General features: G+C 54.9%; 4 protein-coding genes and 1 long non-coding RNA gene across 6 annotated transcripts in view; 4 read left to right on the top strand and 1 right to left on the bottom strand.

Annotated features, from left to right (window-relative positions):
* Positions 1-2,307: 2,307 nt before the first annotated feature.
* LSM14B (LSM family member 14B) lies at positions 2,308-13,039 on the top strand (the record flags this gene model as incomplete). The annotated part of the gene is made up of 10 exons (XM_079719235.1): positions 2,308-2,434; positions 4,277-4,440; positions 5,558-5,693; positions 6,456-6,572; positions 8,986-9,153; positions 9,417-9,494; positions 9,712-9,873; positions 10,231-10,381; positions 12,132-12,317; positions 12,909-13,039. The coding sequence occupies 9 exons, from the start codon at positions 2,308-2,310 to the stop codon at positions 12,301-12,303; spliced, it is 1,275 nt and encodes a 424-aa protein (XP_079575361.1). The 3' UTR covers positions 12,304-12,317; positions 12,909-13,039.
* Positions 13,040-16,236: 3,197 nt separating this feature from the next.
* On the bottom strand, positions 16,237-22,014 carry PSMA7 (proteasome 20S subunit alpha 7). Of its 2 annotated transcripts, XM_079719588.1 has the most exons (7): positions 21,813-22,010; positions 19,653-19,779; positions 18,877-19,001; positions 18,101-18,223; positions 17,503-17,622; positions 16,806-16,868; positions 16,237-16,464 (listed from the first exon to the last, which is right to left on the bottom strand). In XM_079719588.1, the coding sequence occupies exons 1-7, from the start codon at positions 21,906-21,908 to the stop codon at positions 16,372-16,374; spliced, it is 747 nt and encodes a 248-aa protein (XP_079575714.1). In that variant the 5' UTR covers positions 21,909-22,010; the 3' UTR covers positions 16,237-16,371. The 2 variants fall into 2 exon arrangements, with proteins under 2 accessions (XP_079575714.1, XP_079575715.1); XM_079719589.1 differs by lacking the exon at positions 16,806-16,868 and having other exon boundaries at positions 21,813-22,014.
* A 404-nt stretch (positions 22,015-22,418) lies between these two features.
* SS18L1 (SS18L1 subunit of BAF chromatin remodeling complex) lies at positions 22,419-49,952 on the top strand (the record flags this gene model as incomplete). The annotated part of the gene is made up of 11 exons (XM_079720197.1): positions 22,419-22,487; positions 35,289-35,365; positions 35,912-35,996; positions 36,581-36,725; positions 37,231-37,428; positions 38,191-38,352; positions 38,524-38,628; positions 39,483-39,575; positions 45,917-46,036; positions 48,012-48,139; positions 49,926-49,952. 11 exons carry the CDS (start codon positions 22,419-22,421, stop codon positions 49,950-49,952), a joined length of 1,209 nt encoding a protein of 402 aa, XP_079576323.1.
* A 49-nt stretch (positions 49,953-50,001) lies between these two features.
* On the top strand, positions 50,002-52,629 carry LOC307063488. The gene is made up of 2 exons (XR_013811248.1): positions 50,002-50,142; positions 52,220-52,629. It is a non-coding gene; the product is annotated as an uncharacterized lncRNA (long non-coding RNA).
* Positions 52,630-62,657: 10,028 nt separating this feature from the next.
* The window catches only part of MTG2 (mitochondrial ribosome associated GTPase 2), a gene marked incomplete at its 5' end in the record, with an annotated part of 6,534 nt that continues 1,069 nt past the window's right edge, over positions 62,658-68,122 (top strand). The window contains 6 exons of the mRNA XM_079718593.1: positions 62,658-62,861; positions 64,897-65,044; positions 66,062-66,177; positions 66,639-66,857; positions 67,035-67,173; positions 67,902-68,122. The exon at positions 67,902-68,122 is cut by the window's right edge and continues 1,069 nt beyond it. Coding sequence (XP_079574719.1) covers positions 62,658-62,861; positions 64,897-65,044; positions 66,062-66,177; positions 66,639-66,857; positions 67,035-67,173; positions 67,902-68,122 — 1,047 coding nt within the window. The remainder of the gene's footprint in view (positions 62,862-64,896; positions 65,045-66,061; positions 66,178-66,638; positions 66,858-67,034; positions 67,174-67,901) is intronic.

Consider the following 68,122-nt stretch of genomic DNA (forward strand, 5'->3'; position numbering starts at 1 on the left):
CACAAGTGCCCTCCACTTTGGGCAGGACACCAAGGAATGAGTGGCAGGGCCCGCCTTCCTGGACCTGTGTGCCACATATATTTTTAGCCTCTGCCCTGCCCGGGCATTTGCAGTGACCGATGTCCTCAGGGAACCACCCAGCTGTACACCCAGGGGCCCGGTGGGCTCTCAGAGGTCTCCGGGAACTGCCCCCTGCCCTGATCCTGGAGCTCAGGATCCAGCTCCCCCTTCCAAGGTAGAATCGGCTCCAACTGGGGAGGAATGCGTCCCCACCTCCAGTACACACAGAAGATTGTGGAGAGAGTTCCGAGGCACAGAACCTGTTGCCTTAGGCAAGTCGTGTTCTGGACCTGGGAAGTGGGGGACAGGAGGACCTCTGCTGTGCAGGGGGACCACCAGGCCAGATGGTCGCTGAGGTGGTCAGGAGACCTGGGGTTGCACCAACGCCACACAGGTGCACCCTGGGGAAGACTGTGTTGTGCTGAGAGAGAGTCCTGTCTCCTGTCCAAGGGCAGGATGCCCCGATGCCTGGAGACCTCTCTTACTGGAGCTGGGCTAACCCGGGGGCCACGCTGTCCACCCTCTCCTCACCAGCGCAATTCTCCAGGAGCAGAGATGCACTGGTAAATCTTGGCAGATCTATTTAGAAGACTTTTCCATCTTCTTTTCTGCTCCTCTGTGCTTCCTTTTCTCCAACCCAATACTGTTCTCTTACTGTTGCCGGGTGCTGGTGGAATGGGGTGATTCACAAAGGGCAGGCGGGGCAACTGTCCTGTGCTGGGTCTCAGTTTCCTCTGTAAAATGGGGAGTCAGAGCCTATGTGCAGGTTGCCGTAAGGTGTTCTCTGCAGCGGCTTTCATTTTTCGTTTGGCACTTATTGTAAGAAATACACTTTACATCTTGATCAAGTACCCACTGAAATACGTGTAAGTGAAATAAATGCTTCAAAGAGCAAGAGCACTCTGTGAGATGCTCTCTATCTCATTCTGTTTAATTTCTATAAAATGCTGGTCACCACTCACCAAGTTTTTTTCAGGACCTAATACTAGTCGCTGATCTGAGGTCAAGAGGGAGAGACAGGCAGAAAGCAAGCGCAGACATAATCACCAACCGAGCAAAGGGCTGTGCAGGCAAGAAGCGGGTCTGGCGAACAGGAGGGGGCGGCCCGTTTCTCCACTTCACAGCGAGGCCTCCGAGCCGGAGCCGGACAAAGCGGCAAGCAGGCCAGGTCAGGCGGGTCTCGGAGGCCCTGGTGGCCGGCTGGGATTTATTTTAAGGGACGCGGAACGCCACCGCAGGTTTGGGGGGAGGGGAGGGATTAAAAGAGAAGATGCGCTCAGCACCTTATATTTAGCGGCTGACGCGCCGGAAGCGCTCGTTACCCGCAGTTACTACTGCGCCCCACGCGCGGAGCGCGGCCCCCACCTTCACCTCCTGGGCAGTGACCCTGGTCCCCCGCCTTCGCCCCCGGGGAAGAGACCACCCCCCACCCTCCGTCTTCACTCCGCGGGCAATGACCCCGGCCCGGACCCCTGCCTTCTACCCCGGGGAAGAGACCTCCCGGCCCCAAACCTTCACCCCACGGGCAGTGACCTCGGCCCCCGTCACTCTCCGGGGAAGGGACCCCCAGCCTTTGCCCCTGGGGAAGGTGACAGTGGGGCGCATCCCAGCCTTCCGACCCAGGACGGGGGAAAGCGTCTGGCACGCTGCTGTAGAGGGGAAACTGAAACCGGGAAACACGATCCACAGGTTCCCCGCACCCGGGTCCTGAGAAGGGCGGCACGCGCGGCGGGCGGAGCTTTGGCGCCCCGCCCCCTCCCTCACACGTGCGCCCCCGCCCTCCCGCGCACGCGCGCTCTGCCCCGGTCGATTCCCACCCCTCCTCCAGGCCCGCCCGCCGGGTCTCGTGCTCCCACCCCGCGCGGGGCCCGCCGGGAGCCAGCCGAGAAGTGGGGAGGAGAGCAGGGGAAAGCCCGCCGGGTCAGGCGGCGCTTGATACGCAGGCGCGGAGCGCGGGCCCGCCCCCAGGCCGACAGCGCGGCCATATTTAAAGGGAGGCCGGCGGGGCGAGCCAATGGGTGGTGAGCGTGCGGGGGCGGGGCGTGGCGGCGCAGGACCCGGATGTGGCTGCTGCGACCCCCTCCTCCCCCGCGGTCCCCTTAGAGACCCCCGGCCGTGCGCGTTGCTCGCTCTCTGGTCCCCGCGCAGGCCCTCGAGCGGCGGTGAGGCGGCGCAGAGGCGGAGGAGCGGGCGGCGAGGCGACCGCGCGGAGGCGAGCGGGCCAGGCCCGGCCGGGCGGCCGCCGCCATGAGCGGCTCCTCGGGCACCCCGTACTTGGGCAGCAAGATCAGCCTCATTTCCAAGGCGCAGATCCGCTACGAGGGCATTCTCTACACCATCGACACGGACAACTCCACGGTGGCGCTCGCCAAAGGTAGCGCCCCGCGGCCGCCCCAACCTCCCCGCCCCCGCCAACAGCCGGGCCCGCGCCTCCTCCGCCCTACCCGCCCCGGGCGCCCCTCCGCAGTCCCGCCTCGCCCCCCGGGGCGCCCCCCACATCCTGCCCGCGCCCCCAGGGGCGCCCTGGGCCTCCGCGCCGCTCCCGCCCCTGTCCTCCGGGGCTCGGCTTGCACAATGGGCTCCCCGCGCCCCGGCGGCAGCGTAATTGTGCGCGGCCGGCCCGCCCTGCCCGGGGTTGAGGTGGGGAGGTGGGGGCGGGTCCAGCTCCCGCGGTGCCGCACCCCCCACCTCTGCGGCGTAGCCCACCTCTGCAGGTGGGGGGTCGGCGTTGCTAGGCTGTTTCCTCCCCAGCTGCCCGAGGGCGGAGGGGGCGGGTGACGCCGAGAACCCAGTCCCTGTGGGGGAGGGGTGGGGCTAGGGGCCCGGAGTCTCCCCGGGGCCTCCCCAGAAGTCTGGAGAGCGAGAAAACGCGACTCTTGCAAGCCCTTCTGGAACCTATTAAGCAGCTGGGGCCTTGAGCCTGAACAAATAACCACGTTTTAATGGATTCTCCTGTCGGGGTAGGAGCATCGGTTGGCGGCTCCATGCTCCCGTTTAAAGCGTCTTCCTACTCTAATTCAGACGTTTCAGTCCGTGGGTTTACCCTTTTGTGACAGACCCCTCCGTGCGGGCGCTGGTAGCCACACTGAAGTCCCTGGGAGACCTAGAGAAAGATGGCTGTACTGTGGCTCTGCCGGAGTCCAGAGCCTTTTCTGAGCGTGTTGAGGCAGGAGGTGGGCCCAAAGTTTCTTTGTCTTCGTCTTCCAGGGACGATGACTAGTGTCCTTCCCCTGCTTCTTGGAAGTGCTGAGTGCAGCCAGGTCTGCAGAAACCCTGTTTGTTTGATTGGTCTTGTTAGGCTGGAGACACTGGGCTGGGCCTCTAAGGGTCAAGGCGCAGCTACGTGCTCCTGTGTTAGAGGGAGCCCCCTCCATCCAGGTCGCAGTCAGTTCCCAGCTCTGGGAGTAGCTCCTTTGAAAGCCTAGTATTTAAGTTTTCCGATAGATGTGTTGCTCCAGGACATAGTTTGGTACTGTAAGATTTTGTGGTCATTTGTACTCTTGGCTTTTGGCTACATTTGGCCTGAGACCCCCGTTGGAAAAACTGAGGCCCAGCGTAGTCCCTGGTCCTCAGCGGGAGTTGTGCTAGGATTAGATAGAGGCTGCTTCAAGCCCAGGCCTGCCTCAGAGACCTGAGAAGGAGGCACTTGCTTGGGCTCCTTGAGCCCTGCCGGTAGGGGTTAATCCCCTAGGAAACCCCTCCGGGAGACACAGACGCTCGTGGTGTGGGTCCACGTTCTGGGCCGCTTTCTCCCATTGTTTGTCTACCAGCTCCTCCCAGGCTGGTCGTGGGCAGAAGGGTGGGGATGACACTCAACCTGCTGCCTTTTCTCAGAAGAAAACAGACTCCCCAGGGGTGGAGTGTTGCGAGGCTTCAATCAAAAAGCAGCTTTGGGGCTGTTTAATCTGCAAAGTCAGATGTGAACGGGGCGGGGGTGGGGTGGGGGGGATTTGCAAAGCAGACGTCGTTTTGTGGGAGCGCTGGCCTTCCGTGTTTGGAAGGGAGACTGTCAGGCTCTGAATCGTTCGTGGTCGTCTTGTGACCTAGAACTTTTTGGAGCTTTGCCAGCTGGAGTCTTGTAGGTATTGTCCGTTGATAATCGGGTGGAGCAGTTGAGACTGGAAACTGCATGCTGTGGATGGCCCCTACGGGAGGACTGATTGAATGCACTTGGCTGAGGATGACAACATAACCCTTCTTTTTCTCAACCCCTGAGTGAGGTCCTTTGGTACTGAAGACCGTCCCACAGATAGGCCTGCCCCCCCTAGAGAGGAAGTTTACGAGTACATCATCTTCCGGGGAAGTGACATCAAAGACATTACCGTGTGCGAACCTCCGAAAGCTCAGCACGCGCTCCCTCAGGACCCTGCTATTGTGCAAGTAAGTGCGCTGCCCCGTTTCTGCCGTGGGCACCGTCTCTAAGAGGCGCTGGCTTCCAGAGGGAGCTGGGTGTCATCTGGCCAGAGCGCTCAACTCGAGGAATAGCCTTTTCATGAAAAGCAGTTTAACTTTGTTTAGCTATTGGCGTTCTGTGGGAGGCCTCATCTCCTGCGGCACGCGCAGGGTGTGCTGTAGAGTGAGGCCGGCCCCGCGTGTTGGGCGGTGCGGGGGTGGGGGGTGCTCCTAGTCTTGCCGGCACCTGGCGTTTGTCCTTTGTCTCGGGTGGGTAAGCCTGAAGCCCCGGTGGCACGCCGTGAGTGAGAGAGGTGCTAGTAGGGACTTGGGACAGCAGGGCTCGCTCTCCCAGCACTGTCCCGACGATAAATTCAGCGTTGTGAGATGCTGAATTTGCAGGTGGCACGCCGTGCGCCTGCCTGCTGTGTTATGGCGTGTTCTGCCCAGGATTACTAGGGAGTCCAGGCTAATATCTTCTTGGCTTGTAAACCTCGACTTTCACCGACTCCTGCGGGGCTCACGCTGCAGGAGGCGCCGGGACAGAATGTGCTCCCTGCGGGGTGGGGCTTGCACGCTGGGCTGTGTGGGCACGTGGAGAAGCCCCGGGCCGGACTTCTGAAAGGTTTGAGGTGAGCGGCCTTGGGAACTCCAGAAGAGGGAGGTGCTCGAGGCAGGCCTTGAGGGACGAAGGGACCTCCCGGTAGCACGGGGAGCTGGAGAGAGGTCGCCGCGTGGAGATAGTTCCCTGGCTACACAGCCATGCCCCGGCGTGTTGGGGCCAGGGCCCAGGTGAGGACGCCATCCTCATCCCTGGCAGAGCCTGGACTCCCTGACTACCGGCAGTGGGGCCACTAGAGGGGTTCATGGAGTTAGGAGAAGGTCGTGTTAGAATTACCTGGCAGGTGGAGCTGGGGGTGAACGTGGAAAAGGCAGCTCTGAGCCCCTTAGGCCACCCTGGGGGCTCACGTGCCCCCCCAGTGCCGCCTCAGCCTCCCGGAGCAGGCTGACGAATCAGGCTGCCTTTCCCGGTCTGCACGGTGCTCTCCAGGCAGGGTGACAGGAGGGCCTTGAGCTGCTCTCACCTGTGTGTCTCATTGCTCAGTCTTCCCTGGGCTCGGGCTCGGCCTCCTCCTTCCAGCCACACGTGCCTTACAGCCCTTTCCGAGGGATGCCGCCCTACAGCCAGCTGGCCACCAGCTCCCTGCTCAGCCAGCAGTATGCCGCTTCCTTGGGTTTAGGTGAGTAACCTTTTTCTACCTGGTAAAGTGCTTGTGCCGTGACATCCAGGAGCGGGGCCAGACCCTGGTGGTGGGGACGCTGTGTTCGTGTCACGTTCAGCTGGCAGTGCACACTGAGCACCTTCTTCGGTGGCCCTTCAACTAGTTAGAACGCTTAGTAACTCCGCAGTTGAGTGGAAGAGGCATCAGGGTGAGTTTTGGAACAGATGTATCGAATCAAAATTCATTTAAAGCGTCAGCCTGTGTCTGGGTGGAAGTTGTGGCGTGTCTGCTTCAAAGAAGATATAACCGATGTGTGTAATTACAGATGAGTTCTAACCATTTGCACATTTGTCAGCCTATAAATATAAAAGTTAAATGCAACGCCCACCTATCCTATCCTTTTACCATTCTCGTGTCAGTGCTTTGCTCAAAAATGAAGTTTCCCCTAAGGCTGAGTAAGGTTCGCTTCTACACGCATGGAGTGCGGGTCCCCCTGGCCATAGGTTGCGGCGCGTTCAAACCACAGAGTCGCAGGCATCACTCCCTTCACTCACATGAGTCACGTGCTTCTAATAGAAGAACTTGTCTTGATTGCTGCTCCTGGGGTGCAGGAGCCCTTCTCAGCTTGGCTCCCCAGTTCTAGATTAGGCTTGTGTGAGCAGTGTGTCCTGTGAGATGGCTGGGCTCTTTCCAAGCCTGCTCTACACAAGACGAGTTTCTCGTTACTTATTTGTGCGCCTTTTTTTTTTTTTTGCTCTTCTCTCCTTTGTCTTCCTTTAGAGAAGTTGGGAAGCCCTCCAGCCTCAGCCGCGGCTTCCAGCCCTAGCTCTTCTCCATCTCCACAGCCCGTTTCAGAGCTTGACATGTCCTCAGAGTCACATCAGCTCACTTCCAAGGGTAACAGCAGTTTTGCAGAACTGCATGCTGTCTTGCGAGCCATCCTAAGAGCGATGGGGTAAACCAGTAGACCAGAATGACAGTAGCTGTAGCAGATAATTTGCCAAGCCCGTGGATCAGTTAAACTGTGTCTGTGTGTTTCTGCACGTAATCCTGACTTAACTCTCAGGTTTTAAAGAGGGTGTTAGAAAGAACCAGCAGTGCACTTTGTTCGCTCTCCTGGGTCCAGGGTCTGTTTTGACCTGTACTGTGATTGCCACGTATGGGAAACATCCCTCTGCACAGAAGGCCACTTCCCGGGGTTTCTGCTGGTCCTAAATGCAGTGTAGGTGGCTGGGTAAGACTGCAGGGCAATCCCCCAAGTAACAGGCATGCTGCTCTAGGATCCGTGTGGCACATTCCTCACCCATCCAGGGCATTCAGCATCGGAGGCCTCGGGTGTCTTTGTATAATGAAGCACCGTTAAAATTGGGTGGCTAGCCTGAGTTGTTGACCGGGTGAGCAGTGGGCCTGATGACCGGCTTGGTAACACTGGTTTGTCCCACCTGTCTGCTGGGTGCCGCACCTGTGGGCGGTTTCTTTGCCCTTTCTGGGCCTTCTCCTTTCACCGGAGGTCTGACGTGAGAGCGCCGTGTGCGCCGCCCTCACCTTTGCAGAGACTCTGTCCAGCATGGTACCTGGGGCTTTCGTTATGGCACACAACTACTGTCAGTCTGTTCCTTTGCATGTGTTGCTTTCCTGCATGGATGCCAGTGGATCTGAGTTACAGCGGTAGTGAAGTTTTTTCCCCACTTAAAAATTGCACAAGATAGTTCATTGTCCTTAGGATCATTTACATAAAACTGCTCTTAGAGCAAGATAGTTTGACTGATCTTTTTTTATGAAAAGCAAATGAGTCCAAGATTCTTGCCCCATCCAGTTACAGCGTGAGCAGGAAGCAGCGGTCTTGCTCAGGGAGGGCTGTGCTGAGTGAGGCGCTAGGCCGGAGAGAGTGGTCTAGGTCAATGAATGCCCATCGCAGAGGACACTTAAAAGTACCAGTAGGGGGTCTTCCCTGGTGGCGCAGTGGTTGAGAGTCCGCCTGCCGATGCAGGGGACACGGGTTCGTGCCCCGGTCCGGGAAGATCCCACATGCCACGGAGCGGCTGGGCCCGTGAGCCATGGCCACTGAGCCTGTGCGTCCAGAGCCTGTGCTCCCCAACTGGAGAGGCCACAACAGCGAGAGGCCCGCGTACCACAAAAAAAAAAAAAAAAAAAAAAAAAAGTACCAGTAGGGGGGCTTCCCTGGTGGTCCAGTGGTTAAGAATCCATGCTTCCACTGCAAGAGGCACGGGTTCAATCCCTGGTCGGGGAGAACTAGGATCCCGCATGCCGCACGGGCAAAAAAGAAAAAAAAAAAAAGTATCAGTATGTAGGGCTTGCCCTTTGAGTACTTTTGATCCGGTTGTGAGGAATTTCTCAGAGTAATTTCTGACAATAGTTTCTGTTCTATGTTTAAAAACAAAGGTAGGCTGTCCAGTCTTCACTGTGTTGGGCTGCCCCTCCGATAATAGTTACTCCGTGGTTAGGGCTCATTTTTTTCTGTCTCAAAAGTCTGTGCACGTCCACCCAGTCCTCAGCTGTCCTGTTTAAACAGTGCCCACCGGAACGTGGGAGAGGGAAGGGAGGAGACGACCTGGCGTGTGCGGCACACCCTTCTCTGTCCTCTTCCTGCGGCAGAGGCCCCTCTCGTGAGGGGGACCTCCACTGAGGCGGGTTCTGAGCACTCCTGCGCTCAGGCGTGGTGATGCCGTGTGGTGGGAACAGACTCAGTGCAGCGCCATGTCCAGGGGCAGCCGGGGAATCCTTCGTTTCTTATGATGAGCCTTCACCCAGAGGAATGCAGGCTGTTATTTCTCTGTAGTCAGCTCTCATCACTTCATCCTTTTTGGTTTTATTGTTCCTTAAGCAAAGCAACAGTGTTCTAGAATTTTAACTTCAAAGGCTGAGCACTGCATTTTGTGGAAGATGCCAGACTGGGATGGTTCTTGTCCAGCATGGCCCAGAGCGAAACACATTCTCAGACTGTGAATTCACCGGCATCTCGGGACTGTCGAGCCCCCTTGGGGTTAGAGCTTGTGTGGTTTGGGGGAAGCTTTTTCTAAGCCGCTTGAGAGGTGCTTATTGTGCTGGGGTGTTTTTCCCTCCTCCGGATGCCCTAACTGGGGGAGCCTGCTGGCTTTTTTGCTGCCTGGGCTAGACGCAGAGGGGATGGTGTGGGGTGGGGGCTTTGCCTGGGTTCGGTGGAACCTCTCCAGGCGGTTGCCTTCCTCCTGCCGCACAGCCAGCTGGACGAGGCGGGGCGGGGAGGGGGGGCGAGGGGTGTGGCCTTCTCCTTGTCTCCATTGTTAACCTCTCCTCCTCCTCAACTCAGGAGCTGGCTTTCCGGCTGTCTCAGTCAGCAAGAGCCCCATGGTGGAGCAGGCTGTCCAGACTGGTTCTCTTGATAACCTGAACACCAAAAAGCTGTTACCCGGCAAGGGCACCGCGGGGATGCAGCTCAACGGGCGCCCAGCCCCGCCAAGCAGCAAGGCTGCCAGCGGTACTTAAATACTCACTCCCCTGGGGTTTGTTCATGTTCTCAGTGGCACAGCGCTTCCTGGGGTTCTTTTTTTATCCTTTAATTAGACACCCCCACCCCCCCGCCCTGTGGGCTTTTGCGGGGCCGGCTCTTGCGCAGTCCCCGGCGCAGCCCCCGGTGCAGCCCCCGCTGGCGCCGCCCTGCTCCCGTCGCCAGGCTCTGCCCCTGTCCCCGGGCTCTGCTTTTGCGGGCGCTTTGCCTTACTCTTCCTTTTTGCGCCTTAGATGTAGCTCAGCCGGCAGCTGGGCAGACTCAAGGGCAGGTGAATGACGAGAACAGAAGACCTCAGAGGAGGCGATCAGGTAACGGCTGTTGCCACTTGAGTTCTGGGGAGCCAAGAACCACCCAGTCGCGCTCTGCTTACCGCTCCTGCCTGCTTCTCCGTGGGTGACGGTTTCAGGGTGCGGGGCTCAGCGGCAGCTTCAGTGTGCTCTGTCCCCGCTTTGTCTGCTGTCTCACACCGAGTAATGCTGAGTTAGTGGCTTACCAGCCAGGGCTGTCCTTTCCTCCTTCTCACAGGGAACAGACGAACAAGGAATCGCTCCAGAGGGCAAAGCCGTCCAACTAACGTCAAGGAAAACACAATCAAGTTTGAAGGCGACTTTGATTTTGAGAGTGCAAATGCCCAGTTCAACCGAGAGGAGCTGGACAAAGAATTTAAGAAGAAACTGAATTTTAAAGGTTTGAAAATTTGCCCCACCCCAGGAGTGTCCACAGCACAGGTCAAGGAGAGCCGGGCAGGGGCGGGGGCAGCTGGGATGGTGGTCGGCGGGGAAACCACGCAGTCTGAGGAGTTCCCAGAAGGGAGAGGAGTCTGGGGGGAGGCCAGTGCTCGGGGGATGAGGAGCGGATTGCAGGGCCCAGGGGGGGACGAGGCAAGCGGCGAGCAGCCGGAAGAGCTTTCCGCTTAGTGCGGAGTACTCCCGGCCGCTTCCCTGAGGCCTGAGGACGGTCCCTGAGTGGCCCAGCGAGGACCTGTCCTGGTGGGAGGTGCTGTGTTCGCTCCTTGGCATCTCAGAGCTCTGCTTCTCTGTGTAGATGACAAAGCTGAGAAAGGGGAGGAGAAGGACCTGGCGGTGGTGGCCCAGAGTGACGAGGCCCCTGCTGAGGAGGACCACCTGGGGCCCAACTGCTACTACGACAAGTCCAAGTCCTTCTTTGACAACATTTCCTCTGAACTCAAGACCAGGTCAGGGGGCTGGGGGGCCGGGCAGGGCCTGGGGAGCTGCGGGAAGACACTCCGCCCCCAAACGCTGAGACTGGGGCATGCCCTCTTGGAGACCAAACCCAGATCTTAGGTTCAAGGCAGATCTCTCAGGCTCACATTTTTACCGCAATAGGTACGTCAGGCCCGGTGGTGCCAGCGGTAGGTGGTGGTGTGGGAAGCCCTGGCAGTCACAGGCACCTGAGGGATCTGACCCAGGTCCCGGCCCCGCTCTGCTCAGCTGCCCCTTTCTCATCAGGGTTGGGCTGGACCTCCCTCCCCACCGCATCGATGTTCCCATCCTATACCACCTCGCCTGGGCCTGCTTCTTGGTCTGACCTTGGTGGCCTGAGGCCCTTGCTACCTGAGGCAGCTGGCAGAGGTGTCCTCAGTATTCTTTCACCCACCTGATTGCTTGAGGCCGGGGACTCTGTCACGTGCTTTGTTTTTAGCACCCAACAGCTGGTGCTCAGATGTTGCCCGAGAACCAGCTAGACAGTAAACGAAGTCTACAGAACGGGCATGGTGTGGAAACTCAGATCCATTCGTTCGCAAATGGAGTAGCAGACACACTGCGGGCACTGGGCGAACAGCAGAAAGCAAGCCGGGAGGTCCCTATTCCCCCCCCACACACCCCTCTTAGGTTTTGGCAGGGGAAAGATAACAAAAAACAGGCGCACGAGATAACACCTAGCGGTGAGGCGGGAGAGGTTGGGGCGTGTGTTGGGTGTGAGGGGAGTGGAGCGCCGAGGTCTCGGGTGAGGTTCGGGAGCCAGTGGGAGGGTGAACGCAGGACGGGGTGCAAGGCGGGCACGTGCAGCTGCTCTGTGGCTGGAGCGGAGCCTGGGGGCGGTCAGGGAGGAGTGATGAAGATGGGACGGTCCCTGCCGGGCTTTGTAGGTCACGGTGACAGCTGGCTTGGGGAGAGCAGTGCTGTCTGAGGTTTCACTGCTGCTTTGTGGAGAGTGGGCGGAGGTGGGGCAGGCATGGAAGCTGAGTGGTCACGTCGGAGGCTCTGGGGTCGCGGGCAGTGCTGGAGGAGGGGAGAGAGGCTTGGCCTCTGACGTGCCCTGAAGGTTTGCTGATGGGCTGTGAGGAGAGCCTGGCTGGCTGAAGGCTGCGGTTGCTGCTGCTTGGAGTGAGGAGGTCTGAGGGGGCAGCAGAGCGGGGGGTCGGGCTGGGTGTGTTGCGTGTGAGCTGCCTATAAGCAGCCTCGTGGCACGCAGTTGGACACGGGGGGTCCTTGCTGGAGGTGCAGAAACGAGTGTTGGCAGCATTGGTGCTGCGTCCGCACCTCCCCCAAAGCGTACACGTCATAGCCTTGGGGACCCTGCTCCGTTTAGCCCAGTCCCCTCCTCATCTCTGGAGACTCGTCTGGAGGGGTCCGTGATCTGCTCCAGGTCTCGGAGCCTGCACGGGCCCTGGGCCTGGCAAGCAGGGAGGGCTTTCTTCGTCGCACGCTGCTGTCGCGTGCCGGCCTTAGATGACTCGGGTGTAAGAGCTCTGTCCAGTGGGAGACAGGCCTGGGTGGAAATTGGGCTGGGAGCCCCTGCAATGCTGAGTCTCAGGCTCCAGGGTCCTGATGGGATTGCCCTCCCAGTGGCTCCAGTGACGGGTCACCATCCGTCCGTCTGTGCTTTCTCCCTCCCCCGGCTGTGTGAGGCTGGGGCCTGGCTCAGAAGGCTGTGAGGAGGTGCCGGCTGTAGTCGGTCTCATGTTCCTTGTCTTGGTTCAGTTCCAGGCGGACGACGTGGGCTGAAGAGAGGAAGCTCAACACCGAGACCTTCGGGGTGTCGGGAAGGTTTCTCCGTGGCCGTAGTTTCCGGGGTGGATTTCGAGGGGGCAGGGGCAACGGTGCAACCCGTCGTAACCCGACGTCCCACAGAGCTGGGACCGGCAGGGTGTAAGGAGGCAGCTGAAGGTGAGTGAGGGGGCTCTGGGGTCCTTTAGCGGGAGGAGGGCATCCGGACGGGGCTGCCCAGGTAGGAGAAGCCTCTTCAGGAGGAGCTTAGGAGCCGGTCAGCGTCGGTATCGAGGCCAAACGGAGGCCCCGAGCCTCTGAGTGAATCCCCCGGGGGCTCTTGGGGACGGTGGGACCCAGGCCCCGGGGCTGTCAAAGTGAGGGTCCAGGTACAGGAGGGGTGGGTGCTCCCCACCCCGGTGTGGTCAGGGAGGAGAGATGGGTACAAGCCAGGCCTCAGCTCCAGCCTGGCCTTGCACTGACCTTGAGTCTGCATTTTGAACCAGGTCGAGGGTGACGTGTGTGCCCCTTAGGGGCTGGGCGTGAGTGGGCTTCGGGTGGGACCTGGAGCTGCCCCCGCCCCCGCCCCCACCCCCCACCCCGTGTGAACAAAAATGATGACTCGGGTTGTGACGGGGGAAGGTCTGGGAAGCCCCAGCCTGACTCGGGGCGGGAGGGAGGCTGAGCAGCCCCCGATCTTCATTCACGGTGCTGGGCTCGGGCTGGGAGCTGCCTGGATGTGCTCACAGGTGTTGTGTCTCCTCCTCGCAGGCTCTTGCTGAAGCGGCACAGATGCCAGACTGTGTCTACGAGGATGTTGGAAAACGCTGCACTTACTGCGGGAGACGTGGGTCACTTTGTTTACTGAGTTTGGAAAATTCCCATGCTACTGCTTATGTTTTGGACTGAACTGAACTTGGACATGGTCTGAGTTAGAACCACTTTTTGGGGGGGGACGTGTATATGGGAAACCTCTTTGAGGTATCTTGGCCTATTTTTCCTTTTTAGTTGTGCACAGCCTGATTCTAAGGTTTTGGTATTTTGCAGAAAGGTTTCTAGAGCGAAAGCGTGATTCTCACTTTGTGACCTTTTTTGGATAGCTTTGATTTTTAACGTGGAACCAAATCCCATTTGGCAAATGCAGCAGCCAAGCGCATCTCTGTAATCCAACTGGCCGCTGGTGCTGCTGGCCTGGCATCCACTGCCACAGGTGGGGCCTAGGAGCCAGGCATGGCCAGCATGGGGGCATGGGGGGGCCTAGGGCATGGAAAGTGGGGTGTCCCACGGATCATGTTGTAGAAGCAAACCAGACGACCCTGACATCCCGAGCTGCGATGTCAAGGTAAAGGGCTGGCGGGGTCAGGGGTGCTGGAGGCTTAGGATGGGGCCCTGAACGGGAGGGAGCTGGGAGCTGTCACCTGGAGTGTGGCTTCCATAGGAATCCGGGCAGGGGGTGAGCGCCCAGGACAGGCTCCTCTGCGGCGTCCCTCTCCCTCCTGCCCTCTCCTTGCCAGTCCCTGGCCCAGGCCAGTCAGCGGTGGGCTCCGGCCGGACACTGTTCCGTGTCTCATCCACTTGGAAATGAGCCAGTCTTTTTTTTTTTTGCAAGGTCGGTTGACCAAGAGCATATTTCCTCTCAATTGTAAATAGTTCTGTGTTTTTGTTTTACTGGTGGGTGGAGGGAGGGTGGGGAATATAAATTTGTTGCATGAATAAAGGGATCAGACCTTCAGTAGAAGCATGCGTCCCTCTGACAGGGCATCGTGGTGAGCATAAGCACCTTGGTAACTAAATCCCTTTAAGTAGGCGTAACGGTTTTAGTTCTGTATCGATTTTAGTTACTGTAAAAGCTTAGGTTTATTTTTGTGGGAATTAATGGCTAAGAATTAGGACATAGCAATGCGGCTGCTCTGTTGGAGCAATGTAAACTTGTAATTATAAACAAACATGCAAACCTTTAAAACTCTCTTCTTCTCTGCTCTGAAAATAAATCATCCTGTTGACTCTGTTGCCCGAGTTACATCATGGCTCACATGCCTGTCCCAAGGTAGGTGTTGTGTGCTGTTCAGATTTAGGGGACATCTGGCACTCTGGAGTGAGACCTGGCCAGTCTGGGTACACGGCAGTGAGCCAGGGCCTAGGTTACTGAGAGCCACCCTCCCGGGGCGAGTGGTGCTGCTTTCCGGATACTCTGGACACTAGTTTAGAGAACCTGCTTTGAAGTGGCCCCTTTGCTGCCATAATACAGCGTCCAAGCTCCCCAGAACTTTCATGTTGTTGATGCCTTAGAACCTGTTACAGGGCTGGACCCTGGGACTACAGAGAAAAGCCAAGACTTGGCTGGTCTCAGACTGAAAGCATGTAATTTCACTGCAGTCGGTTTCCAGGCGATTTTTTTTTAATATAAATCCATTCATTTATTTTTGGCTGCGTTGGGTCTTTGTTGCTGTGCGCGGGCTCTCTCTAGTTGCACTGAGCGGGGGCCACTCCTCGTTGCGGTGCGCGGACCTCTCGTTGCGGTAGCCTCTTCTGCTGCGGAGCACGGGCTCCAGTAGTTGTGGCATGTGGGCTCAGCAGTTGTGGCACACGGGCCCAGTTGCTCTGCGGCTTGTGGGATCCTCCCGGACCAGGGCTCAAACCCATGTCCCCTGCATTGGCAAGTAGATTCTTAACCACTGCGCCACCAGGGAAGTCCTCCAGGTGATTTTTAAAAAGCAATCTCAGGACTAAGGCCCACCTGGCCATCTGTGAGTGATTCAGGCTGAGAGGAGGACCAGACAGCAGGCCAAGTTGGCCTGTGACATCTGGATGCAGCCTTGTGTTCTGGCCAGCTTCCTTTTCCCGGCTGTCTACCACTCTCCAACAGATCCTGAGCACTGCTGGTAACAAACTCTTAGCAACTTTCCATTTTTTTGCTAACATCTTTGACCAATTAAAAATAAAAACCTTTCATAGCTGACCTGCTACATGCAACTGGCCTTAGCACTAATTCTAAACTAGGTAGGTGACACAGCACTCAGGCTAAACAGGTATTTCTCTGCTAGAGATTCTACATATAGTTGTCACAGTTTACCACCTATGACTAACCTTGCTATTAAAACTTTAAACTGAGTCATTGTGACGATTAGACACTTTAGGCTAAGTTTAAAATGTATCTGGGCCTCTTTACCCCTATTTATTTTGGCCGCGCTGCGCGCCGCGTGGCTTATGAGATCTTAGCTTCCCTACCAGGGATTGAAGCTGGGCCCTCAGCAGTGAAAGCACCAAGTCCTAACCACTGGACCGCCAGGGATACGCTTTAGTCCTCTTCAGAAGCCTGACATATATATGCCATTGAATGCGAACCCAGTACAAGAGAAGCTGTAGACAGAGAGCAGAGCCCTGGCGTTGGAGTCCTACCAACCACTGTGGTCGGAGGAGACAACCAGCCCAAGGACTCTTCTAGGAAGCCTTTTGTGAGTTCTCCTGGGGCAAAGGAAGCCAAAAAGCAATGCCATCACCAGGGCTGGCGGCAGGGCCTCATGAGAAGCAGCAGAGTTGTGCAGGAGAAGGGTGGTTAGGATTTTTCTGTAAAGGCGAATCTTAGGACCATGACTCACCCTGCTGTGGACCGGAAGCTAAAAGAAGGGTAATCTTTCTGGCTAAAATGTGAGGGAGGGTAGGAAATAGCCAGCACCAGAAGTCTTAAGGTAGAGAACAGGAGGAGTGTTGACTTGATCTACTAGAACCAGAAATTCAAGACAAGTTCCACAGCTACTGCTCTGCAAAATGAGCTCAAGATGTAAACTGAGCACTGTTTGTCCTCGCGTCCTGACATCATACATTCATTAAGGACTCGAACAAAGGCGTAAGAAGAAAGTCATTCTGTTCAGAACTCCTGAATGGGAGAAACCCTGAGTTTCTACAACCACAGCACCTGTCTACAGCAGTGTGGACCCCGTAAAGCCTTCCCACAAACCCCAAGGGAGGAGCCCCACTCGGCCGTTGCCTTGTCTTAGAGCCTGGCGAGGGGCTGGAAGGAATTGCTCCAGAGACCCAAGGCGAGCAAGCTTTCTAAAGAGCCATCAGTACAGCTAAAGGATACATTAACCCCTAAAAGAAAGATTAAAAAACAGGGAAGTTTATTGTAGGACACTTGGACAGTATGGATAAATGGGATAGAAATGCCTACATGTCGTTTGGAAAATCAGCCATGATTTGAATTTAAAAATCGCTACAGGCAAAATTTCATTCATCATGATGCTTTCTTTTGTTTCTTCTTTTCATTTTCTTCTTTTTCTTTTTCAATCTCAGCAACATATTTCTCAATTTCTTCAGGATTTAAAATCTATCAAAGGAACAGTGTATGGTTAGCCACACAAGGGCCCCCGAACATAGGCCCCAGATGCCCCTTCCAGCTGCTTCTACAGGAAAGCAAGGCCACATGTGCCTGACCCAGGGAACAAGCTGGAACTGATGTGTACGTGATAATTATAAAGCAGAAGCAAACGTGTACAGCTGAGGTTTTCAGCACGCGAATGCTTTCTTTTCGACTCATTTGTGGAGATCCTTGGAAAGAACCTTTCTCGGGGCTAAAGCCACAGCAGAATGGTCCTGAATGTGCACTACCCCTGCCCTGACCACTGGGAAACTCCATAGGTAAGGACAGCAAACCAACTCGGTGATTACCTTGAGGGGCTGATCTCGTCTCATGACAGCAAGTTCTATGTTTTTGCCGCCTGACTGAACCACCTGGGAGGGGAGAGAAGAGCATTAGATGCCTCATCCACCTCAAGACCAAACAGCGCCCTTATGTGCCCTGTGAGCCTGAACCCAGCACTGCCACACCAAGGGGAGGGGTGCGACACTGGGGTCCCAGTACCCAAAGCGTGTGTCCTAGCTGCACACTGATGTGGCCAGTCCTCTGCGATACCCTCCTGTCTTGAGGCACCTGGATTTGGGCAGGGTTGCTGGTCCCTCCTCCTGCACAGCAGGTGTGCTCACGGCCCTCCCATCTGTTCACAGCCTTTCCCACCACTAAGCCCGGACGTCTGGACCCCCTCTGCCTCTTTGGCTTCACCCCCTAGCACCCCTAAGAATGGCTTCCACCCATTATTCCCAGCGCTTCTTAAGTCCCTGACTCTATAGCAGTAGCTCAAGCCTCAGAAAGGCTGAGCGCTTGGGCAAGCCACCTAGCCTCTCAGTGCCTGGACTGCCCAGACGTATGAGGAGCTGATACAGCCCCAGAGCAGTGCCTGGTGCTACGGTTGGCACCCTCGCCAGCTCGTTGCCCACACGTCAGCGGCTCCATTCTGCCCAGCCCAAGTACCACCACCACAGCGTGTGCGTCTTCAACATATTGCCCATATTTCAAACACAGACTTACTTCCAGGAGGGCCTTGATAACCAGCTTAATAGTCAGGTCGTCTGTTTCAATGGCTTCGTCAGTATAATTCTTCTCTAGAAATTCACGCACTGACTTGGCACCCCTGCCTATAGCGTTGGCCTGAAACAGGGATGGGTGTTACACGGCACAGAGTGTGACAATCCAGAGCCAGCCCAAGAAAACGACCCCCCACCGCCACCCCCGTGGCCCAGCCAGTGCCACCCTGCTCCCATGTGCTATGGTGAGTGGCAGCCTGGTGGGAGGCGGGCCTGTACTCCAGGCCCTGCCCCAAGGCTTCTTTTTGCAAAGGGCTATTTGGAGTTGGTGCTGATTCCTACCAAGAAAGGGATTCTACTGAAAGAAACGCGGGCAACTTGACTATGCCGCGTATCCTTACACCTCGCTGTCCTTTCCTCCCAAAAAGCAACGCTTAACGACTTCTCAGATCCCATGTGACAAGTGTGTCGTGGACACACTTGTGTATGTGTACACAGCTATCTATAGGATTAGGCCAGCTCAAGGTCCCAATGGCCTCCAAAGCTGCTTCTACTGGCAAGATGGCCCAAAACAAAGCCCCCCTGTTTTGACGGGGACTCACCTTCCAGGCATGGTACGTGCCCGAGGGGTCAGTCTGATAGAGTCGGGGGGTACCATCAAAGTCAAAACCCACAATAAGGGCAGAGATGCCAAACGGCCTGCGCCCGTTGCTCTGTGTGTAGCGCTAGTGGAAAAAGAGACACGGTGACATTGCTGCCTTGGCATGAAGGCCCCCCAGAACCTGCCGTAAGTAAAATACACATGTTCCAAACAGCTTTTAACGAAGGGATGAAAATAAATTAAGCCCACGTTCAGGTTATTTGCAGTTCAGGTGAGAAATGAAAGGAGCCCATGGTTTTCAGCATTCCTCCTTCTCTTGATGCATTTTCATTCTCAGAAAGACCAGAATTGCATCATGAAGCACAGCTAGGGCTACTTGGAATTATTTTGACAGCAGATGCAACCTGGCTACACATTTTGGTTCACAGGTGACTAAGACTTCACCAGAGTGGGCATGGCTTTCAGCCCCCTCCCAACTGCTTGGTGACTGATCATTCAAAATGACAAGACAAGAACTACATCATTTCCCACTGGAAATACGAATCTGGACTGCCCCATGCCACTAAATAAGAACACAACAAATGCCACTTAAAAGGATAAATGATGGTAAAATTACACACAGAAGTCAAGGCTAGGACCACGTGCGTGGAACAAGTATGGTCTCCTAATCTCCCCACTGTGATGTGTGCGGCCACGTGAGGTAATGCGGCAGGACACACCACGACAAAGCAGCGACTGCTCCCAACTAGCCGAGCCACGGCAGGCAGACACACCCACCTGCTTCAGACTGGCGATGTACCGCGTGATGTACTCCACGGTGACCGGGTCCTCCACGGTCAGCCGGTGGCTCTGGCACTCCACCCGCGCCCTATTGATGACTATCCTTGCGTCAGCAGTGAGGCCTGCAACGAGCACAAAGAGAGCTCCCCCTGAGCCACCCCTCGTCCGGCCAATCGTCGAGGCCAGCGCAGATCACATGAGTGGACAGCAATTACCCTTGGCTGGTCCTCTGATACCCAGCACTGAGATCATTCTGAGTGACCAACAGCGGAACCAGCAGCCTCTGTGAGCTTCTCTGAGAAAGCTGCGTGTACGAGGAGCTGTATGTATTTACACAGGCTGTAAACACGCTAATTTTTTGACAAAGCAAGTCAATCTCTAGGTAAACTGACCTCCCCGCTGAGGAGGGAAATGAATGAAAACCCAGAAGTGCAAGAACATACGGCACGTCCTGAGAGCAGGGTGCTGCCAGCTCTCCCCACTTGCCGGGCGCACAGTTAGCCGTGACAGCTGACCTTTCTCCTGCCAGCAGCAATGGAGGCGACAGCACAGCGCCTCATCCCGGGGTGTTTAATCATTTGGCCCCTATGCTTCAGCCTCCTGGGGAGGACCTCCCCCTGCAACTGTGGCCAGCCCTCTTCTTGAAGGCCAGCCCTTTCTTTTGAATGATTTCAGGTTACCCAACTTTCACGTCCCTCAATAGCCCTTCCCCGACTAACCTCCAGAGCACAGTCCCAGGAGACTAAGAAATACAGCATGGGCCCCAGACTTACCCGCGAATGCCATGCAGACATTCTCGTCCAGAGCACAGATCTTCCGCACTGTTCTTTCATCCTGCAGTTTAGCCACTGACTTCTTCTCCACACCAAGAACAACAATGTCTCTTCCTCGGACACCAACCTTCAATAAATGGCAACACAGCACTTAAGGAGCTGACACGAGGTTCTGCCACCAGGCACAGGGCACTAACAGCAGATGCTAACGTGGTCCTGTGAACACCCTCGGGGTGGCACGCACACCCTGCAAACCGTGGGTCTCGATCCACTTTTGGCAGAGCTAGTCCAGGTATCACAATCTAGGTGCCTAGTCTTGTGCCTTAAAATACTGACACGTAGTTTCAGTTACAGCACAACTAAGGAATAACTATTGTATTATCAGTGTGTATGCGTACACGTGTCATTTCAACCCAGTGAATCAAAGAGTCTCTGGAAGGCTTGAGTGTGAGTCCCTAACAATGAAGTCAGGTGTCCTGAAAGCAGTGTTGATGTGGTTGTAAAACTATACCAAAACATTCCCCTCTCTCGTGCACTTTTTTTTTTTTTTGGCCACGAGGCTCGTGGGATCCTAGTTCTCCAATGAGGGACTGAATCCAGGCCACGCAGTGAAAGCGCAGAGTCCGAACCACTGGACCGCCAGGGAACTCCCCCCTCCACTTCTGAAACCAATGTGCACAGCGGCGGGGAAGTGCCTGAAATGGCATCAGGTGGACAACGTATCAAGTATTACTGGGAGGCCCATGGCTCTCTGTTTACGGCTGACACTGTAGCACGGAGAAAAATGTATTAAAAACCTTGGGGGGAAGTCACTGACTGCCAGTTAAACCCCTCAATCGAAGCAGCAGCAGACACAAATGAGACAATCACTTGGAAAAGCAACCTCTTCTCTTAGTTTAGAGCAGGGTCTCTCAGCCTCTGCCCTACAGGAACCTGGACCAGCTAATTCGTCAATGTGAGGGGGTGTCCCTGCGCACTGTGGGATGTTTAGCATCACCCCAGCCTCTACCTCTATAAGTCTCCACGTGGGGTGCAGAGAAGCACTGGTTGGCAGTGCTTCAGATTTCAAGGAGCTTTCTCGTGAATTGTCTTCCACGGTCTTCAAAGTTCCCAAGGGAAAGAAGGCCAGGCCCAGAGACAGGTTAACCCTGGCTGACCCACGATAGTATGGGGATGGGGGTGTCAGCTGACCCCAACAGTCTTTAAGCTGAGGCAGGTCACAAGATGGATTTGGGGCCTTAATTTCAAAACAGATTCAAGAAACGAAAAACACTTCAAAATTTACAGAATCGTGTGTGCTTTCTCTCTGCCCACTCAAACCTCTAAAACACCAGATAAAAGATAAACCATCATCCATTTTGACCAATCAGCAAACTGACATGTGTCTTGAGGACAGCATGTATTTATTGTATCTGAAGCACTGGTCTAAATGAGAGGCGCGCTCGGGTGCAACGGGACATGGGTCTGGCGCAGTGACCAAAGGGGTGGAGGACTCAGCAGTTGGACCCAAGACGGAGCCTGCCCGCCGCGCCGGCGGCCCGGGAACTGCAGGGTTGATGCCGACACCGGCCGCCCTTTGTTCTCGAGGCCGACCCGGACTTTGAGGGCAACTGCTTTCCGCGGGGGTTGGGGGGTAGTTGGCTACCTGGGAGCTGTCCACACACAGTTCGCGGAGTCACTTACTCCCTTAAGCAGCTTTCCTGAGCGGGCAAGGGGCGGGCCCCGCCTCTCGGAGTCCCGCGCCCCGGCCCCGCCCGGCCCCCAGCCCCCCAGGTCCACGCGAGGGCCCCCGCCAAGATGGCGTCGGCGCCAGGCGCGCGCACGGCTCCGGACACGGACGCGGGGCACCGAAGCCAGCGGCCTGCAGAACGCCTGCCGAGCCACGAGCCGCCCCGCTCGCCCGGACGTGGAAGCCGGCGCCCGGAGAGCCGCCCCGCCTGTCCTCACGTCTCCCGCACGCGGCTCGCAGCGCCCCTTCCCCACAGCGACGCCCACGTCGCGGCTTCCGAGTGCGCCCCACACCATCGTGCCGCCCCAAGCCCCGCACCGCCTCGCGCCCGTCAGCGCGGATCCCAGGGAAGCTGGTCGGCAAGACGCGCCCGGGCCCCACCCAGCCGCCCGGGCCTCCGCCTGCCCCCGGAGCTCGGCCTCCCAGCTCACCGCGGTCGAGCCCTTTTTCACGGCCTCCTGCGCGTACTCCACTTGGAAGAGGTGGCCGTCGGGCGAGAAGACGGTGATGGCGCGGTCGTAGCTCATGCCGGCGGGCAGACGCGATCAGGACCAGGAAAAGCGCACACTCACGGCCGCGCAGGCCGCGATTCACAAAGACCCTCCGCCCGCACCGCGCGCCCGCCCCCAGCGCCGGCGACTGCGCTGCCAGCGTAAGGCGGTGTCCCGAGGCGTCAGGCGGCGTCAGGAGGCGTCGAGCGGACGTGCGCGCGCGCCGGGGCGGGGCCGGGCGGAACCACTGGCGGCCGGGTGCGGGGGGCGGCAGGGTGGCGGCAGGGTGGCGGCGGGCCGGGAGCGGGGCGCAGAGCGGCCGCCCGGGGGCGCCGTGTGGGGCTCGTCCTCGGGCTGAGGCGGTGGGCGGGGCGGCGGCGCGGCGGGCCCGAGGGCGACGCGGCGGCGCAGGGGCGGGCGAGCCCACGGCGCGGCGCCCCCCTGCCCCCCGCCCCCCAGCGACTGCGGAGAATGAGCGCCTCTGGCCGCCGAGAGCAGCCGGAGAATAAACCCCGATGATCTCGGGCTGATCCCGCACGCACGACCATGTCGGTGGCCTTCGCGTCCGCCCGGCCGAGAGGCAAAGGGGAGGTCACGCAGCAAACCATCCAGAAGGTGGGATGGGGGCCGCGGGCCGGGGCTGCGGGGCCGCGGGGTGCGGGTGGGTGCCGGTGGGTGCCGGGCCGGGTCGAGGGCAGGCGGCGGGCGCGGGGCTCGAACAAAGCCGGGGCGCAGCCGACCGCCGCGACCCCGCCGTGGCCCGGCGCGCGCTTCGCGGCCGGTGTGCGCCAGCCTGGGCGGGGGCGTGGGGCGGCCCTCGGGGTGGTGTCGGCGGAGCCAAGCCGTGAACGACCCCGGGCCGCGCCGGGCACAGTGGGGACCCGCCGCTTTCGGGACCAGGGTCTGCGGGCAGGGGCGCAAGGCGGCGGGACCGGGTGCCCGCGGGATGGTGTCCGCTGGCTGCTCGGCGCGCTAAGGGGACCCGGCTGGCTGGCGAAAGCCGTGGCTCTGCGAGGTGGGCGTCCCCGGTCCCTGCGCGCAGCTTGACTGGTGGAGGCGCCACGGGGCGCATGGGGAGACGGGGACCCGGCCACGCCCGCCGCCTTAGGTGTTGGCAGTCCGAGGCACAAAGGGGCGCATCCAGAGTGTGGGACGACGTTCCAGCAGACACGCAGCCCTTTAAGGAGCGCGCGACACCTCGGGGCTGACCTGCTGGCCAAGCTTCGCCGCCCTTATTCGCGTGTCAAATTGTTTTTCAGCATGACACCTGGCCAGCCTTCTCACCTAACAGAAACTTTACAGATTCGCTTTACAGCCTTGCCCGCGTTCTGTAAGTTTGGCCTCGTGGTTTTCTAGAGATAACCTTCTCCTGGGTTTGGGGGCACCTTTAGCAAAGTCTTAAGTTTTGAAATTGAGATTTAAATTTTCCTACTGTTTGTGTTTAAAAGATAAGCTCAGAAGAAAGGGGGTGTTAGTCGTTCCCGTTTGAATTTTCTCAGTGTCTTTGGTAGCTACGTTGTTTTCTTTTCTAATCTGGGGTCCTTGGCAGTATCCCTTGGTTTCCACGAGCCTCCTTTTTCCCCAAGGGACTCACCTTGATGGTCATAGCCCTTCTTCCTTGATGACGTGACAGGACCTGGGGGACTTGTTCTCAGCCTCTTGGCTATTTTGAGACTACTTTTGCTGTGACTGGTTTTGACAAATGAGAAGCCCCAGTAAACGCTAAATAGGAAAGAAATGACTTGAGGAGCAAGAGAAATACAGGTTTAAAAGTGGGGTGTTTTTATTTGTTTAGTCAACACTTATGGGGTGCTTACTGTATACCAGGCCTTATTCTGAGGGCTTTGCAGGTCTTAGTTCATTTACTTGCTTGTGGTGGTTATCGTCATGCGCATTTTATCAATCAGGGGACAGGTATAGGGAGGCTGAGTGCCCACTGCCAAGTGGTGGAGCAGGAGTCAAACCCAGACAGCGGCTCTAGGGTCTCTGAGGGTCTCTGCCCCGACAGTGACTTCCGTGTGGGACAATGGGCTGGGCGGAGTCAAGCATTGTGGCTCAGATGCACACGCTGGCAGCCCAAGGGCCTCTGAGGACCCTGGTTTTTGGAGTTTAAGTGTGATGAGTGTAGTCACTGTTCCTGAAGGTGCCTTGGCGTCAACATTCATCCAGTTATTTGCACTTTGCTCTTTGCACCCAGCCCCTATTAAAGCTCCCCGAAGTCTCCAGGCAAAAGTGTGTGTTGGAGCACTGCTTCCAAACCTCAGATCAGAAAGACTGCATCCCGGGGCAGAAAATCTGCCTGCTGACCTTTGGAGATGGGTCTTCACCTTAGGCTGTCACCTGATTTGACCTGATAGGGCTCGCAGTCTGTGTACTCACCTTGGTGTTTTGTCCGTAAATATACAGACCCGGGGCTCTTTTAGTGGTGTCCTGAGAGGGCATGAGAGGTCCGTGTTCTACACTCTGTGTCCACAGCACGTGCTCATGCTCAGAGCATGGAGAAAAGCCAGGGGTTCCTTGGAAGCACGCAAGGTAGTAAGAGAGCAAGAAGTATACTCATGTCCTTAGAGTATGTTTGGATAGGAGCCTGCCCGGCAAACTCCTACTCAGCCTTCAAGGCCCCACTGAAATGTCCCCTCCTCATGCCCCCTTGGCAGTCATGTGGTGAGTACAGCACTTTGACACATCACTTGGGCTCCCAGGTTTTCCTGTCGCTGACCTGTTCTTGTTGTGTCCCCAGGTTGGCCCAGTGTCCGGCATAGTCAGTGTCTGGTACATGCTGGAGCATCTGTGACACTGGTTCCATTAGTGCAAGTGTTTGGGATAGGCAGTTGTATTCGCTTCCTGTGGCTGCCGTAACAGATGACCACAAACGGGGTAGTTTAAAACAGCAGAAATTAATTTTCTTACAGTTCCAGGGGCCAGAAGTCCGAAGTCATGGTGTTGGCAGGGTTGGTTCCTTTCTGGGGTTCCGAGGGAGGATCTGTTCCAGGCTTTCCTCTGAGCTTCTGGGGTTTGCTGGCCGCCCTTGGAGCTCCTCGTCTCGCAGATGCGTCCCCCCCACCTCTGCCTCCATCTTCGTGTGGCCCCTCTTCCTGTGTGTGTCTCTGTGTCCAATTTCCCTTTTCTCATAAGGACACCAGTCACAAGATTTAGGGCCCACCCGAATCCGTGTGACCTCAAATGTAAGTTGATTACATTTGCAAAGACCCTATTTCCAAATAAGGCCCTGATCACAGACACTGGGAGTTAGGACTTGAACGTATCATTTTGAGAGACACAGTTCACTCGTAAAAGAGGATGCGTGGGGGAGGGGTGTACCAGACAAGGAGAACCAAGGAGCAGCGGTAGGAAGGGTCTCAAAGATTGAGGAAGTCTTGGGTGGTCCTGCCTTTGGTCTGCAGGGAGCAGGTACAGGCGCCAAAACTGGGGGGAGTGGGAGAGCCAGCCTGATCTGGGGCGCCTGGGCTGCGTGCTCAGGTGGTTTTGCTTGTGGTGACCAAGCATAGCATTAGTGCAGGTGCGACGCAGGTGAGAACCACAGGGGATGTGACTTTGCCAGAGGTCCTGAGGTGGAGGTGAGCCGTGTCTCAGCAAACTCCAGTGGCCCTGTAGCTGGCCAGCTGGCCTGCAGGCCGGAACCTGCCCTGCGCTGCTCGCCCTGGTTTGGGACCAGAGGCCGTGCTCCAGACGCCACCGGTGGGGGTGGGGCTGCCGCCGTCTCCGCGGGCCGCACAGCTGGGCTGGGGCACGTTGGAGGGGCCCCCGGGAGCGGGCCTCGGCTGCCGTGGGGGGGCCTTGTTGCCGCGTAGCACATAGTACTTGCTTAATAAATGTAAGTTTTGTCATTACTGTTTGTATTGGTTTCCTTAATTTGTTTCCTTGGCCGGAGAGCGGGAATGGTGGCTTGTCCCTCTGTACCCACAGCACCTCGTGCAGGGGGAGACAGGCTCCACGGGAACTGCAGGACAGGTGGGCAGCTGGTATGGGTCTGGCACGGGAGAGTGAGACCAACAGGGCGGCGGCCTGGCCCCCGCGTCCTCTGTGCCCAGGGGCAGGGGTGGGCGCACAGGGGTAAGGGATGGCCATCTGGGTTGCAGGGGGATGCCCTGTGCTCTCTCAGACCTGAAACTTCTCTTAGAGAATGTGGGACAGGGGCTTCCCTGGCGGCGCAGTGGTTAAGATTCCTCGCTCCCGGTGCAGGGGGCCCGGCTTCGAGCCCTGGTCAGGGAACTAGACCCCGCATGCATGCTGCAACTAAGGAGCCCACGTGCTGAGACTGAGGAGCCTGCCTGCCGCAGCTAAGACCCGGAGCGATCAAATAAATATTAAAAGAATGTGTAGGCTAATTCGTAAGGGAGGTAAATTGACCATTTAAAATATTCGAGTTGGGCTTCCCTGGTGGTGCAGTGGTTGAGAGTCTGCCTGCCGATGCAGGGGACGTGGGTTCGTGCCCCGGTCCGGGAAGATCCCACATGCCGTGGAGCAGCTGGGCCCATGAGCCATGGCCGCTGAGCCTGCGCGTCCGGAGCCTGTGCTCCGCAACGGGAGAGGCCACAACAGTGAGAGGCCTGCGTACTGAAAATAAATAAATAAATAAATAAATAAATAAATAAATAAAATATTCGAGCTGCTTTCACGGTTGAGGATGGCCTGGGGACTCTGAGAGTCCCACGAACTTGGCTAATTAATCATTTCTGAAAGCGCTTTCTCCCCAGTGAGCAGAACCTGGGAAGGGTCTCCAGGGATGGCAGTGATGGTGTCCCTTCACTCTGGTCCTTGGGCCCAGCCCTGGGGAGGGGCGGGGATGGGACCCGGGCCAGGGCGCTGCCCCTGAGCACACTTGAACCTGCCCCGAGGGCTCTGAGTGCAGCCCCTGCAGGTGGGGAAGTGTATCCTCCGGGAGGGAACAGCCACCGCCAGGCCTCTGTCCCCTCTGCCCAGTGAAACCTGGCACAGAGCCCTCCTGCAGGTGCTGCTCCAACGCAGGTGTTGCCCTGGGTGCCCTCTGGTGGACGATGCAAGCACCTGGGTAAAGTCCACCCATCCCTTCCTAAAGCAGTCGCCTGCCTCTTCCAGGGCTGTGTCTGTCTTCCAGAGTCTGGAGGCGGAGGGAGGGGCCGCAGTCAGGGGCCCTGTGACACTCACTCGAGGTGTCCCCACTGCCCGGCCCTGTGCCCCTAGCCTGTTCCCTGGGCCAGTGGTCAGGGCCTGGGCACCGGCCTCTGTGCTGGGAGTCACCTGCGATCCCCGGGCTGCAAGTAGGAGCTGCCGTCCCACCCCCGGAGCGAAGGGGCCCTGGTGCTGATGTCCCCAAGTTGCAGGACCTGGGCAGAGTCGGGCCAGCCTGGACCTCCTGATCTGTGGCGGGCACCACGACTGCACACCCTGCCGCGTGAACATGACAGGAGTCAAAAGGCTCCAGGGAGAAGGTGCTAGATGTGATGTTTGTGCAGCAAAGGCTCCTGAAACGTGGTCCCGGTCCTGAGCAGATGGGCGATTGCACCGGGGCTGCTCAGGGTTCTTTTTGTTGCAGGGGTGGAGGATGGGCAGTGGGCCGTGGGCCCTTGGGATGGGGTGAGGGTGGAGTCCCGTGGAGCTGGGGGGCGTGGTTTCCTGGGTTCAGACTCTCATTCAGCTGTAACAGTGCACAGCCCAGCCCCTTCTGGGCCTCAGGTTCCTTGTTTTAAGGAGGATGATGTCGTCGTCGTCATCATCATCATCGTCGTCGCGCTTGTGGTTAGAGGTGATCACTTGGCACAGGATGGCACGTGACCTTGCAAGTGACGGTCTCAGCCTTTTGATTGGACCCTTGACTGGAAGTGATGAGTGGATTCTGAAGGGGAGGAGATTCCAAACCACAGGAAACCACCTGGAGTCCAGGGTCGTGTGAGGAGGCGGAGGAGCCGCGCTCTCGGGGGCGGAGCGGCGGTGACCGAGACAGGAGGTGGCCCCGAGTCGCTTGAGGAAGGTGGACATGTGTTTGCAGTTGTGTCCACGTTAACGTGTCTTAGAGTCTTTGGAAGTTGAACACGTGTGTCAGACACAGGTAGGACCACGAGGCGGGGGCCAGCCCCTCCCAGGGACACCACGGGAGTAACGTTTGGGGTTTTTTGAAACCCACACACCTGCTTCACGGATTCTCCAATCAGGTAAATGTTCGAAGGGGTCCTGTCAGCGTCCATCAGCAGAGTCTGCGGCGCAGCTCGTGCGTCCCCTGCGGTGGTGGCTTCCCGTGTGCTGGGGAGAAGCAGCCCTGATCGATTAGCAACGTCGGCCCTGAGAGCTGCGGTGGGAAGAAGGGTTGAGCCACCTGGTGACGCTCACCCAGCTCTCCAGCTGGCCCCGGGCTTGTCCCTCTCATGCCTCGGGTGGTTCCCAGGAATGATCTCACGTGGAGTCCACCCCGTGTGTGGGGGGCATGCACTGTGGCCTTGTTTGTAGCTACAGAAGCCGGAGACCGACTGAGTACCACGTGTTTGTCTGTTCCGTGGAATTCTCTGGAGCCTCGGAAACAACGAGGGGGGCATCTTTGTGGCTGAAACGGGACAGTCTCCAAGATATCAGGGAGGATGGGAGACCAGCGGGACGGGAATGTTCCCTGTGTGCACACAGCGGGGGCGGGGGGCAGGGGATGCTTCCAGAACTATCCGAGGTTGGCTGGAATGGCAGCCGAGGGTGGGAGGTGCAAGGCCCACCCTTCCCTTGGGGCTGCCTGGACTGCGGCCAGTCCTGAACCTCTTCCCGCTTAAAGGGCAGCAACCTTTGTTAATTACAAAAACAGCCACAGGGAGGTTGTCAAGGGTCTTTCTGCCCACTGTGGGGTGACCTGAGCCCCCCTCAGCAGCAAGCCTCAGGGCTTCCAGGCCCCTCTGTGGCCCCTATTCCAGGGTTGTCATGAGGGGCCACTCCCCCTTCAGAGATCGTCACCCAGGTTCCCCCGGTGGCCCCAGCCCAGCTCTTTGTGGTCTCTGGGACCCCCAGTCCCTCGCCCTCCCAGTTCCCTGTCATCCTCACTCCCTCACCCACCCAGTCTGGACCCCACGTGTGGCGCCCGCAGCCCCAGACATGTCCCCTGAGCCGGACCCTGTGTCCTCGCCTGCGTGTCCTCACGGCCCGGCAGGCCCACGGGCAGCGGAGCTCTCACGTTGGTCATCAGTTCCCTCACAGCCGAGTCCAGTCCCTTGTAAAGCCTGTGGTCAATTGTCACAGAAACAGCAGCCAAGGAAGGACACCCCCTGGGTCTGCACCCGTGTTCCCGCCCCCATGGGGACACTGGGCTTGGCTTTGTGATGCTCTGACCACTGAGACGTCCGCCAGCACGACGGAGGCTTGGTGTGAGGCCTGTGCTTTCGGGTGCCCTCTCGGAGTCCTGAGACCACCAGGATGGCCGCGTGCAGAAGGAGCCCCGAACTGACCCCAGTGCTGAGCCCGTGTGAGACCCGCAGCAGACCCACCCTGACAGCCCAGAATCACGAGAACTAAGGAACTGTTGCTTTCACCACAGCACATGGGGATGTTTGTGATGCAGTAGCGGGTAACGGATGCGCCCATGTGTGTTGTGACCTTGGTCCTATCAGCCTCTGCAGTCAGCCCAGGCTGAGGTTCAGAAAGTCACCCTCTTTGCTGGGCACAGGACTCCCTGTCCCCCACCTTGGTCCTATCAGCCTCTGCAGTCAGCCCAGGCTGAGGTTCAGAAAGTCACCCTCTTTGCTGGGCACAGGACTCCCTGTCCCCCAGCTGCCCCACCGTTCCCCGTCTCCGACGTGCCACGCCCTCTTCCCCAGGTTCCTGGAACTTTGTCTCCGTTTCTGGACGCACCCTGCTCCACCAGGCCTCTTACCTGTGCTGTCGCCTCCACCTGGGCTGCGCTTCCTCTCACCTCCACCGGCGCAGTCCCGGTCAGCTTTCCAGCCACGGCCCAGATGCCGTCCCTGGGTGCCCACCGGGGTGTCCGCTGCTAAAATCATGATCGACACGCTGCCGCCTGTGGCACCAAGCAGACGTGTGCCCACGGCCATCTCTCCCCAGCTCCGGCCGCCTGCCACCTGCTCCGCTGTGAGCGTGAACGGGGTCGGGCCGCCTCTCTGCCATGCTTGCCTGGGCCTAGGACGGGCCTTCAGAGATGGGGATCTCACCACCACTCGGCGGCTGTGGCCCTCGATGCTGAGCTCCAGTTCTTCCAGATGGTGTGGCCACCGTCTCTACTCTCTGCCCCCAGCATCCTCGCCTCCGGAGGCCCTGGGCCACGCCTGGCACTTGGGTTTCAGCCCTCAGGCTTCAGAGCCTTTCTCTGCGACATCACCTGCCCCGTCACCCCTGAATCTATAGAAAATCAGGCTTCCCAAGAGGGCAGAGAGTGAGGGATGTGCCTTCTGGTGCAGGAATACACAGAATCACCTGTGAGAAAGCTCAGGAGACAGCAACAAGTACATGAAGAAGTAGATTGTTAATCTTCCCGTCAGTGTAAGTGGTGTCTTTATTTTTCAGCTATGTGCTAGGGATACACATTTTTAGACACACACCAGGTAGAGAGAAGAGTAGGTAAGCCCCTGGACCCACCCAGCCCCGGCAATCCCAGACACTTTGAAATCACCTTTTACACAATATTGTAAATCAGCTATACTCCAATATTAAAGAAATAGAAAAAAGGAAAAAATTAAGTAAAAAAATTTTAAAGATCAAAAAAAGAAACTTTAAAAAAAAATAATAAAATCACCTTTTAAATGATAACAGTAACAAATGCCTCTCTTAGAAATTTCAGTGAACACAAATGCATATAAGAAGTAAAATCTGTATTTGTAATCTCCAATCTGGAGAGAGCCAGGGTTTCCCTCCTGTCACGTATTTCTTGTTTTTAGGTTAGATGAGGTTACTCATCAAAACCCTGCCTGCACATACAGAATCAAATAGTGCTGTGGAGCTTGTATTACAAATTAGGGTCATTCTTCCACCCCTGTGCTGTTCCCCACCTCCCAGCAGCACCCTCTGGCTCTCATCATTACTAAACCAAGTGGCTACTTCTTGAATGCTTTTAGCTTTAAGCATTGTCTGTTGACTTAATCCACTCAGGCTATGATAACAGAATACCATGGACATTCATTAGTCACAGCCAGGCGGCTGGAAGTCCGAGACCAAGCTGGTGGCAGAGTTGATTCCCAGCGAGGACCTGCTCCCTGGCTTGCAGACCGTCATCTTCTCGCTGTCTTCACACAGCAGACGGAGGAGGCTCTGGTGTTGTCTCCTTCTCACAAGGGCAGTGACCTCCTGATGGGGGCTCCACCCCCGTGACCTCATCTGAACCTAATGACCTCCCAAAGTCCATAACATTTGTTGGCCTCACATGATGATGTTGGAAAAGGGGGCCTTGGCTCATTTGCATGCCCCTCCCCCACCACACACCTGTGCTCCCGTTGCCCCAGTATGACTTCCTGGTGGTTGGGATTAGATTCACCTCTGGCTCTGATGATAAAACTGTTGTTCCAGGGCTTCCCTGGTGGCGCAGTGGTTGAGAGTCCACCTGCCGATTCAGGGGACACGGGTTCATGCCCTGGTCCGGGAAGATCCCATATGCCGCGGAGCGGCTGGGCCCGTGAGCCATGGCTGCTGAGCCTGCGCGTCCGGAGCCTGTGCTCCGCAACGGGAGAGGCCACAACAGTGAGAGGCCTGCGTACCGCAAAAAAACCCCAAAAAACTGTTGTTCCATGCAGGATCACATGATCATTTTTCCTGCCCAGTCTTTTCTTTTCCCTGCAGTTGGCAATCTCACTTTTTAAAAAAAATAAATTTATTTATTTTTATTTATTTATCTTTGGCTGCTTTGTTTCTTCATTGCTGCGCACGGGCTTTCTCTAGTTGCAGTGAGCGGGGGCTACTCTTCATTGTGGTGCACAGGCTTCTCATTGCAGTGGCTTCTCGTTGCGGAGCAGGGTCTCTAGGCGCGCGGGCTCAGTAGTTGTGGCACGCGGGCTCAGTAGTTGTGGTGCACGGGCTTAGTTGCCCTGCGGCATGTGGGATCTTCCTGGACCAGGGCTCGAACCCATGTCTCCTGCACTGGCAGGCGGATTCTTAACCCCTGCGCCACCAGGGAAGCCCCCTCACTTTCTTTCGAATCACTTCTCGCTAGTTTATCCCAGACTTTCTTCCAGCCATGGAAGCCTCCTCAGCTCAGGTAGTCTGTCAGTCTTTCTCCTCTGAAAGACACCTTTAGTCAGGTTATCCTTTTCAGAAAGTCCCCGTCAGAATTGGCTAATCCTTCCTCAGGAAAGCTCTCTCAGGATGGGGTCATCCCTCCTCAGAACCTCCCCCACAGGATCGGGTCATGACTTTTCCGAAAGTCTCCCTCAGTGTCAGGTCATTGTCTTCAGGAAGTCTCCCTGGGGATTGGGTCATCCCTCTCAGAAAGTCTCTCCAAGGATAGGGGTGTCCCTCCTTAGGAAGCCTCTGACTGATTCGGGCCATCCGTCTTCAGGAAGTCTCCCTCAGGATCGGTTCATCCCTCCTCAGCTTTGCACCATCCCTCCTCCGGGGTCTCTCTCGGGATCAGGTCACCCCTCCTCCGAAAGTCTCCTTCAGGACCGGGCATCTCCCCCGTGAGGTCTCTCTCAAGTCCTGTCATCCCTCCTCTGGAAGTCTCTCAAGGGTTTGGTCATCACTCAGGGGTTCCTGCTTTTGATCCTGCTGTCACTCCTGTAGAGTCTCCCTTGCAGTTGGGTCACTGCTCCTTGGCTGCCCGAAGCTTCTGTCCTGTGTGGAGGCGCTCAGTACTGTGCTTTTCACTCCACTCATTTTTAGGACCTTTCTGTGACCCAGTGTGTCTGTCAGGCTGGGCCCTTTGAGAACCTTTCCATCTGGACGCTCACATCCTTCAAGTTCTGAGGAAAAGTCGTGAACAATTATTTTTGTTTTTTATACATTTTATTTATTTATTTTATTTTTTTGGCTGCATCGGGTCTTAGTTGCGGCATGCGGGACCTTTCATTGTGGCGCGGATTCTTCGTTGTGGCGCACGGGCTGCTCTCTAGTTGTGGTGTGCAGATTTTTTCTCTCTCTAGTTGTAGCATGCCGATTTTCTCTTCTCTGGTTATGGTGCACGGGCTCCAGAGGGCATGGACTCTGTAGTTTGCGGCCTGCAGGCTCTCTAGTTGAGGCGTGCGGGCTTAGTTGCCCCATGGCATGTGGGATCTTAGTTCCCAGACCAGGGGTCGAACCCGTGTCCCCTGCATTGGAAGGCGGATTCTTTACCACTGGACCACCAGGGAAGTCCCTTGAACAATTATTTTGGGATGACTTTCTTCCTTCCTGTCTTTCTGAAAGTCCTAGAAGAATTGTTTTTGGCCATTTGGATTGTTCTTCAATTTCATTACCCTTTCTGTTTTCTACATCAGTCTTTTGCTCCGCTGTCTAGGAGTTTTCTACTACTTCATGTTCCAACTCTTCTGTCGATTTTTTTGCTGTGGTCGATTTATTTTAAATACCCCAGAGCTCTTTTTGTTCTCTGTTCTGTTTAATAGCATGTTTTTTTTTTTAAAAAATAGATCCAATAACTTCTTTTATCTTTGAGGACATTAATAGTAGTTGGGTTTTCTTTCTTTTTGTACTTTAAGTTTCCTTCTTGCATAATCTTCGTCTCCCCCAGCTTTTGGCCTCTGTCGCTGGTTTTGTTGGATCTAATTTACAGGCTTCCGGGAAACGCTGGTGCGGGTCATCCATCTGAGGTCTTGGCTAGAGGTGTCCCCCTGCTCTCGATGTCTGGCACTTTCCTCCCGGGCTGGTCATTTTCCCTGAATCCCCCCTTGGGGACTCCTGCCAAGTAGCTGTGGGGAAGGTCCCAGAGTCTCAACCCTCCCAAGCCTGGTGGGTCCCCAGTGTGGGTCTGTGTCACATCTGGCACCCTGGGTTCTGCTAATTCAGTTCTTGCTCTTCCAGTTGCTTCCGCTTCTAGAATCCTGCTGCCTGCGCTGCTGTCTCAGCTGTGTTCACTTTGTCCTGGTGAAGGGTTACTGTCTTCATCCCTTTCCCACCAGCCAGGTCTGGGAGGGTTTGGACCTCAGCGCACACCCAGCCCGCCATCCTCCCCGCAGCGTGTCCTGGTCTTTTTTCCATAACTTCACTGAGGTGAAGTTATGGAAAACTTCATCTCAGTGAAGTTAGTACCTTGCTTAAAAAAAAAAAATCCTAACAGCGTAACATTTTCTCCTGCTTGTAAAAACTACAAAGACTTTCGTAATGTCTGGTTAACAACTCATCCTGTGGTTTCCTGTCATTGCTTAAGTCATCCCGTCATTGAGCATTTGGCGTCCCCCCTTTTTCGAGCTGACACGAATGACGCTGAAATGGACATCCGTGCGTGCGGAGTGTGTGGCCTTGGGAGAGGATTCCTGCCAGGCATCGTGAGGCCAGGAGGTAGAGCCCGTGGAGCCTTTTAAGGGTGGCTCTGAGAGGGAGAGGACATGGCCTTTGGTGGTGGTTTTCCTTTCTTAATTCATCTGGAGAAGTCTTCCTGGACAAACGGCCGGGATGCCCAGTCCCCCTGGGTTTGATCGCCTGCCTATGGGTGGGCTCCACCGGCAGCCCCAGCCCAGAGCGCCCTCTGGTGGTTCCGTCTTGGGCCGGCTCCTTGGCCAGGGTGGGGAATGGCTGAATTTGGGCATCCATCTCCACAGTGGGGAGAAAACACTCAAGCATAGAGGAGGAGGTTATAACTAAAAAAACCCGAACAAGGGAAATCAACCCTGAAGGCTCAGGGGCTGAGCGGGGAGGGAGAGGCGAGCGGGGCCGTGACAGGGCAGGCCCTTGGCGCTTGGGTCCCCCCACCCCCTCCCGCGTCCAGGTGGGGAGTGTCCACGCCAGGCCTCCTGGCCGGCCATGTGCGGCCCCTCCCATGCTCCCACGCGACCTTCCTCCCTCTTCTGCAGCCTCTGTCCCCTCCTGGTCTCCGTGGGCCACCCAGGTGCTGTCGCCAAGTGGCCGTCCTGGAGCAGCAGCTTTGTGGGTCTAGGAGATGCTCGCAGGGGTGCAGGCTTCCCCCCGCCACCGGAGTCCCCACCGTGTGGCCGTGATTTGTGGGCCTCACACTCCAGACTCCGGGTCCACCCTTGCTGGACAGAAGCACCGGGGCCAAGGGCCCTAGAAAACGGGTCCTGCAGGCTGTGGGTTTCCTGTGCGGAGTGAGAACCTGGACTGGGGGCGCAGGGCGGGGGTGGGGGGGAGGGATGGGCCCTGGCGCCTGCAGGGCTGCGTGCTTGGCACAGGGATGTGGAAAGTGCTCGGCCCTGCTGGCTGGGGCCGTGAGGGGGCAGTTCTGCTGACGGGCACCGCTGGGCCTCGTGAGCCGTGAGCCGGGGCTCACGAGCCCCGCAACGGGCCGCCCGCGGACGCACCGTGTTCCCCCGCTCACGTCTGCTTCTCCTTCAGATGCTGGATGAGAACCACCACCTGATCCAGTGTATCCTGGACTATCAGAGCAAGGGCAAGACGGCTGAGTGCACCCAGTGAGTGGCCGTGGCTGCCCGTGCCCCTCCCGGCTGCCTCTGGGGCTTGGTGGCCTGAGCGAGTGGGGCCTCGGGGTCAGCTAAGCTGCTGGGTCAGCTCCCCTGGGTGGCTCCTCAGGGAGAGCTGGGCAGGTTTGGAGGGAAGTGGGAGTGTGGGGGAGAGGGGACCACTGGGGGGGCCCAGGCCAGCCGCACCAGGGGACAGCAAGCTCCTCCAGGTGGGACCTCGTGTGATCCCAGGGCCGGGCACTGAGTGCCTCTGCAGGGGCTGGGGTATCCAGTTAGCTCAGTGCCGGGTCCGCCCGAGGAGGCTCGTGCCCTGGCAGCCCCTCCTGTGTCCCCCGGGCCCGCCCCCCCGGCCCGCCCCCCCCATTCTCTGAACAGACCCGGTAGCCGCTCCCCCTTGGCCACCAGGTTGGGGGTCTCCCCCCACCATCCTGGACCGCAGAGCACTGTGCCGCCTGCCCACGCACCCCCCTCCCCGGGGAGGGGCTTGGCTGCAGGGCAGGGCAGCCTCCTCCCCCTCAACTGCGCCTTCGCCTGCAGGTACCAGCAGATCCTGCACCGGAACCTGGTCTACCTGGCCACGATTGCGGATTCTAACCAGAACATGCAGTCCCTGCTGCCCGCCGTGAGTGCCTGCCACGGGGTGGGGGGCCCAGGTGTAGACAGTATTGTCCAAACCTTCGGGGCTGCTCTTTGGTCCAGATCTGGGAGATGAGGTTGCCAGGGGTCACTGGTAAGCTCCATCTCCTGTCTGCCTCCTGTGATCAGAGGTGGGCTTGGGGGTGGGGGGGTAGCACCCTGGGAACCTGGTGCTGAGGCACAGGACAGGCTGTGCAAGTGCCCTGGGGCACAGCGGGTGTGAGGGCCAGAGACGGCTGGCCAGCTGAGACCAAGAGGGGTGGGGACGGGTGTGGGTAAGGTGAGGTGGACGCAGCTCCCTGAGTCCCAGGAAAGGGGGGCCCGGCTTTGAACCTCCAAGTGTGTGTTGATAGCCCGGGGAACGCTTGGCATAGCATTTCCGTCTTGGCCTGAGGTGTCCGGGCCGGCCGTCGGCGGCGTCCAGCTGCGTGAGGGCGGCGTCCCACCCTGGAGGTGCTGGCCGGCGGCCATGGAGTACGGCTGTGGGTCTCAGGGTGGCTGAGCCCCCGGAGCGGCTCCTGGTGGCCACTCTCCACGCTAACCCTCTCGGTGCCCTTCCCGCTGCCACAGCCGCCAACCCAGAGCCTGGCGCTGGGCCCCGGAGGGCTGTCCCAGAGCGGCTCGGGCCAGGGCCTGCACTCCCAGGGCAGCCTCAGCGACGCCATCGGCGCGGGCCTGCCACCATCCTCCCTCATGCAGGCCCAGATCGGCAACGGTGAGCGGCCCTGGGCGCGCTGGGCTCTGGGTTGGTTCCGGGGAACAACGGGGTCACCGACTGGGCTCCCGGGTGGCCGGCCGCCGCGGTGGGGACCCTCTCCTCCCGGAGGCCCTGCTGCAGGCGCACGTGCTCGGGGTGACACGCGGAGGGATAAGGCCCCTATTCCAGGTCCCCTGCGAACTGGGGCTGCGTCACCTCAGAGCGCGGGCTTCCGTGTGGGGCTCCTGTCCTTGGGTGGAGAACCGCCACTAGCCGTCGGGAACCACTGATAAGGTAACGGGGAGGAGGCAGCCCCTCTGCGCGCTCAGCACGTGTGTGCGTTTCCTGGTCACGTGCCCGTGTCCCTCGCCCGTTGCGCCCTTGACTGTGGTCAGCCTCCCTCCCCACAGCCGCGTGAAGGAAGCTGGCCCGGGGGGGCGGGGGGGCGCCCTCGCGCGAGGCCAGGGCTGCCGTCAGAGGTGGTCTTTGGTGGGTTTCAGCACCGCCCCCCCCGCCCTGGCAGGTCCGAACCACGTGACCCTGCAGCAGACGGCGCAGAGCACGCTGCCCACCACCTCCATGAGCATGTCCGGCAGCGGCCACGGCTCGGGGCCCGGCTACAGCCACTCGGGACCGGCCTCGCAGACCATCCCCCTGCAGGGCCAGGGCGCCATCAGCAGCTACGTGTCCCGGGCCAGCATCAACATGCAGTCCAACCCAGGTACTGCCCCCAGAGGCCCCGCCCCCTCCAGCGCAGGCCAGTGTGGTCCCCAGGGCCACCCTCCTCCGGCAGCTCCCGAGCGAGGGGCGGGGCGGGGGCGGGGCGGGGGCTGGGCGGCTTCAGGGGAGGCTCTGAGGAGGGCCGGCAGCCGCCCCGCTGGGAGGACTGGGTGGCGGCCAGCGCACAGGAGTGGGAGGCTGAGGGGCAGGTGGGGCTGCGGGGCCTTGAGCACTTGGGAAGCGTCAGGTCCCAACCGGGGTGTCCCACGAGAGTCAGGCGCACCGGGGTTCAAAGGCTTAGAACAGAAAAAGAGAATGTGAAGTGTCTCCTTAGCTCTCGCTACGTTAATTACATATTGAAAACAATCTAGTTTGGATATATTGAGTCAAATAAAACGTCACTGAAATAGATTTTCCCCTGTTTCTTCCCATTCTCCGACGTGGCTCACGTCCCCCTGTGCTGGACGGTGCTGCCCTGGAGGGTCCCGAGCAGGGGTGGCAGGAAAGGACAGGCAGGCGGGGCCCCCACCGGAGCCGGAGCCTTCGACACCCAGGCTCGGGGGAGGGCGAGGCGATAGGCTCCTCTGGTACTAGCCTTGGGGAGTTAGGGGCGTGGGGGCCGGCCTTTCACATTTTATGAGTCGCCCGCGTGGCCTCGCGGGGCGGAGCTGCACAGGCCCAGCCCGGGAGGAGGGCTCAGGCGGGTCTGCGGGGTGCCGCCCGGGAGCTTCTTGGGTTACGCGGGGTCTGTCGTGTCCCCCAGTGTCCATGATGCACCAGCAGGCAGCCTCGTCCCACTACAGCGCGGCACAGGGCGGGAGCCAGCACTACCAGGGCCAGTCCATGGCCATGATGGGCCAGAGCGGGCAGGCGGGCAGCATGATGGGGCAGCGGCCCATGGCGCCCTACCGGCCCTCCCAGCAAGGTGAGGCCCCGCCCCCGGTGCAGGGAACCGGTGGGGGAGGGGCAGTGTGCGCAGTACGTGGGGCAGGCCTCCCTGTGTCCCCTGGCGGGCCTGGTGGAGTGTCCTCTGATCGGGGGGCCTGTTGGGGAGGTTCTGGGGCTCGGGGAGGTGACGTCCGGTGCTGTCCCCTAGGCTCGTCCCAGCAGTACCTGGGCCAGGAGGAGTACTACGGCGGCGAGCAATATGGCCACGGCCAGGCCGCCTCGGAGCCCATGAGCCAGCAGTACTACCCTGACGGTGAGGCTGCAGTGGCTTCCATCCGCTGCTCGCTGGTCGTTCCCAATTCAGACCCCAGAGCCCCCGACATCTGCCAGCAAAGCACCCAGAGTCCCCTTTGGGGGTGGGTGGCTGGTCTCTGCTGAGAGAAGCTTCTGGCACCGGCCCCCCTGGGGCTGGGTGCGCAGTCCTCTGGATGGACATAAACGTCCTGAGGATGGACACGAGCTCATTGTGAGATGCTTTCAGGAAGGTGACAAACATGAGCTGACTGTCTCGTAACACTCTCCTCCTGGCTGCTTAGTTACAACTCCTGCAGCTTATTTTCCTTTTCCGTGTCACCTTTCAGGCATCTCTAAATGGCCCCAGGGTTTGTGGAGGGGGCATTTAACATGGCCACAGAGGACGGGTGGGATTTGGGGAGGACCCCCCAGGCAGGGGTGAGTGAGCAGGTCTGGCGCTGGGGAGGTGGCCAAGACCAGGGCAGGGCAAGCCGTGACCCCTCTGTGGAATGGTGGCCGGGCCTCACGAGGTGTCACGCACTCCGAAGGGAGCCGGCGCGGGGATGGTGACCATGTAGCGACATTAAGAGCTGACATCCACGTGCGTGTCACGCGTTGGGCACCGAGTACACTCTGTAAACCGTGGCTTGTTGATCCTCACACCGCCCCGAGGAGCAGGCAGCCGTCTGCACTTTAAAGTAAGGGAACCGCGGCTGCCAGACGGTAGGAAGTGCCCCCATGGGTTCCGTCTAGGGAAACCGGACCGTGCCCAGCGCCGGGGTCTCCTGACCCGACGGCTGAGTTCACGCGGTCTCTCCTGGGTCTGGACAGCCAGGGCCTCCGCTGACTGCAGGGCACCCTGTTTGCTTGCAGGACATGGCGATTATGCCTACCAGCCAGCGTCCTACACAGAGCAGAGTTACGACCGGTCGTTTGAGGAGTCCACGCAGCACTACTACGAGGGCGGTAAGGCGACCGGGCCTCTGGTTCCGGGTCCGACGGGCGTGGGGCGTATGGAGATGGGGGCCGGGCGCCGATAAAGCCACCGAGGTGACGTCACCAAACATGGATTTGGGAAGAAACAGGCATAGTCGTTTCTCACACGGTTCTCGGGTGCGGGGACTTCCCACCGCCCCAGGGGCCCCGAGAGGATAGGAGCCATTAAGCTCACAGGGTGGCGTGGTCCTGGGCCTTGGTCTGGACGTCAGGATTGGGGACAATGGCAAGGCTGCCAGGGGCCCGGAGAGGAAAAGACAGATGATACGTACAGAACAGGTGACTCGAAAATGTGACTTTTGGGGTGACTTTTTAAGTTGTAAAAAACGTAAAATTTACCATTTTAACCATTTTTAAGTGCACAGTTCAGCGGCACTAAGCACATTCACACTCTTGTGCGACCACCATCATCACCGCGTCATCTCAGAGCCTTCTCGCCTTCCCAAAGGGACACCCTGTCCCCAGTAAACACCAACTCCCCACTTCCCCTCCCCCTCCAGGAGAGCGGGGCTCAGCCTCCTCCACGGGAGGGGCCCCCGCCTGCCTCGCGTGCTGCTCCCTGGGACAAGCTTGTTGAAGTCTGAAGTGCAGAGTTCTGTACCCTCGCTTTGGGTTACGTACGCTTGTCTTTCATAATTGATGAGGAGTTTGCTAAAACATTCAGTGACTTCTTTTAAGGCGAGTGTGGCACATGACACAGTTTCCTCCTGGACCTGGAAGCATTGTGTTCCACCTTGTTAATGACCCCTGCATGTGTTAACACGGTACCGGCCATACCGCAGCCGGTGGCCTGCCGGGTCTTGTTTAGGGTGAGAGGTGCGGGGGGCAGTTTGCTCTGAGAGGACTGGGCGCTAAGTGGCCTGTGGCCCTGAGAGGGGCAGGGTGTTGGGTGGGAGCAATAAGAGGGTCGCCTGAAGCCAACAGAAAGAACTTTCTAGTCATTAGACTTGTCCCCCAGCGGGATGGGGAACCTCGAGGGGCACGGGCGGCTGGTCCTGGGGTTGTGCACAGGAGGTGGTATCTGGCAGGAGCCCTGTGGGGTCCCCGGAATGAGAGGACCAGTGTCAGGAAGGGGCCAGGGCATGGCCGACCCAGCCGAGCGGGACACTTGCTGTCGGGGCCACTACAGAGGAAACCTGGAAGTCCCCATGGCATTTCCTGTCCGTGAGGTTTGCAGGAGCAAAGGCTGGATGGAGCCAGTGTCCGCTGTGACATGTCCAGGGCGCTTCTGTGGCATGCTCCCCCGGGTCATGCCAGGTGTACAGGACCAGGGTGTCTGGGTGTCACCTGCTGCATAAAATAAAGGGCGCTAAGAGCACACACACCACAAACAGCCTCTGGAGAAATACCTGGGACAGCGATGGAGATGATGAGGCCGGGCGGGGGTGGGGGCCTTCCTCTCCAGACCTGTTGAAGACGGACTTGGTTTGTTTTTTTATTTCTGAATCGCCCACTTAGAAGTCAAACTTACTGAAAATCAAAACACTAACCCTGTGGCCCCCCAGACCCGCCCATACCCCCCAGTCCTGGGGCTGCAGCACCGCTGTTTGGGGCGTTTCTCCCCATGGCGACGGTGACTGTGATCGGGCGTTGGGGATGGTGGGGACGGCTCCGCCCCAAACAGCTGCCACGCGGGTCCCTGAGGCTCATCTTTGCTTGGCGACGAGGTTGTGTAGACGGGTCGGTCACCCTTGTGCATTAGCGCCTCTGGCTGTTCTACGGCCACGGTCCTGCCGTGTTTAATGACAACACCAGCCTCTTCTTTCACAAGTAAGTGGTTCCTTTTTTCACGGCCACGTCACAGAATGTTGCAAGATTCTTAAAGACAGAAACAAATGAAAAGGAAACGAAAAACAAGAGAAGTCGTTGTACCTGCCGGTGGTGGAGGGAAGGCCCTGGAGCTGCCGTCACTGTCCCAGGCTGTTCTAGGAAGAGCAGTCTGGGCTCCCCCGCTCTGCTGCTCCCACGAAACCCTCCTGAGAATCGCTGAGGCTTGTTCAAAGGAGTGCTGCCTCTCTCCTTTCAGAGTTGTCCATACAGGTCCGTCTTCTACTGGGATTTGGCCCCGGGTCAGAAGGTTTTCCTGGGTGCGTGAGAGTTGCGTCGGCTTCTCACCCCCTGCACACCTGCTGTGTCTAGGCCATGGCGGCTGCTGCTGTGAATTAGCTCCTTTACCCGTTATCCTAGAAAGAGGAAAGGGGCTGTAAGACATGAGACTATGCAGACCGACCCCAAAACTCTGAAACCCTGGAGAAAACCTGCCAAGTCTCTGATGAATTTCTCCGATGCGTTTCTCACAAAGACAGTGAACCTGGGTCTCCACTGGTCACTGACGCCTCCTTGGCCATCGGCCGTCCCATCGGCCATTGTTGCTGGGACCGGTCATGGTTGTGAGGAGGGAAAAGCTGTCAAGGTGTTTCCTTAGATGGTGACCAATCAGAAAACCCAGCAGATTCCTCAGAGCCCACCTTGGAGAAGAGCTCCTGTGCTGTAGAGCGTGTGTTCCTTCATTGTTCTGCGCAGCTGGAAATTGAACTTCCTTATGGGGTTTTAAGCCTTTCTACATGAATTCGCCCTCAATAAAGCTGTTATTTTAAAATGTACGTTATCAGGACCCCAGTTTTCAAATACTTACATTTTACTGGACTTCCCTGGTTGGTGCAGTGGTTAAGAATCCGTCTGCCAGTGCAGGGGACACGGGTTCGAGCCCTGGTCTGGGAAGATCCCACATGCTGTAGAGCAACTAAGCCTGTGCGCCACAACTGTTAAGCCTGCGATCTAGAGCCCATGTGCCGCAACTATTGAGCTCACGTGCCACAACTACTGAGTCTGCGTGCCACAACTACTGAGCCTGCACGCCGCAACTACTGAGCCCACGTGCCACAACTACTGAGCCTGCACTCTAGAGCCCGTGAGCCACAACTACTGAAGCCCATGTGCCTAGAGCCCGTGCTTCGCAACAAGAGAAGCCACCGCAGTGAGAAGCCCGCGCACTGCAAAGAAGAGCAGCCTCTGCTCGCCGCCACTAGAGAGAGCCCGCACCCAGCAATGAGGACCCAATGCAGCCAAAAATAAATAAATAAACAATAAAATAAAAATTTTTTAAATGAAAAAAAATCTATAAAAAACTTAATTAGGGGCTTCCCTGGTGGCGCAGTGGTTGAGAGTCCGCCTGCCGATGCAGGGGACACGGGTTCGTGCCCCAGTCCGGGAAGATCCCACATGCCGCGGAGCGGCTAGGCCCATGAGCCATGGCCGCTGAGCCTGCACGTCTGGAGCCTGTGCTCCGCAACGGGAGAGGCCACAACAGTGAGAGGCCCGCGTACCGCAAAAAAAATAAATAAATAAAAATAAAAAAATTCAATTAAAAAAAAAAAACTTAATTAACTAAAAACAAAGACAAGAACAAGAAAACCCCGAGCAGCCCTGCTTTCCAGGCTGTCTGGCGCCACAGGGGGTAAACACCCCGGGTCCCCTCGCCCCGCCTGCTCCTGCTAGAGGGTGGGGTCTCGTGCAGAGGAAGACCCACACTCTGCGGTTAAAGGCCAGACACTGTGGTTTTGAAGAAAACGATGAAACTAAACTTAAATTGGTCTTCTTATAAAGGTGTTTTGAAAACGGAATGGAATTTAGTCTCTACACCAATCTAAAACTCTTAAGACCTGCATTATGAAGACTTCGTAGCAAGATTTTTATTTATTTATTTTTAAAGTTTTATTTAAATATAGTCGATTTACAATGTTGTGTTTCAGCTGTACAGCAAAGTGATTCAGTTATACACACACACACACACAGAGACACACGTATATATATATTCTTTTTTTAGGTTCTTTTCCATTACACGTGTAGAAAGATTTTTAAATGGTTGTTAATACTCCCTCTTTTTTAAAAAATTTATTTATTTTATTTATTTATTTTTGGCTGCATTGGGTCTTCTTTGCTGTGCACGGGCTTTCTCTAGTTGCGGCGAGTGGGGGCTACTCTTCGTTGCAGTGTGCGGGCTTCTCACTGCAGTGGCCTCTCCTGTTGCGGAGCACGGGCTCTAGGCACGCGGGCTTCAGTAGTTGTGGCACGTGGGCTCAGCAGCTGTGGCTCGCGGGCTCTAGAGCGCAGGCTCAGTAGTTGTGGCGCATGGGCTTAGTTGCTCCGCGGCATGTGGGATCTTCCCGGACCAAGGCTCGAACCCGTGTCCCCTGCATTGGCAGGCGGATTCTTAACCCCTGCACCACCAGGGAAGTCCCCAATACTCCCTCTGAACTGTTGGTAATTATTTGGTAATACGTTTACTGCTCTCCCAAATTGTTTTCTTACCATGAGCTTTCTTCCAAAATGAGGCTTTTAGCACGGGTGCTGGGTTAGAGTTTTGAAAATGAGAATTAAGCCATTTTCTCTGGGAAAAGAAAAAGTAAGTGAACCTAAAACATCTCTGGGACTGTACCCACATATAGATGCAGAACACAGGGGCAAACGTCTGCCTCTTTTCATTCATAAAGTCACAGGAAAACACATTATAGGTCTGAGCTGGAACCCTGGCTTGCACGTTTGTCAATAAAACGAGGGTGTCCCAAAACTTCTGGGGTCCCTTTGAACTGTGGGGATCATACGGCCTTTTCCTGTGTCTGTGTCCAGATCTCCTTCTTCTTACAAGGACATCAGTCACTGGATTAGGGCCCACCCTAACCTTGTATGACCTCCCTTTAACTAATTACATCTGCAAAGACCCTGTTTACAAATAAGGCCACAGGTTCCTGGGGTCAGGACCTCAACAGCTCTTTTGGGGGACACAGTTTACCCACAACACTGGTGTTGGTCTTTGTCTTAATTGCATTAACCTCTTCACTTTGGCGATATATTTGTATTTCTATTAAGATAGTAAGAGAAAGTATTGTATTGGCCAAAAAGTTCATTCGGTTTCCCTGTAAGATGGCTCTAGTAGCACTTAGCTGTCTTTAACTTCATTTGAAACAATTTTGTTAGATTGTATGTGACAGCTGTCGTATCTGTGCATTAAAAAAAAAAAAAAAACTGGTGTATTTTTGTGTAGCCATTTTAATATTGAAGATGGAAGAAAAAAAAGCAACATTTTTGGCCTATTATGCTTTATTATTTCAAGAAAGGTAAAAACGCAACCAGAATGCAAAAAAAGATTTGTGCATTTTATGGAGAAGGTGCTGTGACTGATCCAGCGTGTCAAAAGTGCTTTGTGAAGTTTCATGTGGAGATTTCTCGCTGGATGATGCCCCATGGTCGGGTAGACCAGTTGAAGTTGATAGCGATCAAATCAAGACATTAATTGAGAGCAATCAACATTGTACCACGTGGGAGATAGCCGACATACTCAAAATATCCAAATCAATCTCTGAAAATCATTTGCACCAGCTCGGTTATGTTAATCGCTTTGATGTTTGTGTTCCACATGAGTTAAGCGAAAAAAACCTTCTTGACTGTATTTCCTCTTGTGAGTCTCTACTTAAACGTAACCAAAACGTTCCGTTTTTAAAACTAATTGTGACAGGCGATGAAAAGTGGATACCGTACAGTAACGTGGAACGGAAGAAGATAAGGGGGCAAGCGAAATAAACCACCAACAACCACACCAAAGGCCGGTCTTCATCCAAAGAAGGTGAAGTTGTGTATATGGTGGGACTGGAAGGGAGTCCTCTATTCTGAGCTCCTTCCAGAAAACCAAACGATTAATTCCAACAAGTACTGCTCCCAATTAGACCAACTGGAAGTGGCACTCGACGAAAAGCGCCCAGCATTAGTCAACAGAAAATGCATAATCTTCCATCAGGATAATGCAAGACCCCATGTTTCTTTGATGACCAGGCAAAAACTGTTACAGCTCGGCTGGGAAGTTCTGATTCATCTGCCATATCCACCAGACATTGCACCTTTGGATTTCCATTTTTTTCAGTTTTTACAGAATTCCCTTAATGGAAAAAATTTCAATTCCCTGGAAGACTGTAAAAGGCACCTGGAACAGTTCTTTGCTCAAAAGGATAAAAAGTTTTGGGAAGATGGAATTATGAAGTTACCTGGAAAATGGCAGAAGGTAGTGGAACAAAACGGTGAATACATTGTTCTATGAAGTTCTTGGTGAAAATGAAAACTGTGTTTTAGTTTTACTTAAAAACTGAAGGAGCTTTTTGGCCAACCCAATAAAACAAAATAATTTGAATTGTTGTGGAAAAGAAGAGGTACTGGAGCAGTGGACTCGGTCTAGGGAACCCAAAGCTGCCCATGCCTCGAGGGACAGCAGAGCTGCCATTGCTCTCTGGAAATGAGCTCATGTCTCCTTCCCTCTGCAGGAAACTCACAGTACAGCCAGCAGCAGGCGGGGTACCAGCAGGGCACAGCCCAGCAGCAGACATACTCCCAGCAGCAGTACCCCAACCAGCAGAGCTACCCCGGGCAGCAGCAAGGCTACGGTAAGCAGTGGGGGGGTCCATCACAGGAACGCGGTCATTCGGTGGGCGCCCAGCAGGCTTCTTACTTTGGAACAGTTGTAGATTTCTGGAAAAGCTGTTAGGAAAGCTGAGAGTCCCCCCATGGTTAACCTCATCCATTACTGGGGCCCTGTGGTCACAGCTAAGAAACCAAGGTTGGTGCGTGGCCGTGGACTGAACCAGTTTCTTCGGATCTCACTGGCTCTCCCGCATGTCCTTCTCTGTCCGGGACCAGTCCAGGATCCCACATGACATCAGCCCCACAGCTCCTTGGGCTGCGAACGTTCCTCAGACTTTCCTCGTCCCTCTTGACCTTGGCACTTTTGAGGAGGGCTGGCTGGGCACTTCCTAGACGCCCCCCCTCAGGTTGGGTTTGTCTGGCCTGGGTTCTGAGTTTTGGAAAGAAGACCACGGCCAAGTGCCTTTGCGTCCCCTCCTGTGGGCATGACTTGCCTCCGTTGAGTCTGGCCTTGGTCACATGGTCAAGGGCGTCTGCTAGGCCTCCCCAGTGTTGGGCTTCCTTCCCTCTCCTCCTCCAGACTCTGGCGTCACTGGGTCCAGCCCCACTCAAGGGGGCACTGTGTACATCACGGGTCCCCAACTCCCGGGCCTCGGACCAGTACCGGTCCGCGCCGGTTAGGAACCAGGCCGCACAGCAGGAGGTGAGCCGTGGGCGAGTGAGCCAAGCTTCATGTGCCGCTCCTCATCGCTCCCCACCGCTCCCCACCGCTCCCCATCGCTCCCCACCGCTCCGCGTCGCTCCGCGTCGCTCCCCGTCGCCCCCCGTCGCCCCGCGTCGCCCCCCGTCGCCCCCCCGTCGCCCCGCGTCGCCCCCCGTCGCCCCCCGTCGCCCCGCGTCGCCCCCCGTCGCCCCGCGTCGCCCCCCGTCGCCCCCCGTCGCCCCCCGTCGCCCCCCGTCGCCCCGCGTCGCCCCGCGTCGCCCCCCGTCGCCCCCCGTCGCCCCCCGTCGCCCCCCCGTCGCCCCGCGTCGCCCCCCGTCGCCCCCCGTCGCTCCCCGTCGCCCCCCGTCGCCCCCCGTCGCTCCCCGTCGCCCCCCGTCGCCCCGCGTCGCCCCCCGTCGCCCCCCGCCGCCCCCCACCGCTCCTCGTCGCCCCCCGTCGCTCCCCGTCGCCCCGCGTCGCCCCGCGTCGCTCCCCGTCGCTCCCCGTCGCTCCGCGTCGCTCCCCACCGCTCCTCACCGCTCCTCATCGCTCCGCGTGGCTTGCATTATGGCCTGAGCCGTCCCCTCCTCCCCCGTCCGTGGAAAAATTGTCCCTGGTGCCAAAAAGGTTGGGGACCGCTGGTCTACATAGATTGTGTGGAATTCTTCTGTAGGGAAGATGGGTCTCTTCTCCGCCATTCTCTTAGTTATTGATCGTTTATTTATATTGGTAGGTGCTCACGGGTATTGATTTTACACATTGAGTTACAATCCAAACTTCTTTATTTTATTGTTCAAACCATCTCAGCCCTGCCTCTTGGGAGCTCAGGTTGGGCCTGCGGCCCTTGGACGTGCCCCGTCTTTTTGGTTTAGAGCACTTTCTTCTTTCTGGGACCACAGTGTTTCCCCTGCCCCAGCCCTAGAAACAACCAGTTTTGGAAAAAACACTCGGCCTTTGTCAGTTTCTCCTAAACCATCTACTTAGGCTCTGGAGGCACGATTACCATCTCGCGCGTGTTTTCACCATTTGCTGTGTGTTTGACTCTCGTGTTTACAGTGACCACCGTGACTGGTGTAAGCTGGTCCCAGGAAGCAGGCCCGGGGTGCTGAGAGTGGCCCAGGCTCCATCCGGGTGGGGGTGGGAGCACAGCTGCGAACCACGCGGGACTCCGTGCAGCCACCAGCTGTGGCGCTTTCACTGCACGGGCTTAATGTGGAGGGAGAACGGGTGCCAGCGTCAGGGGCTCGAGCGGACGGGGGCATGGGGTGGTCTCACGGCTCCCGCATGTGTTCTAGGGCCTGCCCAGGGCGCCCCCTCGCAGTACTCCAGCTACCAGCAGGGACAAGGCCAGCAGTACGGAAGCTACCGAGCGTCTCAGACGGGCCCGTCCGCCCAGCAGCAGCGGCCTTACGGCTACGAGCAGGCAAGCCTTCTGCCCGTTTCCAGACTTGCAGCCCCCGCGTGCGTCAGACGTGACGAAGGTTTCCCCTGTGGTCAAGAGAAACAATAACACAGGGTGAACTGGCACCCAGGGTCCCTCCAGAACGTTAATTCTCTGAGCCTGTAAGGTTTTTAAAAATTACCTCTTCGGTCAGACACAGCTGGCTCTGTGTCCTTGTCCTTTCACACCTCGGGTGTTTCCTGCGTGCCTAGCAGCGTCGGGTGTCTGGTGCGCGCTTGGGGGCCACGGCGACTAGGCAGATTCTAGAGCTTGCATCTCGCCTGATACAGCCGGGCGCTGTTGGCACCGGGATGGAGCAGCGGCAGGTAGTTCTGGGAAGAGGACCCAGAGGGCAAAGGGACGGAACGACGGGTGGCAGGGCTGGCACAGACCAGGTCGGGGAGGCCCTCTCGGGCGACAGCGAGGCCGTCAGACCTGAGCAGAGCCGTTCAGGCTCCCAGGACGGCAGGGAGGCCTCGCCCACCTGACGAGGATCTGCTCTGCGTGGGGTGGGGCCCTGGAGGCTGTCAGGGCCTTCGGTGACAGCACAGTGGCTGCTGGAGAGAGGTGAGAGTCTCCGGGACTCTAGGTGCTCTCAGAGGTGGTGCCAGCGGGATTTGCTGGTGGACTGGACTTGGGGCGTGCGGGAGAGGCGGGTCGGGGTGGCCCCAGGGATTTCGGCCTGGGCTGCTTGAGGTAGTTGCCATTTCTCGGGGTGCAGAGGGCTGTGGAGAGAAAATCAAGCTTAACTTCAGATGCCTCTGACTTCCACCTGGAGGCGTGGAGGAGAAGGGCGGTAAATGACGGATGTCGGCCCCTCCTGGTGGGAGAGAAACCCATGAGGGGTGAATGTAAGTGTCTGGGGCCTCTCAGCGGAGGTGCCGTGGGGCCAGGACGTGAGGATGAGAGTGAGCCAGCCACGGGACGCAGCCGTGCAGAGGTTCTGAGGTGGCCAGGTGTGTCTCAGGTGAGTCGGTCAGGAGGAGCCTTGGCGTCTGCAGCTCAGGCCAGGAGCAGGGCAGTGGGGAGGGAGGAGACTTATCCCGGGCATATTCGGAACCTCCTTTGAAGAGAGCCCCTTGCAGGGGGTGATTGTCCATCAGTGGCCTTTTGTGCTGGGTCATAGGCACTAATGGCCGTTTACACGGCTAATGAAATCTCAAGGCACCACATGGAAGACGGATGTTTTTCTCAGGTACCTGAATAGGTAAGGTCTGTATTTTGTTTTTTTAAATGCTTCTCACCCTGCTCCCTGAAGAGAGAGAATGAACCAGTCATACTTAGACGATGAGTTTTCAACACGAGTAAACAAGCCCAGGGCAGGGCAATTAAGGAGAAAACCTTTCTGACCTTGAAGAGAGCAGTTTGGAATGTTCCCCTGAGTGTGCCGGAAGTGGTGCCAGTGTCGTCTGTGGCTGGGGGAGCCCGTTACAGACCTGTTCACGGCAGGCTCAGGGTGGGGCCATGACTTGAGGCACCTGGACCAGGCCCAGCACAGTGAGCTGCTGTGTGACTGGGTGAACCAGCCTCTTCCGCCCTCTGACCTAAATCAGTAGCTGCAGCCTGGAGAGTGGCTTCTGGAAGGCCGCTTATCTGCCTGCCTCGTGGAAACAGGCAGAGGCTGTTTGGTCGCTTGCCTTTTATTTTCCCTCCACCTCTCATCCTGGGTGTTGGCGGGTGTGTGTGTGGGGGAGTCTGTCTTACCCTTGGGTGTGGACCCTCTTACGCAGGACTGTTGGGGTGTAATCTGTGTCTTGGTCTCTTGCAGGGCCAGTACGGAAATTACCAGCAGTAAAGGACAAACATTCTTCTGGAGCCTTGCAGCGGCATGTCTGTCTGGGATGGACAGGCCAGCGACAGTCCTGAGGAGCTGTGACCTGCGGGCTGCCCCTTCAGCCCACGCAGCGTCTGCATGTGAAGCGTGCACATTTCACGTGGGGTAGGACACCGAGCGTGCACTGCTGGTGCAAGACAGCGCTTTGATGGTGTGACATATTTGGTGCTGTGTATAGTATCGTATGTCCATACAACGGAGAGGTTGTCCCTTTTTGTCCGCCCCCCCCCACCCCGCAGTGTTTCTAGCTAGCTTTAGGGGTTCTTCTGTCGTCAGAGTGTTCTGTGCCCAGTGATGGGACATACCTACAAGAGGCCATAGTCCACGTACTTGTATAAACAGACCTTAGGTCTGACGCTCCTCATGCGCTGTCGTACTGTGGGTTGTAAACTTGTCTTTCACTGGCAGCACCACAGCTGGACACGTGTGCACAGCCCCTGGATGGCAGCCTCTTCCTGTGCCTCGATGGGGGGGTGGGGGAGGCATCTTCTGTGATTTGCGTCCGTTTCTGTTACACGATGGAAAGGATTACTAAGCCTCATTTGGAGACGCTGTGAACCGTTATTTTCAGAGCTCACTCGTTACCTGTGTCTCTCACCAATTGTGTTTATCCAAAAAGTTATATGTTTTTGTATTAAAAAGTAAAGAGGGATCAATGACTATGTTCTAAATAAATAGGAATCCATGAAGGCAATGAATGATTAGGCTTACCCAGGGAGAGTGGTATTGCTGAAGGAAAGAGAAGGTAGTCTCTGGAATTACTTTGGCTTTGGCCCTTGTTTATCTGATGGTCATTTCTGGGATTTTAATATTTAATATGCCCAACTCCAAAGTTATAATTTAAAATATTGACACCAAATTTTCCAAACTGTTGGCAAGTTGTTTATTTTATACTGCTTCTTCCAGGACCTACTTATTCAGATCTCCAAGCAAGCGTTCCTTTTCTTTTAGGGATATCTGAAATTCACATCTTATTTTTAAAAAGAACACCACTGATTCTACTGTGTTCCTCCTAATGAGAAGGAAAGCTCTTATGGAGAGAAACGAGTAGTTTTTACATTCCTAGGACATTAAATGCCATTTAAATTCTGTGCAGACATTAAAGACAGCTCATGTGGAAAAGTCAGGTCAAAGGAAAAATTCTACATTTCACTAATAAGTCGTATGGACATTTTATCAACCCTTACCTGGATAACAATATCCATATTTATTATGACCCCTTTAAAAACATCTTTGGACAAATGCTGACATATTTCCAAGACAACCAAGAAAATAAAAATATATCCAGTTCTTCATATATCAGGTCTACTGAAGGTGATGTTTTATTAAGTTTTAAATTTAAAGTAGTTCTTTATCCAGAACTGAATACTTTACAGTTTATAAGACATTTTCGATGTGTTTTTACTGGAATGAATTCCTCCAGTCCACACTGGGAATATGGTGGCAATTACTTGTTGCTGTTTTACAGATGAAGCACTAAGGCTCAGAGAAAAGAAAGGGCGGATCGAGTAGAAGTCCTGTTCTAGGACCTTCTCCCCTCCTCTGTGGAGACAGAATCACACATGCATTGGGATAAAAGTGTTTATTTTGTAGACATACGGGTTTTTAGGAACCCTTAACACTGGTAAGGGCTTAAAAACACATCTCTGTATTAAATTATTGAAATGAGAGTCCTTAACTGCTAAATGACACAGACATTAGTAATTTCATTTAGGGAGTCATTGCCCTTGATTTCGTCCTGTTCTTTCCTGACAATTTTCATAGAACTAATTTGCAAACTCAGTCCGGGATTAACTTTTCCCGTTGAAAATGTTAACCATTTCAGAGAACTGTGAAAATAGTTTATTTTTATTCCTTGCCCATCTGGGAATATGCCTTGTGTGTGTGTGTGTGTGTGTGTGTGTGTGTGTTTTAAGTGCTGTATTAATACTATTTGAAGGAAAAGGACACTTAAAAAAACTTATCCCGAAACTTCAATCTGAAATGTCTTACATTAAGAATTTCTTGAATGTTGTGTATATATTTTTAAAAGCACTTTGTGAAATAGTTTGTACATCTATTTCCTAATTTATACATGATTGTCGGTGTTCATATATTTAATGATTAATAACAAAATGTTTATTTAACGTGCTGTCCGTTTTTATGTAATATTGTGGGGAAAGTGATGCCAGCAGCTCGTTTTCGTTCACTGTTTTGTGTCTCCTCTTCCGCAACACGAATGTCTGCAGACGCTTAGGCCCGAGAGTCGCTCGCGCGGTGCGGTCGGTGCCGCCGAGTTGCCACGGCCGAGGCCCGGGCGGGGCGGGCCTCGAGCGGTGACCGGCGCGGCCCCCGGAGGTGCCGACAGCGCCCAGGCCGCCGGCTGGCCCCGCCGCCTCCGGCCCGAGCGTCCCTCGCGCGCCCGCAGCCGGGCCTCGGCGGTCCGTGCAGGGCGGCCGCTCACACTCGGACCGAGAGGAGGGCGTTTCCGTGTGACTTCCCGGCCCCGACCAGATCACGCCGTCTCGTCCGTGAGCAGAGCCCGTTCCCGGACAACCATCCTCACCCGTCCGTTTCTCTCCTCAGCCGGACTTTGGCGTCTAAGTTGTTTATACCTTTGTTGTAATTAATAAACTGGCTCTTCGAGAACCGTCCTGGAGACTGAGTTTCCGTGAGGTGATTGGGAACCGGAAGCCCCAGCGGGGAGACGGCTGCCGGGCCCGGGGTCCCTGCGTCCCCGCGTCCCCGCGTCCCCGGGTCCCCCGGGTTCCGAGCCGCCCCCTCTGCGCAGACGCGAGCAGCTCCGTTTTTCCCCTCCCAACCCCCGCCCCGCGCCGCACATGCGAGCTGAGGAGCCTGCGCAGGCGGGACCCGCCCCGGAAGTGGCTCCTGGAGCCAGCCCCGGAAGTGGCGTGCCGTCTCAAGTGGCGAGTGCGAATAGCGGCCGGGGGCGCTCTCGGGTCCCCGGCCCGGGCTTCCGGCTTCCCCTCAGCGCGCGTGGGCGCGCTCGGGTGGCCCGGAGACGCCATCGGGCCGAGGTCCTGAGTGTGAAACGCTTCCTCCCGGACGTTGCTCTGTACCTGCTGTGGCGCGCGGTTGCACCGAACAGCGTGAGCGTGCGCGCGCGTGAGAAACACTTGGTCCCACAGGAGCGGCGTCCTCCTGCGAGGGCGCTTTGGGCGGGCTGGGCCGGCACAGGGTACGCCGTCCGCGCTGCTGTGGACACCGGGGTCTGTCCTGCTCGCGGGCCTGTCGGGAGGAGGGAGGCGTGTCCTTCGGGCCAGTTCCCTGGAGGGGGCTTCCTTCTGTAGAGGGCCCTTCTCACGACACGAGCGGAAAGGAGATCACGCTTTTCAATGCAAGTCGGTTCCCAGGCAGATATGCTTTAGCAGAGAAAACGTGTCCACAGTTAAGGAGCGCAAAACTGATTCTTTTAAAATGACCCTTGCCTCGGTTCCCTTGCATGGTGGTCGCGTACACATCCCTGATTTGAAGAACCCTGCTGTGAAATACAGGCAGCGAGGACACTGTTGGGCACGCGAGAGCCTCTCTGAGTCTCAGCCTCCGCTGCTTTAGAGCGGGCGTAAAGGGGCTTCTTCCCTGGCGGCCCAGCCGTCAAGACTCCGCGCTTCCACTGCAGGAGGCACCGTTCGATGCCCGGTCGGGGAACTGAGACCCCGCATGCCAGGCAGCGTGGTAAACAAAACAAAACGGCATAAAAAATGTTAAGGGTCAGAAGTTACGGCACCATCACTTTAGGATACTTTAAGGAGGGTTTGTAAAGGCCCCGTTTAAAGCGGAGTGTGCAGGGAAGCAGCAGAGTTAGTGTTTTTATCAGGCACTAGTAACAGTGGAGTTGCTTCTGCTCCTGGACACCCGCAGGTTAAGGGGAGGGCCAGTTACCAGGACCAGCAGAGAGCAGTATAGACGGGGCTTCCTTGGCTGGAAGTCGACCTCCAGTCAGGATCCAGCCCTCCTCCTCCCTGCAGTCTCCGCCCCACGGCAAGGTAGCTGAGGGTAGTCATACAGGGTAGGCTTCTGAAACGGAGCAGGGTGGAAAAGGGGTCTAGAAAAGCAGATGGAAAAAAAACAGCATGCACTGTTACTCCTCATAGGGTGGCTGTAAGGGATTTTTGTTTGTTTGTTTTTGGCCGAGCAGCTTGGGGGATCTTAGTTCCCTGACCAGGGATTGAACCTGGGCCCTCGGCAGTGACAGCGCAGAGTCCTGACCACTGGACCACCGGGGAATTCCCATGGAATAAAATTTAAAATTTCCGTAGGAGGATCTTAGAGGCTCCTGGCAGATAGTAACATGTATGGACCAGTAGAACTGATCTTAACACTTTACAGGACAAAGTGGAGCCCTTGCCGTGTATTGAGCGCCTTCCCAGCATTTTTAAAAGCCCCCACCCTGTAATCATGAAGTCTGATTGACTCTGGGCCCTCAGCTTTCACCACCGTCCCACCTCTTGTACTCTGCTTTGCTGGGCCCAGGAAAAGGGATGCTCCGAGGACGAATCTGAGTTCCCATTGCACAATATAGACCAGTGCTGTCCAGTAGAACTTTCTGTAATGGTGGAAATGTGCCAATGGGTGCTGGCCATTGTGGTACCCACTGGCCACGTGGCTGTGAGCACTTGAATGTGGCTTGTGTGACTGAGGGACTGAATTTTTACGTTAAAAATTTTTTTAGTTAATTTAAACTTAATAGCCGGGCTTCCCTGGTGGCGCAGTGGTTGAGAGTCCGCCTGCCGATGCAGGGGACATGGGTTCGTGCCCTGATCTGCGAAGAACCCACATGCCGCGGAGCAGCGGGGCCCGTGAGCCATGGCCATTGAGCCTGCTCGTCCGGAGCCTGTGCTCCGCAATGGTAGAGGCCACAACAGTGAGAGGCCCGCATACCGCAAAAAAAAAAAAAAAAAAAAAAAAAGTCTTTAAACTTAATAGCCACACGGGGCTATTGGCCGGAGCAGGTAAAGCATTAGAAGGAAAACAAAGACCAAATAGTCATGTGAAACCAAAGTGAACTTGTTCACGTGGCTAGGGAGAGCCACGGCATGCGTTCAGCAGATTTTTCCAAACACACTGAAAGGGTGATAAGGAGGAGTACTCCACGTTCGGCAAGATTCGGAGTTCAGGTCTCTGGTTGGCTTTCCAGTCGTCACCTCTGATTGATCGCTTTCAGGTTTCGTGTTACCAGGGCCCAGAAGCTTGGTTTTCAACCCGGCCGGGACGGATGGCGTAGCTCTCCAACAGACTTAGCTGCGGGTGTGCTTCTTTGATGATCAGGTGGTTGTTTTTGCCCCTTGACAACCTGCTTTCACACTCCACTCCCACTCCTCGCATCTGAGAGATCTATGACCTTGCGTAAGTCACTTCACCTCTCTTTGCCTCAGTGTCCTCATCTGTACTTTCTTTACAGGGCTGTTATGAGAGCTAAATGCATTAATCCCTGGAAAACACTTAGAACAGTATCTTGCCAGTAGTGAGGTAGAGATCTTAAATGTTTATTGTTAAACTTATTTCTAGATGCTTTTGTAATTGGTGTCACTATAAATGGGATTGTTGTCTTAATTTCATTTTATAGTTTGCTGCTAGTGTAGAAGAACAAGTTGGCTTTTGCAAATTAACCTTGTAACCAATAACCTTGCTTCTTCCTGCGCACTGCAACGAGGAGCGGCCCCCACTCGCCACAGCTAGAGAAAGCCTGTGCGCAGCATCGAAGATCCAGCGCAGCCAAAAATAAATTAATTAAATTTATAAATTTATAAAAAACAAAACAAAAACAAAAACCTTGTTTCTTTGTACATTCTAATCTTTGTTTTATAGATTTCACTGAAATTTGCTGTGGAGACAGTTATATTTTCTGCAGTTTTACCTCTTTTTTTTTATTTTTTAATTCTTTATTGCAGTGTCTAAAAGACAGTGTTCCACCGACGTGTTGAACATGGGCACCCTTGTTTTCTCTGTCTCAAAGGGTGACAGTTCTGTCTTTCTCCTGTCAGTGTGGTGTTAGCTGTAGGCCTTCTGTAGATGCCTTTGATCAGGCTGAAGATGTTCCCTTCTGTTCCTAGTTTGCTGTGTCCTTTCATTTTCCTAATCATGAGTGGGTGCTGACTTTTGTCAGGTGTATGTCGTTGTCACCGTGAGATGGGTGACTGGGTCTGACTGTTGGTGAAGCCTGGGGCTCCAGAGATCACCCTGCTTGGTCCTGGTGTGGGATCCTTTCTCTACTGCTGGGCTCAGTTGGGTGCTTTGTTAAGGATTCTTCACTTCTTATTCATGAAGGATGTTGGGCTGTCATTTTCTTTTTTCGTAATGTCAGGTTTTGGTACTGGACTCTCGCTGCCCTCAGTAAATGAGTTGGGTAGTGATCTCACTTCCTATATTTTCTGAAAAAGTTTTTGTAAGATTGCTGTTATTTCTTCCTTGAATGTTTGATAGAATTTACCAGTAAAACAGTCTGAGTCTGGAGTCTTCTTTCTGGGAATGTTCTTTTATAACAAATTCAACTTCTTTAGTAGATACAGGGCTGTTGGGATTTCTATTTTTCTTGTGTTTATTTGGTAGCTGTGTTTTTCAAGAAATTTGTCCATTTCTCATAAGTTGTTGAATATGTTGGCAAAAGGTTGTTCATGGTGTTCTTTTACCCTTTCAATGCCTGTAAGGTTTGTATTGATAACCCTGACATTGGTGATTTGTGTTCTCTACTTTTCTTATCAGTCTAGCTATTGGTTTGTCAGTTCTGTTTATCTTTTCAATGAGCTAGTTTTTAAGCTGTGGTAGTTTTTCAGTTGTCAGTTTTCAGTTTCATTTATTTCTGCTCTTTATTATTTCCTTCTTTCCATTTACTTTGCTCTTCTCTCTGGTTTCTTTTTTCTTTTTTTTTTAAATACTTAACGAATTTATTTGGCTGTGCCGAATCTTAGTAGCAGCATCCGGGATCTTTAGTTGTGGCATGCAAACTCTTAGTTGTGGCATGTGGGATCTAGTTCCCTGACCAGGAATGGAACCCGGGCCTCCTGCATTGGGAGCATGGAGTCTTAGCCACTGGACCACCAGGGAAGTCCCCTCTTTCTGGTTTCTTGATTTGAAACCTTAAGTCACTGATTTTAGATCTTTCTTCTCTCTTTTTTTTTAAATTAATAATTTAAAGTATATTTAGGAAGGATGAAGCCTAGAAGGTTAAAAATTAGAAACTCTAGAATTAGAAAAGAAAAAAATAATACAGTTCAACACAGTTGAAAGCACATACAGAAGGAAGTTAATACATTGTTTATTAAAAAATTAAGTGGAGGGCTTCCCTGGTGGCGCAGTGGTTGAGAGTCCGCCTGCCGATGCAGGGGACACGGGTTCGTGCCCCGGTCCAGGAAGATCCCACATGCTGCGGAGTGGCTGGGCCCGTGAGCCATGGCCGCTGAGCCTGCGCATCCAGAGCCTGTGCTCTGCAACGGGAGAGGCCACAACAGTGAGAGGCCCGCATACCGCAAAAAAAATAAAAAATAAAAAATAAAAATAAAAAATTAAGTGGAAAGACTGAAATTAGAATGCTAGTATTATTGTATCTAAAGCAGAAAATTATTGCTTTCTTCTCCAACTCTAGAGAGGAAATCAAATTCTCTAATGCCACCAAGAACAGAATAGGGAGAAATGTTTGCAATTAAAGAGTTACAGTATATAAAAAAGCTAGTCGTTCAAAGTAAGCCAGATTGGTTTGTGTGGTACTGGTTTCCAAGGTGACCCCCTATGTAGATCTTTCTTCTCTTTACTAATAGAAGCATTTAGAGCTAAAAGTTCCCCTCTAAGCACTACGTTAGCTGCATCCCATGAATTTTGGTATGTCATACCTTCATTCAGTTCAAAATATTTTTTGATTTCTTCTTTTGCCTATTGGATTATTTAGAAGAGTGTTGTTTAATTTCCAGATAGTTGGGGTTTTCCTAGGTATTTTATATTTATTGACTTCAGTTCTGTTGTGTTTAGAGAATACACTTGATATGATTTCTATCCTTTTAAATTTGTTTATTTATTAAAAGAAAAAAAATTTTTTTTTGATGTGGACCATTTTTAAAGTCTATTGAATTTTGTTACAATATTGTTTCTGTTTTATGTTTTGGTTTTTTGGCTGCCAGGCATGTGGGATCTTAGCTCCCCAACCAGGGATCAGACCTGCACCCCCTGCATTGGAAGGCAAAAAAGTCTTAACCACTGGGCTGCCAGGGAAGTCCCCGCTCCTTTTAAATTTATTGAGACTCCTCTTATGACCTGTGGTGAGGTCTGTCTTAGTGAATGTTTCACATGCAGCTACAGATAACGTATATTCTCCAGTTGTTGGATGTACTGTTGTATAAATGTCAATTAGTCCATATCGTTGATAGCACTGTTCAGAGTTTCTATGTCTTTACTGTTTTCTATTGTTTCCTTTTTCAACTACTCATTTCATCACTTCTTGAGAGAGTGTTGTTAAAATTTTTTGCTATCATTGTGGAATGGTCTGTTTCTCCCTTTAATTCTGTCCAACTTTGCTGTCTGTATTTTGCATCTGTTATTAGGCTCACGCACATTTTTTTTTTTTTTTTTTTTTTTTGCGGTACGCGGGCTTCTCACTGCTGTGGCCTCTCCCGTTGCGGAGCACAGGCTCCGGATGTGCAGGCTCAGCAGTCATGGCTCACGGGCCCAGCCGCTCCGTGGCATGTGGGATCCTCCCGGACCGGGGCACGAACCCGTGTCCCCTGCATCGGCAGGTGGACTTTCAACCATTGCGCCGCCAGGGAAACCCTATCACGCACATTTTTAATTGTTAGGCCTTCCTGATGACTAATTCCATTTGTCATTATCAGATGCCTTTGTTCATCTCAGGTAATGCTCTTTTTCTGAAAGTCTGTTTTGTCTGAGTTACGTGTATGGTTAGGTTTAGGGTACCAATTTTTTTTTTTTTTTTTTTGCGGTACGCGGGCCTCTCGGTGTTGTGGCCTCTCCCATTGCGGAGCACAGGCTCCGGACGCGCAGGCTCAGTGGCCATGGCTCACGGGCCCAGCCGCTCCGCGGCACGTGGGATCCTCCCGGACCGGGGCACGAACCCGTATCCCCTGCATCGGCAGGCGGACTTTCAACCACTGCGCCACCAGGGAAGCCCTAGGGTACCATTTTATTATTTGTTTTCCCTTTGTCCCTCTTCTTTATTCTGCTGTCCCCTTTCTTTTGAGTTATCGGAAAGGCTTTTAGCATTCCATTTCATCTACTTACTGGCCTTTGGATATATCTCTGAAATACATTTTAGTGGTTGCTCCGGAGATTACAATGCACATACCTAACCTTTCGTGATCCACTTAGACTTAAGACTTGTGCCACTTCACAGAAATGTGGAAACCTTGCAATCACCTCTGTATGCATGGGAAACCCACTGGACAGTGTTATAATTTTCCTTCTACAGTCATACATATTTTATAACTCTTATAAGGAAAAAAATAGTCTTTTTATTTAAAGGATAGGTACTTTTATTCACTTATTTATTTATTGGCTGCGTTGGGTCTTCGTTGCTGCATGCGGGCTTTTCTCTAGTTGCGGCGAGCGGGGGCTACTCTTCATTGTGGTGCATGGGCTTCTCATTGCCGTGGCTTCTCTGGTTGTGGAGCACAGGCTCTAGGCGCGCGGGCTTCAGTAGCTGTGGTGCATGGGCTCAGTAGTTGTGGCACACGGGCTTAGTTGCTCCACGGCATGTGGGATTGTCCCGGACCAGGGATTGATTCCGTGTCCCCTGCACTGGCAGGTGGATTCTTGACCACTGCGCCACCAGGAAAGTCCCCCCAAAATACTCTTTTATACTTACCATCTCTGTTGCTCTCTCCTCGTTCCTAAAGGTTGGGGTTTCCCTGTGGCATCATTTTCTTTCTGGGGTACTGCTTGTGGAGACAGTGTCTCCCACCACCCAGCATGTCTTACTTCACTTCCCTCCCTGAAGGATATTTTCACGGGCTGTGTAATAATGCTGGGTGGGGCTTTTTTTCTCTTAGCACTTAAAAAATATCTTTTAAGAGGGCTTAATGCAGTGTGGGATCCGGGAACAGAAAAAGGATATTCATGGGGAAACGTGAAATCCAAATGCCATCTTGAGTTTAATTAATAATAACATAGCAGGGTTGGTTTCTTAGTTTTGACAAGTGTACCCTGGTCACGTAAGATGCTAATATTAGGGGAAACTGGATAAGATGTATATGGGAATATCACCTTTTCTGTAAATCTAAAATCATTCCGAAATAAAGGTGTATTTAGGAGAATACATTAACAGGAAGATAACAGGAGGAGGGTGTCCCCATGGAGGGGCGGCCCAGTGGAAGGGGAGAGCACCTACGTCAGGAGGTGAGGGTTTGGTTACTGTCGAGGTGGGGTGAGTAAACATACTGAGGGTAATGGAGCCAGGACTCTGACAGTCAGAGGATGGACTTGCAAAGACAGGAGGAGAAAATTAGAACCTTGTGGTGTTGAATTGGAATCGGGATTATAGGTGTGAACCCATGGTTTCCAAAAGATGCTGCTCCAAAACCGGGTGGATCGGTGTAGCAGTGACTACAGATGTGAGTGTTGTGTGTGGATGCGTTTACCTTCGTCTGCTCTGTCCACAGAGGGGACCCACGAGCAGCACCACCCCAGGACCCCTGAGCACCCCTAGCACACAGGTGGCCTTCTAAATAGCATTCTCCACTAAAAGAGCCAGGGCTCCTTGGAGTAAAGGCTGATTTCAGGGTCAACCAGGGAAAGTACCCGGTGAGCCTGGAACATTTTGCGCCAGGAAGCAGGGAGTGCTCACAGGTTGAGGGGCACGTGTCAGAAGGACACCAAAGCCAAGGGATGGGCTGCCACTGCCCAAACCAGAGACAATTTGAGCATCGAAGTAAATGATAGTAACAGTGTAGCTAACTGAATAAAACAGGAACCCGAGCCCCTAGAAACGAGTACCTGGGTGGTTTAGGGGATCAGGATTTGCACAGTCTCAGACCACCTCCCCCGAGGTCCTCTTAACTACACAGGGAGGGAGGGGCGCCCCGACAGCAGGGAAGCCGGGCAGGGCCCCCCTGCGCTGGAGCTCCGTGTGCAGGGTGAGCAAGGCCCCGTGACTCGTGTGAAATTCATGCCAAAGGCGCATTGCCCGCGTCTCGTCACACAGGGACATCCGTCAGAGGGAAAACGGGGACATGCTGTAGAACAGCTGCCCTGTGACCTTTGAGGTGTCAGGGGCACGAGAGTCAGGGAGGGGCTGCAGAGACATGACGGCAAAACGCAGCTCGTGGTTCTGAGCTGGACCCTTTGCTGTGGGAGACGCTATAGGGACCGTTAGCCAAACCTGGGGGTCTGGGTGTGGCTGGTGGCCTAGTCTCTGTCCACAGGGAGCCACACTGCCGTGTCCCGGGAGGTGGGTGTCAGGTCGGCCGCTCACCCTTAGGTGATTCACGGACTTTCCTTTGAACTTTTCTATACCTGATTGTTTCCAAACAAAAAGCAAAGCTTTTCAGTGCCATGCAGAGGGAATAGCTCCCACCAAGGAAGTATTTCCTTTTCAGAAGGGGCAAGAGGTGTGGAGCGGGAGGCACGGGAGGGGCTTCAGTGGAAAAGGCGTACCCTGTGTCCTCGCCTGCTGCCCTGCGTGCGTGGTTGCTTTATGATTATTTTTAAAATAGTGCGTGTACATTTATATCCCTTCTGTACGTCTAGTTCATACTTAGCAATGGGAGGAAAGCCTCAGTGGTTTCCTTTTATGTAGCACATGTGTGCCTGGGAAGCGGCGACATTGGAAGTGGGTGATGTTCAGAACAGTGGAGGGGGGGCGCTGTCGTCTCCTGGAGGGCTGGGCCTGAGACTCCCCGCGTTGACCCTCAGCACCTGCAAGATATATAATTGTCACGAGCTGTTTAATGAACGAGCAGCGGTGTAAACAGCTCTTAGTTAATGAAAAGTAGCTCACGCTTACTGAGTTTTCATATGGGCCAGGTACTGCTGTCATGCATCCTGTTCCTCCCAGCCTGGTCCATCGTCAGATTAGTGAACTGTCCTAGGTCACCCTGGGGAAAAGGGGCAGAGGTCCTTGTGCAGAGCCTGGCGGCTTACCCACTGCACCCATAGGAAATATCCCACTGTGTTCCAGTTGGACCATTTTAAACTGTGCAGGGTAACACCATAGCATCTGAGTAAATGGGTGTTTTTATTTTTAAGAAATTTTGATTTGAGGCTGAGATTTCCTTTTTAATATTTTCATTTAGCAGGTATTTGATATTCTATAGGGAGTATATTCCAGAGTTGCAAGGGATTTAATGATTTAAATCCTTTGTACACAGATCTTTCCCCCAAGTAGCATATAGGCTAAGGAGACTTTTCTCGCTGCGCTGTGCAGCTTGCGGGATCTCAGTTCCCTGACCAGGGATCGAACCCGGACCCCCGGCAGTGAAAGCCCAGAGTCCCAACTGCTAGGCCGCCAGGGAACTCCCTCCAAGTAGCATATAGGCTAATGGGGCATGACTTGGGGTGGAAAGTGGTGAGCGAGGTAAGAAAGTCATTCACTGGTTCATTTATTTGTTTCAGAAACACGCACCAGCATTCTCCTGTGCCAGATGCTCACACTTCTTTAGTTTCGGTTTCATGTTCAGGTTTAAACCAGATGTCTTATTTTGCCAGTTTGCCTTTTGTTAAGGAGCCATGATACGTTCGAGGCTTTTCTCAGCGAGATCCTGGCCGGTGTTGGAGGGCATGGGGTGCTGGACACCATTGGCACGAGTGTTTCCCAGGCTCGGGTGGCTCCTTCCCCAGCACGCGTCTCCCAGGCTGCTCTCGGTCAGCTGTGCGGACTGCACCAAGCACCAGGAACCCCCCAGGAAGAAGCTGCTCTCAGAGAAAAAACTGGTGAGGCTTCTAACCTTGAAGGAATTTGACTGCCGTTTCCCCTCTGAAGGCACAATGGGAGGGCGTTTCCCCTCTGAAGGGTGTTGTTTTGAGCTCTTGTTGTCTTGTCTTCGTTTATCCTTGGAAATGAGGACGCAAGATGAAGGCCTGCGGGTACCAAACACTGGGCTGGCCTAAAACTGCGGCGGACCCAGGGCAGTGCCCAGCGCGCCAGAAGTGATGACCGTGTTCGCTCCCTTCGCCAGGAGGGAGCCTGGGGCTTGTGTATCATTAGCCTGTGTGTCTGAGATATGTACTATATATATTCTTAGGTACATGTGAATAGTTCTTCATTTATGGCATGGCGGGGTGGGGACCGGGACATACACCTTTAGTTTTATAGTTCTCAAAGGCTTACATGTTTTTTTATTCTGTTTACCAAAACCTGTTTAAAACATGAATGATCTTTGATTAAATTCAAGAATACACATGTTTATAATCCACTTTGTTTCCTCCTAAGTGCGGGTTCCAATTAAGGCTCATTAGGGCAAACTACTTCATGTGGAAAAATTACTTTGGCAGTCAGCGTGTGCACTCAGATATATCAAGTTTTCACATGGTTTTGTCTCCTCCCCAGAATGTAAACATTGACTCTTAAGTTTTATGTTCTGTATGATGCTCCTTTGTTGTGCTTTTTTCCCATCGGGTTGATTTCCATTCTGTTCAAAATTGTACATTGCGTTTTTGAAACAGTAATTCATGGTTTTTCCATGTGGTGGTGCCAGAGCATCATAAAGTATTTCTGTATTTTCCTTTAAAAAAAGATCTGCTTATGGAGTAGTGGATGGAAATGCAGATGCCCCGGTCCCCATGGAGGGGCCTTGTGGGCGGCCACGTCAGCCTGTGCGCGTGTGCGGGGGGCAGGTGGGCTCCTCGGGACAGGACGGCTGGGCTGGGAGTGGCGTCCTCAACACTGTACCCTGGCACCTCGGGCAGCTGGACATCTTGTCCTGTGAGCAAACGTTTACTAAATAGTAACCTGGTTAGGGGACTTCCCTGGTGGTCCAGGGGTTAAAGCTCTGTGCTCCCAATGCAGGGCCTCAGTTTTGATCCCTGGTCAGGGAACTAGATCCCTCATGCCGCAACAAAGATCCCGTGTGCAACAACTAAGACCCGGCGCAGCTGAATAAATAAATGTTAAAAAAATATATATATATAAATAAATATATATATATATATATGTTAACCTGGTTAGTTAGTTCTGATTCTTTAGGTAGGTTGTGTCTCCCTTAGGGACCTAGAGAAAAACTTGCTCTCAGGTAAGGGCTCTGCATCACCACATTTAAAAAAGGAGCCCTGGGCTTCCCTGGTGGCGCAGTGGTTGAGAGTCTGCCTGCCGATGCAGGGGACACGGGTTCGTGCCCCGGTCCGGGAAGATCCCACATGCCGCGGAGCGGCTGGGCCCGTGAGCCATGGCCGCTGAGCCTGTGCGTCCGGAGCCTGTGCTCCGCAATGGGAGAGGCCACAGCAGTGAGAGGCCCGCGTACTGCAAAAAACAAACAAACAAACAAACAAACAAAAAAGGAGCCCTGTTCAGTCAGCCACAGAAGACTTCTGTTCTTAGTTGGAAGCCTGATAACAGCCCAGGGACTGTCACTGTCATTCTCTTGTCCTGAGGAGCAGAACTCCCCATTAGTAAAGACCTGTTATTTCAATAAGGTGTTTCTATTTGAAAAAGCTGGGAAGACGCTTTACTTAAGGAGTATCTCCTAAACTGCGTTTTATTTAGGTTTTTAGCATGGAGTTCATGACTAGGGTGTGTATTCCACGCTGAGCACTTTTTACATCTGCGTTGTTGGTTTACATTTGCCTACAAATAGCAGTGACTTGTGGGAACTCTTTCTTATATTTGCATCTTAGGAGTGATTAGCAATATTAATATCATTAGCTTCTAATTTTAAAGCCTGTCATGGGTAGAAAAGGTACATTACAAATGACTGCTTGGTCCTTGGGAGGACCGCAGAGTTAACGACAGGCCACTGTGTGCTCTCTGCAGAAAAGGCATTTTGTGGACCATCGCCGAGTGCTTGTCCGAGGGGGACGCGGAGGTGACGGGGTGAGCTGCTTCCACAGTGAGCCCCGGAAGGAGTTTGGAGGCCCCGATGGTGGCGACGGAGGCTACGGCGGCCACGTCATCCTGAGAGGCAGGTGTCCCGAGGGGCGGCCCGGGGAAACGCGCTGTGTTTGCGCGCCTCCGGGGTGGGGAGTTTTCACCTTCTTATCCCAACAGGAAGTTGGATTCAGAAATTGGCCTGTGGACATCATTTTATTAAATTATGTGGATGTTCACATTTAGATAATCCACCCAAAACCAACTTTGATGGTTTTGGTTTTTTTTATTTCAGGAACACAAAGACAGTTTACTGTCAGGGAATCTAACATTCCGGTACAGTCGGTCAGAGGGTTAAATCTGTTACTGTCTCAGTCAAGTGCTGAAAGGCTACTGATTGCCCTGACACACATGGAGCACAAATATTAGCAAACTAGTCCCCTCAGTAACAATTCACAGCATAGTAAGTACAGCTGTTTTCAAGATGATGATGACATTATGGGTAATTTTTGAATTGTTTGAAAATTGTAGTATTTTTTGAAAGAAATAAGAAATTAAAATTTTCAAAAAATCACATTGCTAGTTTAGCGACTTTTGCCACAACTTTATTCCATGGTCCCAGGTGCATTCTTTAGATTTTTTTTTTCATTTTTATTTTATTATTTATTTATTTATTTTTGGCAGTGTTGGGTCTTTGTGGTTGCACGTGGGTTTTCTCTAGTTGCGGCAAGCGGGGGCTACTCTTTGTTGTGGTGCGCAGGCTTCTCATTGCGGTGGCTTCTCTTGTTGCGGAGCACGGGCTCTAGGCACCTGGGCTTCAGTAGTTGTGGCGCATGGGCTCAGTAGTTGTGGCTTAGGGGCTCTAGAGCGCAGGCTCAGTAGTTGTGGCGCACGGGCTTAGTTGCTCCACAGCATGTGGGATCTTCCCGGACCAGGGTTCGAACCCATGTCCCCTGCATTGGCAGGTGGATTCTTAACCACTGTGCCACCAAGGAAGTCCCATCCCAGGTGCATTCTTAACGTTCTTAATCTGAACCAAAGAAACTTAACAACATGAGATGAGTCTGCCTTTGACACGGAGGGAGATGACGTTTCTTGCTCTGACTTCCAGTTGACCGGCAAGTCAAGTCCCTGTCCTCAGTCCTGTCTCAGTACCAGGGCCTTGATGGAGGAGCCGGCGGCAGGAAGAACTGCTTTGGGCGAAACGGCGCCGTCCTCTACATCCAGGTAGGCCATCTGGGCCATCAAGCTCCCAGGTCCTGCCGAGTGGTCCAGAGGGGCCCCGTCCTCCACGAAGCAACCCTGGACGGGGACTCTGTGCTGATTTCATACCGTGTGAATGTGTCACCTGTTCAGAAAGTCGTGAGACGATTATATTTACGGCGAGGGGCCCGCAGGTCTCCCCCGCTGTCTCCAGCCCCGCGCTCTGCTCCCCCCACCCTCTCGGGCACCTCCCTGTGAGCGGAGAGTCTGTGCTCTCAGCATCACTCTCATTTTCCAGATGCTTTTGTTCACCCTGATGCTTTAGGCACGCTGTTGGGAAAAGCCATTTATGCAGTTTGCCTGCAGTGCAGTCAGCCTCTCAAGCCCTTTAGGGCTGGGCCCTTTCCCAGGTCCTTTGTCCCTCTGTGGAGCTTAGTTGTGCCCCCCTTCTCACGCTACCCCTATAAGCGCTTGTTATTTTTCAGGTCCCCATGGGCACTTTGGTGAAGGAGGGAAACAAAGTCCTGGCTGACCTCTCGCACCCGGGTGATGAGTTCATCGCAGCACTGGGCGGGGCAGGCGGGAAAGGCAACCGCTTTTTCCTGGCCAACAGCAACCGAGCGCCCACGACTTGTACCCCCGGACAGCCGGGTCAGGAGCGGGTCCTCTTCCTGGAGCTCAAAACGGTGGCACACGCTGGGCTGGTGGGTGTCACCTGAAGCCCCGGCGGGAGGATGGTGGGGGACACGCTAGGAGGGCGGCGGCCGGGCAGCCCACTTTCTCCCATCAGAGCCTATTGGCTTCGTCAGGAGCCCTGCTGTCCCTCGTCCCCGGTTCCTGACCCAAGACCCCCGACCTTGGGCGTCCCCACTCTCTTCCAGGTCGGATTCCCCAACGCAGGGAAATCCTCGCTTCTCCGGGCCATTTCCAACGCAAGGCCCACTGTGGCCTCATACCCGTTCACCACCCTGAACCCCCATGTGGGGGTCGTTCACTGCGAGGATCACCAGCAAATAGCAGGTAGGACGCCAGGGTCTCTCAGTGGGTCAGGGTAACGATGGGATTCAGAGCAGTGCTTATGTGACTCTTACGTTTAGCGTTGTTTTCTTCATTTAAAAACTGTAGTTCTCTATCAGAATCAGGTTTTAGGTTTGCTTCCCACCCTCTCCCCCAGGCATCTGTTAGTGGCAGTGCAGGAATTGGAGTTTAAATTTCAAACCTGAGGAGATTATTCCTTTTCGCCGCCTCTACTCTTTCATCTACGGGGAACTCGGCAACGTCAGTCACGTGGACAACATGTGATTTTTAAAAGCTTTCCCTGTACCATTTTGAGAGAAGAAAACTTTTCCCAGAAGATGATGTACCCATTAAAAATAGTAAGCCTGCTGGCGATGCGGTTTGTATAGCACTTTATATTTGCAGAAGACTCTATCATTCCTATCGGTAATCAAATTATTAATATGGTACAGGAAGCCGTTTTCCCCTTTTTTGAATCATTTTTGAAGCCAGAAAGACTGGAATGTGTTAAGTAGTTCTTATTAGACTGATCTGTCATCATGCCTGTCAACCACATATTTCAAAGCATTAGCAGAACTGAAAGCTGAACTGCCTCGGATGGCAACTGGCCTGATGCATCACTGAGGCAGTAAATTGAACGACTTCACTTGCAAGGTGTTCCTTGGAAGGAGAGGGTCAGAGCTCAGAGGTCCCAGGTCCCCTCCTGGACCGCCTGCTCTTGTCCTCCACAGTGGCTGACATCCCGGGCATTGTCCGCGGGGCGCACCGGAACCGGGGCCTGGGCCTGGCCTTCCTGCGGCACATAGAGCGCTGCCCCTTCCTCCTGTTCGTGCTGGACCTCTCGGTGCCGGAGCCGTGGACGCAGCTGGATGACCTGAAGGACGAGCTAGAACAGTACAGGGAAGGCCTGTCCGAGAGACCCCATGCCGTCGTGGCGAACAAGGTCGACCTC

This window comes from Hyperoodon ampullatus, assembly GCF_949752795.1.
Source record: "Hyperoodon ampullatus genome assembly, chromosome: 14".
In the NCBI taxonomy this organism is placed as follows: domain Eukaryota; kingdom Metazoa; phylum Chordata; class Mammalia; order Artiodactyla; family Ziphiidae; genus Hyperoodon; species Hyperoodon ampullatus.

Bases quoted from the DNA above. Each gene is read 5' to 3' on its own strand.
- PSMA7 (XM_079719588.1), bottom strand. From the start codon at position 21,908: ATGAGCTACGACCGCGCCATCACCGTCTTCTCGCCCGACGGCCACCTC. The intron at 18,224-18,876 runs GTGGGTGTGTCT...TTTTTCCACTAG, and splicing joins ACATCGCCAGTCTGAAGCAG to CGCTACACACAGAGCAACGG. The intron at 16,869-17,502 runs GTAAGTCTGTGT...CTCCCCTCCCAG, and splicing joins TTATCAAGGCCCTCCTGGAA to GTGGTTCAGTCAGGCGGCAA.